The following is a 52,593-nucleotide window of genomic DNA, read 5'->3' on the forward strand; positions in this document are numbered from 1 at the left end:
TATGGTGACCAGTGAGCTGAGATAAGGCGGGGCTTTACCTAGCAGAGACTTGTAGATGACCTGGAGCCAGTGGGTTTGGCGACGAGTATGAAGCGAGGGCCAACCAACGAGAGTGTACAGGTCGCAATGGTGGGTAGTGTATGGGGCTTTGGTGACAAAACGGATGGCACTGTGATAGACTGCATCCAGTTTGTTGAGTAGAGTGTTGGAGGCTATTTTATAGATGACATCACCGAAGTCGAGGATCGGTAGGATGGTCAGTTTTAAGAGGGTATGTTTGGTAGCATGAGTGAAGGATGCTTTGTTGCGGTATAGGAAGCCGATTCTAGATTTAATTTTGGATTGGAGATGCTTAATGTAAGTCTAGAAGGAGAGTATACAGTCTAACCAGACACCCAGGTATTTGTAGTTGTCCACGTATTCTAAGTCAGGGCCGTCCAGAGTAGTGATGCTGGACGGGCGAGCAGGTGCGGGCAGCGATCGATTGAATAGCATGCATTTAGTTGTATCTGCGTTTAACTTCTCTAGGGTAGGGGGCAGTATTTTCACGGCCGGATGACAAACATACCCAAATTAAACGGCCTACTACTCGGGCCCAGGAAATAGAATATGCATATTATTAGTAGATTCGGATAAAAAACACTCTGAAGTTTCTAAAACTGTTTGAATGGTGTCTGTGAGTATAACAGAACTCATATGGCAGGCAAAAACCTGAGAAAAATCTAACCAGGAAGTGGGACGTCTGGTGCTTGTAGTCCATTCAAGTCATTGCCTATCGAACACACAGTGACTTAGGGCTCATTTTGCACTTCCTAAGGCTTCCACTAGATGTCAATAGTCTTTAGAAAGTTGTTTGAGGTGTATATGATGAACAGAGAGCGAACAGAGGAAGTTGGAAGTTGTTGAATCAGGAAAGCAAATTCGTTCACTGGCGTGCGTTCACGTGAGAGTTAGCTGTGTTCCAAAACATTTTTCAAGACACTGGAATCGTCCGGTTGGAATATTATTGAAGTTCTAAGTTAAAAAGGCCCTAAAGATTGATGCTATACAACGTTTGACATGTTTGAACGAACGTAAATATAACTTTTTTTGACTTTTCATCGTGAAATTTTTGGCGCGTTTCCTACACTTGGAGTAGCTTACTGAACTCGGAAACAACAAGGAGTTATTTGGACATAAATTATGGACTTTATCGAACAAAACAACATTTATTGTGGACCTGGGATTCCTGAAAGTGCCTTCTGATGAAGATCATCAAAGGTAAGTGAATATTTCTAATGCTATTTATGAGCGCAGTACTCAGATTATTGCAAAGTGTGCTTTCTCCGCGAAGCTTTTTAAAAATCTGTTACAGCGGTTGCATAAAGGAGATGTTCATCTATAATTCTTTGAATAACAGTTTAATATTTTATCAACGTTTATGATGAGTATTTTTGTAAATTGTTGTGCTGATTCACCGTCAGTATTGGAGGCAAAATATTTTCTTAACATCACGCGCCAGTGTAAAAGGCTGTTTTTGGATATAAATATCAACTTGATCGAACAAAAAATGCATGTATTGTGTAACATGATGTCCTAGGAGTGTCATCTGATGAAGATCGTCAAAGGTTAGTGCATCATTTTAGCTGAATTTCTGGTATTTGTGACGCCTGTCCTTGCTAGGAAAATGGCTGTGTGGTTTTTCTTGTGTTGGAACTGTCCTAACATAATCTAACTTTATGCTTTCGCCGTAAAGCCTTTTTGAAATCGGACAACGTGGTAACATTAAGGAGACGTGTATCTTTAAAATGGTCTAAAATAGTCATATGTTTGAGAACTTTGAATTATGACATTTTGTGGTTTTGAATTTGGCGCTCTGATTTTTCACTGGCTGTTGAATAGTGTGAACCGTGGGTGGGAGCGTCCCACCTGCCCAAGAGAGGTTAAGGGCAGTTGTAGTCCACGGAAGGAGAGTTGTATGGCATTGAAGCTCGTCTGGAGGTTAGTTAACACAGTGTCCAAAGAGGGGCCAGAATTATATCCTGTTGTCTAGTCACTTTACCCCTACCTACAGTATACTGCTGTTACTGTCTATTATCTATCCTTTACCCCTACCTATATGTACATAAGGTAGCTACATATACCTTTTACCCCTGCACATTGACATGGTACTGCTCCCTGTATAAGGCCATGTTATTACCTCGTAACCCTGCACATCGACTTGGTACTGATACTCCCTGTATAAGGCCATGTTATTACCTCGTAACCCTGCACATCGACTTGGTACTGATACTCTCCCTGTATATAGCTATGTCATTTTTACTCCTTATTGATATTCATTATTCACTGTGTATTTATTCCTTGTGTCATTATTTAAAATGTTTATTCGATTTTTAGATGTATCTTTCTCTCTGCATTGTTGTAGATGGACCTGTAAGTAAGAATTTCACTGTTAGTATACACCTGTTGTTTACGAAGCATGTGACAAATATAATTTGATTTGATAAAAAATAGGATAGACTTTGATTCAAGAATAGGGCTAGCTAGAAGAACTTGTGAATGAATTTATTTTCATGGATGAAAGACATTCTAATCATATTTCATTCATATTTTGAACGTGTGTTTTATGTATACTTGCAATAGGCTCCATTCCCTGTAACAGTGTATATTTTAGTTAGGCTACATTGTAACAGTGTATATTTTAGTTAGGCTACATTGTAACAGTGTATATTTTAGTTAGGCTACATTGTAACAGTGTATATTTTAGTTAGGCTACATTGTAACAGTGTATATTTTAGTTAGGCTACATTGTAACAGTGTATATTTTAGTTAGGCTACATTGTAACAGTGTATATTTTAGTTAGGCTACATTGTAACAGTGTATATTTTAGTTAGGCTACATTGTAACAGTGTATATTTTAGTTAGGCTACATTGTAACAGTGTATATTTTAGTTAGGCTACATTGTAACAGTGTATATTTTAGTTAGGCTACATTGTAACAGTGTATATTTTAGTTAGGCTACATTGTAACAGTGTATATTTTAGTTAGGCTACATTGTAACAGTGTATATTTTAGTTAGGCTACATTGTAACAGTGTATATTTTAGCTAGGCTACATTGTAACAGTGTATATTTTAGTTAGGCTACATTGTAACAGTGTATATTTTAGTTAGGATACATTGTAACAGTGTATATTTTAGTTAGGATACATTGTAACAGTGTATATTTTAGTTAGGCTACATTGTAACAGTGTATATTTTAGTTAGGCTACATTGTAACAGTGTATATTTTAGTTAGGCTACATTGTAACAGTGTATATTTTAGTTAGGCTACATTGTAACAGTGTATATTTTAGTTAGGCTACATTGTAACAGTGTATATTTTAGTTAGGCTACATTGTAACAGTGTATATTTTAGTTAGGCTACATTGTAACAGTGTATATTTTAGTTAGGCTACATTGTAACAGTGTATATTTTAGTTAGGCTACATTGTAACAGTGTATATTTTAGTTAGGATACATTGTAACAGTGTATATTTTAGTTAGGCTACATTGTAACAGTGTATATTTTAATTAGGCTACATTGTAACAGTGTATATTTTAGTTAGGCTCCATTCCCTGTAACAGTGTATATTTTAGTTAGGCTCCATTCCCTGTAACAGTGTATATTTTAGTTAGGCTACATTGTAACAGTGTATATTTTAGTTAGGCTACATTGTAACAGTGTATATTTTAGTTAGGCTACATTGTAACAGTGTATATTTTAGTTAGGATACATTGTAACAGTGTATATTTTAGTTAGGCTACATTGTAACAGTGTATATTTTAATTAGGCTACATTGTAACAGTGTATATTTTAGTTAGGCTCCATTCCCTGTAACAGTGTATATTTTAGTTAGGCTCCATTCCCTGTAACAGTGTATATTTTAGTTAGGCTACATTGTAACAGTGTATATTTTAGTTAGGCTACATTGTAACAGTGTATATTTTAGTTAGGCTACATTGTAACAGTGTATATTTTAGTTAGGCTACATTGTAACAGTGTATATTTTAGTTAGGCTACATTGTAACAGTGTATATTTTAGTTAGGCTACATTGTAACAGTGTATATTTTAATTAGGCTACATTGTAACAGTGTATATTTAGTTAGGCTACATTGTAACAGTGTATATTTTAGTTAGGCTACATTGTAACAGTGTATATTTTAGTTAGGCTACATTGTAACAGTGTATATTTTAGTTAGGCTACATTGTAACAGTGTTTGGAGATTTGAATTCTAGGGTTGTGCTTCGGCTCTGGTACGTCACACAAGTTGGCTCCATGTTGTCTGGGGTTCACTTCACAAGAGAAAGAGAGGCAACTAATAGAAAGTGTGTACGGCTGTTATATTGCAATCCCTACCAAATGAATTTACTTGTGTTCCCGTGACACACACGTTTTCCATCTGCTATCTTTTCTATGGCACTTATCTTTTTACCTTAGAAAGAAACGATCAAGTAATTTGTAGCCTAGTGATAATCACGTGAAGCCGTTTGCAAACCCCCACAACAAACTGAAACAAACGCTGTTGAACAAAAAGCAGAGTTGGTGATATGTGCGCCACTCATCTGTGTTTGTGGCGTTTTGTCTCATTCGACACGTCCAATCGGCGTTTGTTAAGACAATGGCTACAGCTGCTCCAAAAGATACAACTGGAAGGATCAGCCACTAGTGGGCAGTCTTCCTTCACATGTAGCAAGTTCTCTTATGATGAGATAGACCGACCGACCGACAGACAGACAGAGAAATTCCAGCTGTAACCTATGCTGCCCTACCTAGCAAAAAGGGAGTAACTGCTCTTTTTTAAACAGGGAAGTCAGTTAAGAACAAGTTCTTATTTACAATGACGGCATACCAGGGAACAGTGGGTTAACTGCTTTGTTTAGAAGGACAGATTTTTACCTTGTCAGCTCAGAGATTTGATCTAGCAACCTTTCAGTTACTGGCCCAACGCTCTAACCGCTAGGCTACCTGCCACCCACACCACTCATAACATGGATCTGAGAAAAATGGCTTTTATTTACCTTAGTTTCACAGTGACTTTATGCAGTTACTGCTAACATGACCCCCATTTCCTCAATACAATAGAGGCAGGATACTTGTCCACATGATTAAGCATGTATTTAATGTAGCAAAAATGACATTAACTCATTTTCGACCAAATGAGCAGTTACTGCCTTTTTACTTGGTAGGGCAGTTCGGGAGAATCATGTACCTACAGTATCCTCAGAATGAAAAAGCCTAACAGTGAGGTAATGCTGTCGGGAGACCCAAACTCCTACAATGGGTCTAGAAGTCTAACAGGCAGAACAGAGCTGCGAGGGACGGCACGTTCTGCAACAGAATGTAAGTACACAGCAATGTCAATAACAGACGGAAGAGACATGGTGATACTGTATTTCAAGGCTTGAGGTACAGAAAACCTTTTTTGGTGTCTGTCTGTTTTGTAGTTTTCATTCCTTCATCTCTCATTTATGTTAATTTCTTTTTTAATATGGTTTAAAATAGGACTACAGTTTACTCTGTCCTCATTTATTTACTTAGCCTATAGGCTATTATTTTAGCCAATAAGGTCTCCTGAGTGGCACAGCGGTCTAAGGCACAGCATCTCAGTGCCAAGGGGTGTTACCACAGACCCTGGTTTGATTCCAGGCTGTATCACAACCGACCGTGATTGGGAGTACCATAGTGTAGCGGCCAAGTGTTGTCCGGGGTAGGCCGTCATTGTAAATAAAATTTGTTCTTAACTTGCCTAGTTTAAATATATATATATTTTTTAAAGTCCCATGTTCTATGAATCACCCAATACAGATACTCTCCCTTTGATGGAAGGAAATGAATTGGTTTGGAGATCTTCATTGATTGCTCTTTCACAGTAACGCAAGAGATATAATACCTATTTGATCTGTTCTCCAAATTACCGTCAGCATCTTGGGTGTTCTCTTGACATAAGTGGGCCATTGTAGGTCAAGCATGGCCAAGCCTGGTCATGTTAATAGGGTGTTTCAGGGGGCAACAGATGGACCACAGATCAACCATGGTACAGGGGGGTTGGAGGCCTTCCATTCTGGGGAGAAACATCTGCCTCTATCAATACAGAGAGAAGGACATCATCTTATGTAACAAGTCTCTGAGGAGCAAAAGCTTAGTTCCCGATCTGTTTGTGCTGTCTTGTCAACTTTTATGATCATCAATATGGTCATCAATGACCTTTAGGAGTTGGAAATACAGCATAAACTGACCTGGGCCCCACAAGGGTGCGTTCTCAGCCCTCTCCTGTACTCCCTGTTCACCCATGACTGCGTGGCCATGCACGCCTCCAACTCAATCATCAAGTTTGCAGACGACACTACAGTGGAAGGCTTGATTACCAACAACAACGAGACGGCCTACAGGGAGGAGGTGAGGGCCCTCGGAGTGTGGTGTCAGGAAAATAACCTCACACTCAACGTCAACAAAACAAAGGAGATGATCGTGTACTTCAGCAGACGGAGCACCCCCCCTATCCACATCGACGGGACAGTAGTGGAGAAGGTGGAAAGTTTTAAGTTCCTCGGCGTACACATTTTGCGGACAAACTGGCTGTATCACCGCCTGGTATGGCAACTGCCCTGCCCACAACCGTAAGGCTCTCCAGAGGGTAGTGAGGTCTGCACAATGCATCACCGGGGGCAAACTACCTGCCCTCCAGGACACCTACACCACCCGATGTCACAGGAAGACCAAAAAGATTATCAAGGACAACAACCACCCGAGCCACTGCCTGTTCACACCGCTATCATCCAGAAGGCGAGGTCAGTACAGGTGCATCAAAGCAGGGACCGAGAGACTGAAAAACAGCTTCTATCTCAAGGCCATCAGACTGTTAAACAGCCATCACTAACACTGAGTGGCTGCTGCCAACATACTGACTCATCTCTAGCCACTTTAATAATGGAAAAGTTGATGTAATAAATGTATCACTAGTCACTTAAACAATGCCACTTTATATAATGTTTACATACCCTACTTTACTCATCTCATATGTATATACTGTACTCTATACCATCTACTGCATCTTGCCTACGCCGTTCGGCCATCACTCATCCATATATTTATATGTACATATTCTTATTCATTCCTTTACACTTGTGTGAAAAAGGTAGTTGTGAAATTGTTAGATTACTTGTTAGATATTACTGCACGGTTGGAACTAGAAGCACAAGCATTTCGCTACACTCGCATTAACATCTGCTAACCATGTGTATGTGACCAATAAAATTTGATTTCATTTGGTACCAGGCTATAAAAACTTTAGGTATAACTGGTGAATGTTAGGTCAAGACACCCTCTTCACTGATGTCGTGAAACATCCTGCTCTGTCAGAGATGAGTAATCATTGTTGTAATTTCAACTTTAATATAGGAAGAACAAAGCTCTTAGGCTAGGCTTAGTAGGCTACCTGTCTTTCCTCTGCTAGTAAGGGTAACAGCTGTCTTCAGGGATGATAATGTTATGGCTAGTTGTCTTGAAGAAGTGTTAAAGCCAGAGGAACAGGACCAGTAGAGGAATACATGAAGTAAAAGCAATACTAAAACCATGGTGTTTTTAATAGTACCACACGTGTTCGATATTACAGGGCAATAACGGGCGCTAGGCCGACTTCCTCATAGTCCAGGAGGGCACAGTTAAGGTAAAGAATAAATTAAACAGAGGTTTGAACTTAAACAATGGTCACTTTGACATAGAAACCCTCTGAACGTGCATGACTTTTGCTTTTAAAATGGTGTGCCAATCTACCGTGTCTTGCTGCACAATATACTATAGGCTACTAGTAGCATGTAATAAACTACATGACATCCAGCAACAATATTGTCACTACATGTTTGGTTATAGATGTAATAATAAGGATGTAACAGCATTATTACTCTTCCTGACGGTCTTTGCTCCATCTGTTACCTTGAGCTGTAAGTCTCTTATAAAAAATCCGAACTCTGACATCAGAGAGAGTTCTAGAATCCGGTGGGAATTCCAGAGCTCTAATGAGTGCCGTGACCTTTGCCTTCTCCATAATCTGTCTCATAATATTTAGACTTGTTAAATTGTTTCTTGGCATCCAGACCAGTCAGTGGCCTTCAGTTCCTGACCAGGGCTCCTAGTCAGTGGTCTCTCTGCCCCCTGTAGCTCCAACAGCTTGGTAGTGTCTGCTCCAGAGTGTAAAACACTTTTGAAATGTTTCATTCATTGTTCCGGATCATTTGCCGGGAGACCTGCCAACTGGGAGCTAGCTATTGCATGCATATATCTGTCTCCCTCTCTCTCTCTCGCTCTCTCCCTTACAACACTCCTATACACGGCCCTTCCCAGGCGCTCAACCAAAAAACTGGAACTCACAGTAAGGGTTCCTATGTTCTAAATTCTTTACAGAGAACAATTCTTCCTTTTCCCCCCTCCAGAGAACATACAGAAACAAACTTCAAAGAGTTGTTAAAACTTAACATTAAAGTCAATGTTAGTAAGTGGTGAGTTGAAGGTAATGATCTTGGATTCAATTATTATTGATATCACATGGATGAGATTTTCAGTTCAGTTCCTGTACAGTGAGGTGTTGACGTTGTTCTACAGTTGGACCTGTTTTGGTGGTTTTCAGCAGCAGTTTGTCTAATTCAAACAAAAAGAAGACATTGTTCTCAGACATCGAGTATGGTACGTCCCAAAGGCACCCTATTTCCTATACAGTACACTACCTTTTGACCAGAGCCCTATGGACCATGGTCAAAAGTAGGACACTAAAAAGGGAATAGGATGCCATTTTTGATGCAGATAATATGATATAATATACACAAGTGCCGTGCCAATATCTTGAAACACTTAGGTGTCGTCATGGATAGAACTTGTAGAAATCCCAACAAACTACAAAATTAACATTACATTTTTTTTGGGATGTGCAGACATTGCTCTTTGGTTTCCACACATCAATATATTGCTACAGTGTGTTACAAATGGAAAGCATGTGACATAACTATGGGTGCATTATTGTTTTCAACAGGTTTAATGAAAAAAAAAAAAAAATATCGAAGAGAATCAGAACTTATTTGCGTATGCCCGAATAGCTTTTCCATTCCAGCCTAAACATGCAAACATGCTACATCTATCATATCAAAACAAAGTATATATTTCTCATGAAAATCCACTCTGCGTTTATATTTAAAACAGAAGTCACGTGTGAACATTCAAAACACTTTTATGAAACTACAGTATATGTAGTCATAGCTCGTTGCTGTGCTTTGGTTGTCCATTTTCACATAAAAGAAAATATACAAGTAATTCAAATCTTCAGTCTTTGGTATATGAAAGCAATTATACAAGATATTCCACTAAAATATACCCCATCTCTGTCTTCATCTAGGTTAATATGTACCATCTTTGACAAAATTAGATCCATTAGCCTTCCTTTCTTTTCTTTCTTCCAGATAAGATTATATTCCATAAACAAAAGGAACAATCCACTGATTTGTGTTGATGTTTATGTTTTCCTCTTAATTTACTGGATGCGAGTCATCGTTCTACTGGAGATACTTTTCCTGACCTTCTGGAAGAGATCATCTGAAACAAAGATCCAAACAACATTTAACACCAGTTTGACAGTAGTTTGTTTCGTTTTTTCACGAGACTGTGAGAGATCCAAGAATATTTACCATTTTTGACTCCGATTCTTGAGTCCGTCTGTGAATAAAGGAATACAACAATATTTACAGTTGAAGTCGGAAGTTTACATACACCATAGCCAAATACATTTAAACTCAGTTTTTCACAATTCCTGACGTTTAATCCTAGTAAAAATTCCCTGTCTTATGTCAGTTAGGATCACCACTGTATTTTAAGAATGTGAAATGTCAAAATAATAGTAGAGAGAATAATTTATTTCATCACATTCATCACATTCCCAGTGGGTCAGAAGTTTACATACACTCAATTAGTATTTGGTAGCATTGCCTTTCAATTGTTTAACTTGGGTCAAATGTTTCGGGTAGCCTTCCACAATAAGTCGGGTGAATTTTGGCCCATTCCTCCTGACAGAGCTGGTGTAACTGAGTCAGGTTTGTAAGCCTCCTTGCTCGCACACACTTTTTCAGTTTTGCCCACAAATTTTCTACAGGATTGAGGTCAGGGCTTTGTGATGGCCACTCCAATACCTTGACTTTGTTGTCCTTAAGCCATTTTGCCACAACTTTGGAAGTATGCTTGGGGTTATTGTCCATTTGGAAGACCCATTTCGACCAAGCTTTAATTTCCTGACTAATGTCTTGAGATGTTGCTTCAATATATGCACATAATTTTTCTTCCTCAATATGCCATCTATTTTGTGAAGTGCACCAGTCCTTCCTGCAGAAAAGCACCCCCACAACATGATGCTGCCACCCCCGTGCTTCATGATGCAAGCCTAACGATGGTCATTATGGCCAAACAGTTCTATTTTTGTTTCATCAGACCAGAGGACATTTCTCCAAAAAGTATAATCTTTGTACCCATGTGCAGTTGCAAACCGTAGTCTGGCTTTTTTATGGCGGTTTTGGAGCAGTGGCTTCTTCCTTGCTGTCACGTCCTGGCCAGTATAAAGGTTAATTAGTATTGTAGTTTGGTCAGGACGTGGCAGAGGGTATTTGTTTTATGTGGTTCAGGGTGGTGTGTTTTGTAAAAAGGGTGTTTGATTTAGTAATTCCGTGTTTTGGTTTATGTTTAGGTATTTCTATGTGGAGTCTAGTGAGTGTATGTCTATGTTTGATTAATTGGGGTTGGGACTCTCAGTTGAAGGCAGGTGTTGTCTATCTGCCTTTGATTGAGAGTCCCATATAGTAGGGTGTGTTTGTGTTTGCTTTTGTGGGTGATTGTTCTGTGTTTAGCCTAGTGCCTTACCAGACTGTCAGTTTGTCAATCGTTTGTGTTTTTTTGTTATTTTTGTACGTTCGTGTTTTGGAAGTTAATAAACAAGATGAGCATACACATACCTGCTGCGTTTTGGTTCTCCATTTCCAACGACAAGCGTGACACTTGCTGAGCGGCCTTTCAGGTTATGTCGATATAGGACTCGTTTACTGTGGATATAGATACTTTTGTACCTGTTTCCTCCAGCATCTTCACAAGGTCCTTTGCTGTTGTTCTGGGATTGATTTGCACTTTTCGGCACCAAAGTACGTTCATCTCTAGGAGACAGAACGCGTCTCCTTCCAGAGCGGTATGACGGCTACGTGGTCCCATGGTGTTTATACATGCGTATTATTGTTTGTACAGATGAACGTGGTACCTTCAGGCATTTGGAAATTGCTCCCAAGGATGAACCAGACTTGTGGAGGTCTACAATTCTTGGCTGATTTCTTTTGATTTTCCTATGTTGTCAAGCAAAGAGGCACTGAGTTTGAAGGTAGGCCTTGAAATATATCCACAGGTACACCTCCAATTGACTCAAATGATGTCAATTAGCCTATCAGAAGCTTCTAAAGCCATGACATTATTTTCTGAAATTTTCAAAGCTGTTTTTAAAGACACAGTCAACTTATTGTATGTAAACTTCTGACCCACTGGAATTGTAATACAGTAAATTATAAGTTAAATAATCTGTCTGTAAACAATTGTTGGAAAAATTACTTGTGTCATGCACAAAGTAGATGGCCTAACCAACTTGCCAAAACTATAGTTTGTTAACAAGAAATTTGTGGAGTGGTTAAAAAACGAGTTTTAGTGATTCCAACCGAAGTGTACGTAAACTTCCCGACTTCAACTGTATATATAAATATACAAAAACAAGTCTCTTTTAAGATAATGTACATTCACATAGCTGCAGATTTACAACGACGGTCATCTAATAAATCAGTGAAAAGAGACATGATAAGTTAACTGTCTATAAATGTCTTACTCTCATGGAAGAGGCAGTCCTGATGGGGTCATCAGCCTGTTCCCTGTCAACCTTAGGAGCTGGAGGAGATAGAGAGAGAACGAGACAGGTTTAGAATGACAATTGGAGGATAATACAGTATGCCAAAATACGTAATGTGAGATGGTTTATTCAGTATTTATGGACAGTAAAGCGATTGCTCTTACACAGTGGCTTTATGATGGCTCCCACAGCGTGGACAACTCCATTGGTGGCCATCAAGTCGGCTTCAACCACTGGGACCTTGTTGATGTACACGGTCTGGTTCCTCTGAAGGAGAAAAACATACAGGGCATTTATAAGGTGATACTTAATATTTTCATAACAGGGGTTCACGACAATCAAGTCATGTTGAAAGAATGTACAGTACCAGTCAAAAGTTTAGACAAACCTACTCATTCCAGGGTTTTTCTTTATTTTTCACTATTTTCTACATAGTAAAGAAAATAGGGTTTTTCTTTATTTTCTACATTGGCATACACTACAATGTGAGATGGTTAAGGATGAGTCGGACCGCAGAGTGAAGGAAAAGCAGCCAACAAGTGCTCAGCATATGTGGGAACTTTTCCAAGACTGTTGGAAAAGCATTCTAGGTGAAGCTGGTTGAGAGAACGCCAAGAGTGTGCAAAGCTGTCATCAAGACAAAGGGCGGCTACTTTTAAGAATCTCAAATATAAAATAGATTTTGATTTGTTTAACACTTTTATGGTTACTACATGTTATTTCATAGTTTTGATGTCTTCACTATTATTTTACAATGTAGAAAATAGTAAAAATAAAGAAAACCCTTGAATGAGTAGGCGTGTCCAAACGTCTGACTGGTACTGTATATCATTGTGCACAAATTATGTAAGCCATAGAAGTACACAATAAAAAAAGTAACATTTTCTCCACTGAAAACAAAATCATAAATAGTAGACTGGTATCAAACTGGTAGTACATGTTTGTACTGTTAGTACTGGTAGTACATGTTAATACTGGTAGTACATGTTTGTACTGTTAGTACATGTTAATACTGGTAGTACATGTGTGTACTGTTATTACATGTGTGTACTGTTATTACATGTGTGTACTGTTAGTACATGTTTGTACTGGTAGTACATGTTAGTACATGTTAATACTGGTAGTACATGTTAGTACTGTTATTACATGTTCGTACTGTTACTATATTTTAGTAATGTTACTATATTTTAGTACATGTTAGTACTGGTAGTACATGTTAGTACTGGTAGTACATGTTAGTACTCTTATTACATGTTAGTACATGTTAAATCAGTACTAACATGTACTACCAGTACTAACATGTACTACCAGTACTAACATGTGTACCACCAGTACTACCAGTACTAACATGTGTACCACCAGTACTACCAGTACTAACATGTGTACCACCAGTACTACCAGTACTAACATGTGTACCACCAGTACTAACATGTACTACCAGTACATGTTAGTAGCCTTTCAGTTCGGATCATGTTAGTACATGTTCATACTGTTATTACATGTTAGTACTGGTAGAACTGGTGGTACACATGTTAGTAGTATCAATATCAAACATTATGTGTTATTGGATCAAATTGTTCCAGGATCGTGTGTTCCAGGATCATGTGTTCCAGGATCGTGTGTTCCAGGATCGTGTGTTCCAGGATCAAACAGTCATAAGGGCCTACTGTACCATGTTCAGCTCCAGCTTGTCTCCCTGCAGAGGCTTCAGTCTGGTATGGGAGCCCACTCCTCCACTGACCAGAATCTCCTTAGCCATGTGGTACTTCAACACACCGGCCAGCTCCTGGGGGTTACCTAGACAACAAGCTGATATCAGAACACCTACCGGATCATGTTGTATCTCTATGGTCTAGACGTTTACAAACTGAGGAATTAGGAAAACTACCAGTCTGCATTAAAACACTGCTGAAGAATGAATGCTTAAAAAGGAAAAAGGAATTGGTTGTGCAACATGGATCTGACGAGTTAAGGTACTTGGCATAACTTTAGCATTACAGCTACATTCTCAAGTCATTGACCATGAAGTCATTCAACATGATTCTATTTGTCTAAATGTGTCCTGCTCATCTAAACAGTTGTTGTTGCAAAACAGTTAGGCAATCATTAAACAACCGGCAGTGTTTATTCATTCTACATTATTTTATATCCCCAAACAACAGTAAATGTAGCTGCAGTATACTGTAGGTAGGTCATACTGTAACTGAACAACTGGCTCCAGTTAACCACTGCTGTTTGGCATTCGTACGAGTGGCAGCATCCAAGACGCATTTCATCATGTCATCATTTCCTGGGTGTAGATAGGTTATTAGGTTCATTCCAATAGTTCTGTCTGTCTGCCGAACATATTCTCACTGTGGGACAAATCAGGTTGTCCTTGGGTGCCATTGATTTTTCTTTGCTGGAAAAGTACAGTGTTTTGCAAAGGCAGTCATGTGAAACCTGTTCACAGTTTGGTTGTTTGTAAGGCAGGATGCCAGTCACCCAAATACACTACATATGACATACACTACATATGACATACACTACATGCATGACATATGACATACATGTGATAGAGCACATATGGCGGAGAGGTATCTGTTATAATTATCTTAGTCTTACATTACCAGATCTCAACCCTGTATTCTCGTTTGAGACGGGCTTTGTTCTAGAAAAACCAGAATGTCTGGAGCCAGGGCTGTCCTTACCCATGAGTTTGTTGAGGTCAGCTTTTGGCAAGGCGCTGAAAGCATCGTTAGTGAGAGCGAACACGGTATGGGGACCGGCCTGGTTCATCAGCTCTGTCATGCCAGCCGTCTGGATTGCACCGACCAACAGACTGGAAAAAAAGAAGGGAACACTCACTTAGAAAGACCACCCTCAAAGCAACAAAGAAGACTTGACAACTGACTGATTTCCAACACACACAGTTTGCAAAAAAAAAAAAAAAAAACATCTTCAGAGGAAGAAAGTGGACTTCAGTTGACTAAGAGGAAAGTTTTTACCACATCGAAGAGTTGTGGTTTCTGATGTGCCAAATATACCAAACATGTATGAGTTGAATCATGGCAGAACAGAACAGATCAATGGTAGTGAAAACATACAGAGTAAACGGAAAAGAACCAGGTCTCTGAACGTGGGTGGAAATGAAGCAGCATATTGCCTTTTGAGCCTTTCAGTTCTGGAAAAACCATTAAGACGCTTGGGGGCCTATAGCTACAGAAGAAGAACACACGCTGTGCTACGTAGGCAGAAGCTACACTGTTAAAATGAAGTGTGTTGTAACACCAAAACCAGTGGCAACTGAGCTGCCACCAACTTCAAGGAGACAAAACCTTCACTTTGCTGGAGTACTGAAACACATCATCCTGAGATGTTCTGAAACATTACATGGTGTGTCGTAACACAACTTAATCAAGTGTTGTGCAACACATGGCCAGGGACTGGGAGCACTATCCGAAAAAGATTGAAAACACTATTTTGGTGTTTCGTGTCCTGTTCAGCGCAGAATTAGATACCGTCTCTTTTGGTGTCGTTTCCTCTCTCTAAAGCTTCTAAACACTATTATGTTTTGAATCCTGTCTAATGCAGAATTAAATCCCCGTGTCTGGTGTCTTAATGGTAACATTGTTTTACGTATTTGATAATTTGCCATTTTATACCGGTTTGGCAGGCATTGTCAAGCGTAGTGTTCAAACCACCAGCACTAACTGGATGTAAATGTCACGTCCTGACCAGTAAAGGGGTTATTTGTTATTATAGTTTGGTCAGGACGTGGTAGGGGGTATTTGTTTTATATGGTTTTGAGTATGTGTTTATGTAGAGGGGTGTTTGATTTATGTATTCCGGGGTTTTGGTCATTGTTCTATATTGTATCTCTCTATGTCTGTTCTAGGGTGTTTAATTCTATGTTTAGGTATTTGGGATTGGGGCCTTCAATTGGAGGCAGCTGTGTATCGTTGCCTCTGATTGAAGGTCCTATAATTAGGAGTATGTTTGTTTTGGGGATTGTGGGAGGTTGTTCTTAGCACTGCTGTATTTAGCCTGCAAGACTGTTAGTTCGTTTTTGTTTATTTAAGTGGTCACTAATAAAGTTAAGATGAGCACTCGACCCGCTGCGCCTTGGTCCATTTACTACAACGACAGTAAAACTGCAAGACATGAGGATTCTGCACTTGCCTCTTCCATTGACAATCATGAATGTGGGAATGGGTGCTGTGCTCATTGAATCTATTTGTCTGCCGGTTTTGATATGCGTTCATCATGATCCATTACACTTCATGGCACAACAAGCTTAATACTTATGAAAGATACTTATGTTTTTAACAACATATTCAGTTTGATTCATTTTTACATTCTTTTGGTAAATTGAAATGAACAAATCATTGAAACGACTAGCATACATTAAAAAAAGACAGTTATGAAATGACAAAGGGGATACAGATAGGTTGGAGAAACAGACTGAAGGGTTGGAACAGGTGATTACAGATAGGTTGGAGAAACAGATTGAAGGGTTGGAACATGTGATTACAGATAGGTTGGAGAAACAGACTGAAGGGTTGGAACAGGTGATTACAGATAGGTTGGAGAAACAGACTGAAGGGTTGGAACAGGTGATTACAGATAGGTTAGAGAAACAGACTGAAGGGTTGGAGAAGGGAATTTAACTTCGGTCTTCGGTTGGGAGAGGGATGACGTCTCTGATCCGGGGGCGTTACTGCTAGACAACAGGTTTAGCACGACTTGCATTCAGTTTTATTAAGTATATGTTTTTTTTTGCGTGTGTGTTAATTTCAATTCACTCCAGAATAATTTCTAATAGTGTGGCTGTGTGATTTGGCGGTGTCACGTCCTGACCAGTAATAGGGATTATTTGTTATTCTAGTTTGGTCAGGACGTGGCAGAGGGTATTTGTTTTATATGGTTCGGGGGTTATGTGTATGTAGAGGGGTATTGTATTTATGTGTTCCGGGGTTTTTGGTGTATGTTCTTGTTTTGGTTTTCTAGGTTTTGTATTTCTTTGTTGGCCGGGTGTGGCTCTCAATCAGGAACAGCTGTACATCGTTGTTCCTGATTGGGAGTCATACTTAGGGAGCTTGTTTTCACCTGTCTCATTGTGGGTAGTTGTATTTGCACTGCTGTTGTTTAGCCTGCAAATCTGTTAGCTGTCGTTCTTTGGTTATTGTTTTTCCGTGTTCGCTTTAATAAATATAATTATGAGCACGCAACCCGCTGCGCTTTGATCTCTACATTACGACACCCGTTACAGGTGGGTAAAATTCAGAGGAAATGTACCATCGTAATGCTCCTCCTGTTTCTGTCTAAATAAAGCATTGAAAAAATAAAGGTGGAAAAAAACTCTTCTCCATAGGCCTCCTCCATCAATCAATATTTAGACTTTAAACCATTTCTAAACTGATGGTATGTCACGCCCTGACCAGGTGAACTCGGGTATATTGGGTCAGGGTGTGTCATGTTAGGTATTTTTCATTGGTTTGTGTTTGGTTTACGTTTTAGCCTTGTGTAGGCTCTAGGTGGGTTTATTTCTATGTTGGGTTCTGTCGATTCCCAATCAGAGACAGCTGTCGCTAATTGTCTCTGATTGGGATCACATTTAAGTTGCTGTTTTCCCCACGCTGTTTGTGGGGTGTTGTCTCTTTGTTTGAGCACGTAACGTATCTGCATTTTTCTTGATTTTGTGTACATGTTTAATTCCAGTGTGTTGAATAAACATGTGTTCGCTCCCAGCTGCGTTTTGGTCCGCTTCCTCGTCACCAGGCGATGCACGTTACAGAACACCCCACCGAACCAGGACCAAGCAGCGGGAGGAAAAGGAGCGCGAGAGATGGGCTCGCGAGGGGAAGGAGTTCTGGACCTGGGAGGAGATCATGTCGGGGAAAGGACCCTGGCGGAAGGATTCCCAGGTCGAGGAGGTAAAGCCAGCCGGTAGACGGAGTCGCAGGCGGCGGTCGAGGAGGCCCGGAAAACACCCCCAAGAACATTTTTTTGGGGGGGCTAATGGGGTTGTCCGGAAGGGCAGAGGAAGAGCCCAGACCACTGCTCTCGTGGGGGATGACGGCGGAGGAAGAGACGAAGATGATGAGGCAGTTGATTGAGGACCTGCAGAGGGAAGATCTGGAGGAGGAACCATGGTATGCGGAGTTGCGCGCTGTGTCGCCAGTGCGCCCGCACAGCCCGGTGCGTCCGGTGGACATGCCCAGCACATGCCGTGCTAGGATGGGCATCCAGCCAGGACGAGTGGCTAAACCGGCTCCACGCTTCAGGTCACCAGTACGTGTTCACAGTCCTGTCTGGCCCGTCCCTGCTCCCCGCACCAGGCTAGTGGTGCGTGTCCCCAGTCCTGTCCGGCCCGTTCCTGCTCCCCGCACCAGGTTGGTGGTGCGTGTCCCCAGTCCGGCCCGTCCCTGCTCCCCGCACCAAGTCAGTGGTGCGTGTCCCCAGTCCTGTCCGGCCCGTCCCTGCTCCCCGCACCAGGTTAGTGGTGCGTGTCCCCAGTCCTGTCCGGCCCGTCCCTGTTCCCCGCACCAGGTTGGTGGTGCGTGTCCCCAGTCCGGCCCGTCCCTGCTCCCCGCACCAAGTCAGTGGTGCGTGTCCCCAGTCCTGTCCGGCCCGTCCCTGCTCCCCGCACCAAGTCAGTGGTGCGTGTCCCCAGTCCTGTCCGGCCCGTCCCTGCTCCCCGCACCAAGTCAGTGGTGCGTGTCCCCAGTCCTGTCCGGCCCGTCCCTGCTCCCCGCACCAAGTCAGTGGTGCGTGTCCCCAGTCCTGTCCGGCCCGTCCCTGCTCCCCGCACCAGGTTAGTGGTGCGTGTCCCCAATCCTGTTCCGGTCGACGGCTCCGCTCCGGAGCCTGAGCATGCCGCTCCACAGTGGTCCAGTCCGGGCCATAGGGGTAGGGTTAAGGTGAAGGCGGGGGAGAGAACACGCCCGGGGCCAAAGCCTCCACCGAGGGTGAGATGCACGTTACATGGTATGAGAACTTTCCGTGTTTTGACGTTGCCTTTTACATTCACTGAAACCCCCAAAAGTGTTTTCACAACACTTTTGTAAAATTAACAATATTCAGGTTGAAGAACCACTTTGGGTGTTTCAGAGTACTTCTGTTTTAAAATCTATGATGTGTATCATACCATTTACATTGGGTTTACATTCAAACAACCTCCAAACATCAGATTTCAGTTTAGGTGTACTACTTGTCATGTTTTCATTACACAATCATGGTGTTTTGAGACTTTTTATTTTTTACAGTGTACCCTCTTTTGTACATATGCTACATGTCTGTTCTTGTTCTTCTGAAATTGAATCATATTGCCTCAATATATTATTAAGGACAACCTTGGTAAGCCTTGGTAAGCCTTTCCATTGATTCTCACCTGAATCGGTCATCAGCCTTCAGGACATCCATGATGGTGCCCATTGGGGGAGTCAGGACCTTGTCGACTGTGAACATGCTGCCAAAACGTCCAGTCTTGTCGTGGGCAGCGATACAGGAGTTCTCTATGCACAGGCTCTGTTATTAAAATACAGAGAGAGAGAGAGAGGAACAGACAGAGAGAGAGAGAGAGAGAGGAACAGACAGAGAGAGAGAGAGGAACAGACAGACAGAGAGAGAAGGGAAGAGAGAGAGGGGAAGAGAGAGAGAGGGAGGAAGAGAGAGAGGGGAAGAGACAGAGAGAGAGGGGAACAGACAGACAGAGAAAGAGAGAGAGAGAGAGAGAGAGGGGAAGAGAGAGAGAGAGAGGAAGAGAGAGAGAGAGAGAGGGAGGAAGAGAGAGAGAGGGGGGAAGAGAGAGAGGAAGAGAGAGAGGAAGAGAGAGAGGGAGGAAGAGAGAGAGAGAGAGGGAGAGAGAGGAAGAGAGAGAGACAGAGACAGAGGGGAACATACAGAGGTTAGAGTAATGTTTGCTCTACCATCACCATGATTGCATCCCAAATGGCACCCCATTACCTCAATCAATCAATCAATCAAATGTATTTATAAAGCCTTTCTTACATCAGCTGATATCTCAAAGTGCTGTATAGAAACCCAGTCAAAAACCTCAAACAGCAAGCAATGCAGGTGTAGAAGCACGGTGGCTAGGAAAAACTCCCTAGAAAGGCCAGAACCTAGGAAGAAACCTAGAGAGGAACCAGGCTATGAGGGGTGGCCAGTCCTCTTCTGGCTGTGCCGGGTGGAGATTATAACAGAACATGGCCAAGATGTTCAAATGTTCATAGATGACCAGCAGGGTCAGATAATAATAATCACAGTGGTTGTTGAGGGTGCAACAGGTCAGCACCTCAGGAGTAAATGTCAGTTGGCTTTTCATAGCCGATCATTCAGAGATAGAGACAGCAGGTGCATTCCTTTTGACCAGAGCCCTATTGGCCCTGAACTCCATGCGCCCTGGTCAATAGTAGTGCACTATATAGGTAATAGGGTGCCATTTGGGACATAGCCTGACACCTGACTCCCTTCCTGTCTTTCCTTCACTCTGAACCGATGGCTCACAAGTGGTCTCTCTCTCTCTCTCTCTCTCTGGAAATTGTGGTCGTCTGGAAATTCCATTATAAAGCAGAAATGTGAGAGCTGCTGCCCGAACAACCTTCATCTGCCACCCAGGAGAGAACAGAGCAGAGCTGTGAAAAACGGTGTGAAACAACATTCTGGATAACTATTCTACAGTATGAGGATGTGTAGAGGGACTCTCTCTCGTGTCATTGGATCAACACCTGTTTCGGGGGTAAAACTTCACGTATTAGGCCTACTTCCCTGACTCATTTGGAGAATTGACCAGCCAGAAACTGTTCATTGTTAATATGAAAACAGCACAATCATGCTTTGTATAATTTGGTATAGTGTATTTTGGGTAATCTATGTAATGAGTTAACCTTTAGGAAGAGAGTAATCTACATAATGAGTTAACCTTTAGGAAGAGAGTAATCTACATAATGAGTTAACCTTTAGGAAGAGAGTAATCTACATAATGAGTTAACCTTTAGGAAGAGAGTAATCTACATAATGAGTTAACCATTAACCTTTAGGAAGAGGGTAATCTACATAATGAGTTAACCTTTAACCTTTAGGAAGAGGGTAATCTACATAATGAGGTAACCTTTAACCTTTAGGAAGAGAGTAATCTACATAATGAGTTAACCTTTAACCTATAGGAAGAGGGTAATCTACATAATGAGTTAACCTTTAACCTTTAGGAAGAGAGTAATCTACATAATGAGTTAACCTTTAACCTTTAGGAAGAGAGTAATCTACATAATGAGTTAACCTTTAACCTTTAGGAAGAGAGTAATCTACATAATGAGTTAACCTTTAACCTTTAGGAAGAGGGTAATCTACATAATGAGTTAACCTTTAGGAAGAGTATTGTCTTTTTCCAGAAGAACAACTGTGCTCAGAGTTACGTTTTGATAAATCTCTTAATTCAGCTCAATCTGCACTGAGGCTTCTGTATCATCAGATGCCAGCTGTAGGTCCTCCAGAGGGATTTGATCTGTGGTACTTACGTTACGGTAGACCAACACTCTGAGTTTGATTCCTCCCAGAGTCTCTAGCTCTTGTCTGTGGTACAGTAAACTGGAAGACAGTTTCTCCTTCAGGATGTGGTTCTTCAACAGCTTCTTCAGCTCACCAGTCATCGTCACACCCTCTGTTAAAAATACATACAGAAGTTCTCAGATTTATGAAATGGCTCAAGAATCATGGCTCAAGTCACTCCTGTTTGTTAGCACAGAGAGAGGGACACAGAGAGAACGAGAGAGGGAGAGAGAGAGAGAGAAAGAGATAGAGATGGGGGGGAGAAAAAGATGGAGGGAGCGCCATCGATCAATGTTACCTTTGAAAGCTTCATTCTGAGGGGTCAGGATGGTCAGAGTCTCTGAGCCAGAAAGGTGGGAGCCAAGATCAGCATCAACAAACAGCTTGGTTGCTGTGGTAACGACGGATCCCTGGGCCAGTTCCAACAAGGTTTTAGCTTAAAAAGAGATCAGTACATAAATTAACATTTCTCATTGAACAGAGATGGAGAAGACTCTTCATTAAGTAGCCTTGAGGTCTTGTCTCAACATGAACCATTGAGTTGAATGGTATACTTTATATTCGTTGCAGTAGCATTCCATACAGACACACGTAGACTAGACTCTCAAGTCCTATGGCAGTCAGAGACCTTCTCAGACTAGACTCTCAACTCCTATGGCAGTCAGAGACCTTCCAGACTAGACTCTCAACTCCTATGGCAGTCAGAGACCTTCTCAGACTAGACTCTCAACTCCTATGGCAGTCAGAGACCTTCCAGACTAGACTCTCAACTCCTATGGCAGTCAGAGACCTTCTCAGACTAGACTCTCAACTCCTATGGCAGTCAGAGACCTTCTCAGACTAGACTCTCAACTCCAATGGCAGTCAGAGACCTTCTCAGACTAGACTCTCAACTCCTATGGCAGTCAGAGACCTTCTCAGACTAGACTCTCAACTCCAATGGCAGTCAGAGACCTTCTCAGACTAGACTCTCAACTCCTATGGCAGTCAGAGACCTTCTCAGACTAAATCACCATTACTAATAATCTCATAAAAGAAGGTAGAAGCCGAATAGTTTGAATTACAGCTTTATATTTGGCGTTGACGCAACAACTCTCAATTTAAGGATCTGGCTCTGATTTAAATACCTGAGTCTGGGATGAGGAGCTCGTTGATGTAATGGACGACTCCGTTGGTCCCCAGCTGGTCTTTCTTCTGGACGATGGCCTTCCCGTTGAGGGTCATGTCAGTCCCATCACAGCCCACTTCTAGAACAGTCCCCTGTAGGGTCTCCAGGGGAGTACCAGATGTGATGGACTCTGCACACTGCATGTTCTTCAGGATGTGGTAGTTCAGCAGGTCTGGATGGAGAGTACAGACACAAGTAGAACTTAGTTCACGTTAATAAGTCATTGGGTTCCCGTCTCCGATATCTATCTCCCGTTCTATATCCAACTGTCCTTGGATTCACCTCTCAGAGCCACGGGGTCTCCCAGGATCCTGTTGAGCATTTCAGGGGGGATCTTCTCAAAGGCTTCGTTGGTTGGAGCGAACACCGTGTAGTGACCATCGCTCTCCAGCATTTGGGTCAGACCAGCAGCAGCAACAGCAGTCTAAAAAACATAGAATCACAAACTGAATCAACACTGAATCAACACTGAATCATATCATATGTTTAACAGGTAGGAAATGGTAAGAGAGTTCTGTATGATAGACTGTTCTGTGAATGAATTAATGAATGAATGAATGGAGTGACAAACTGTTAAAGTCGTTTACTTACACGAAGAGTCTCCAGATCATCATCGGTGTCGATGAAAGTGTGCACGTTGTTGGTAACCGCGGTGATGACTCTGTCCACAATGTGCACGATGCCGTTGGTCGCATGCTGGTCTGTTTTCACCAGACGAGCACAGTTCACTGTTACAATCTGCAATGACAAGAGAACATTTTGTGATCTTTTGTTCAGCTGTCTTTCGATCGATGGTCAACGTGACCGTTTGAAAAATAAAGATTTTTAAATGTCTGTTCATGTGTCTTTTTGTCGTTGAGCTGTCTCTCTAGAGGTTACAACTTGCTTGGTCATATTGCACAAACAGATCTGGGCCCAGGCCAGGTCACCACATCATATACCTTCCAATGACAGGAAGCTGGTGAGAGCAGGGTGGCTCATAATAATGACTGGAATGAAGAGAATGGAATGGTATCAAACAGATGGAAAACCCTGTGTTTGATGTGTCAATACCATTCAATTCATTCCATTCCAGCCTATTACTATGAGCCCGTCCTCCCCAAATTAAGGTGTAACCAACCGCCTGTGCTTCCAATATAATGCAACATTAACATTGGACAGATGCTACTCACTCCGTTGGGGTAGTGGTGGATGTGAACGTTGAAGTCTTGGTACATGGAGGGGAAGGCAGATCCATGCTTCAGGTCCTCAGAGGTCAAACGACGGTTCACCATGTGGTAGTGGAGTGCGTTGAGGAGCTCAATATTCACGTTGCTCACCAGAGCATCTAGGATTTCCTACATAAAAACCAGATTTTCATCAGAATAACAAATCAGTCACAAGCTAACAATATATACTGAACAAAAAAATATAAGCGCAACATGTAAAGTGTTTCATGAGCTGAAATAAAAGATCCCAGAAATGTTCCGTACGCACAAAAAGCTTATTTCTCTAAAATGTTGTGCACAAATTCATTTACATCTCTGTTAGTGAGCATTTCTCATTTGCCAAGATAATCCATCCACCTGACAGGTGTGGCATATCAAGAAGCTGATTAAACAGCATGATCATTACACAGGTGCACCTTGTGCTGGGGACAATAACAGGCCACTCTAAAATGTGCAGTTTTGTCACAGAACACAATGCCACAGATGTCTAAAGTTTTGAAGGAGAGTGTAATTGGTATGCTGAATGCAGGAATGTCCACCAGAGCTGTTGCCAGAGAATTTAATGTTAATTTCTCTACCATAAGCCGGATCCAATGTTTTAGAGAATTTTGTAGTACATCTAGCCGGCCTCACAACTGCAGACCAAGTGTATGGCATCATGTGGGCGAGCGGTTTGCTGATGTCAACGTTGTGAACAGTTTCCCATGGTGGCGGTGGGATTATGGTATGGGCAGGCACAAGCTACGGACAACGAACACAATTGCATTTTATCAATGGCAATTTGAATGTTCAGAGATACCATGATGAGATCCTGAGGCCCATTGTTGTGCCATTCATCCACCGCCATCACCTCATGTTTCAGCATGATAATGCACTGCCCCGTCTCAAGGATCTGTACACAATTCCTGGAAGCTGAAAATGTCCCGGTTCTTCCATGGCCTGCATACTCACCAGACATGTCACCCATTGAGCATGTTTGGGATGCTCTGGATCGACGTGTATGACAGAATGTTCCAGTTCCTGCCAATATCCAGCAACTTCGCACATCCATTGAAGAGGAGTGGGAGAACATTCCACAGGCCACAATCAACAGCCTGATCAACTCTATGTGAAGGAGATGTCACGCTGAATGAGGCAAATGGTGGTCACACCAGATACTGACTGGTTTTCTGATCCACGTCCCTACCTTTCTTTTAAGGTATCTATGACCAGCAGATGCATATCTGTATTCCCAGTCATGTGAAATCCATAGTCTAGGGCCTAATGAATGTATTTACATTGACAGATTTCCTTATATGAACTTTTGTTGCATGTAGCGTTTTGTTATTTTGTTCAGTATATTCAGTGCATTCGGTAAGTATTCAGACACCTTGACTTTTTCCAAATTTTGTTACGTTACAGCCTTATTCTAAAATTAATTAAAACGTTCTTTCCCCCCCTCATCAATCTACACACAATACCCAATAATGACAAAGCAAAAACAGGTTTTAAATTTTTTTTTGCAAATGTATAAAAAACAACAACTGAAATATTTCATTTACATAAGTATTCAGACCCTTTACTCAGTACTTTGTTGAAGCACCTTTGGCAGCGATTACAGCCTCGAGTCTTCTTGGGTATGAATGACGCTACAGTTATTTTCAGGTCTCTCCAGAGATATTCGATCGGGAATCGGGTTCAATTCCGAGCTCTGGATGGGCCACTCAAGGACATTCAGAGACTTATCCCGAAGTCACTCCTACGTTGTCTTGGCTGTGTGCTTAGGGTCGTTGTCCTGTTGGAAAGTGAACCTTCGCCCCAGTCTGAAGCACTGAGCGCTCTGGAGCAGGTTTTCATCAAGGATCTCTGTATTTTGCTCGGTTCGTCTTTCTCTCGATCCTGACTAGTCTCCCAGTCCCTGCCGCTGAAAAATATCGACACAGCATGATGCTGCCACCACATGCTTCACCGTAGGGATGGTGCCAGGTTTCCTCCAGATGTGACGTTTAGCATTCAGGTCAAACAGTTCAATCTTGGTTTCATCAGACCAGAGAATCTTGTTTCTCATGGTATGAAAGTCCTTTAGGTGCCTTTTGGCAAACTCCAAGCGGGCTGTCATGTGCCTTTTACTGAGGAGTGGCTTCCGTCTGGCCACTCTACCATAAAGGTCTTATTGGTGGAGTGCTGCAGAGATGGTTGTCCTTCTGGAAGGTTCTCCCTTCTCCACAGAGGAACTCTGGAATTCTGTCAGAGTGACCATCGTGTTCTTGGTCACCTCCCTGACTAAGACCCTTCTTCCTGATTGCTCAGCTTGGCGGCCAACTCTAGGAAGAGTCTTGGTTGTTCCAAACTTCTTCCATTTAAGAATGATGGACTATGTTCTTGGGGACCTTCAATGCTGCAGAAACGTTTTGGTTCCCTTCCCCAGATCTGTGCTTCAACACAATCCTGTCTCGGAGCTCTACGGACAATTCCTTCGACCTCATGGCTTGTTTTTTGCTCTGACATGCACTGTCAACTGTGGGACCTTATGTAGACAGGTGTGTGTCTTTCCAAATCATGTCCAATCAATTGAATTTACCACAGGTGGACTCCAATCAAGTTGTAGAAACATCTCAAGGATGATCAATGGAAACAGGATGCACCTGAGCTTAATTTTGAGTCTCATATCAAGGGCTCTGAATACTTATGTAAATAAGGTATTTCTGATTTTTAATATTGATACATTTGCAATACAAAAAAAAAAAAAAAAAAAAAGTGCTTTGTCATAATGGGGTATTGTGTGTAGATTGATTAGGAAAATGTAATTAAATGTAATCCATTTTAGAATAAGATTGTAACATAACAAAATGAGGAAAATGTCAAGGGGTCTGAATACTTTCAGAACGCAGTGTATATATTAAAACAGACATGAACTTGGTTATAGCTACTGCTCCTAAAAAGGAACTTTGAAACGCCAGTGTGGTTGGTTACGCGGATAACACGTAGCATAATACAATATCTCTAGATGCAACAGGATTGGGGTGAATTATATTTCATTTTCTGGTTTCTCTCTCAGTGTATCCCTCTCCTGTGAAGACGAGACTCACAGTGGGTAGGGCCGCCCAGGCCTGGTTGCTGGGAGCGAAAAAGGTGAAGCTCCCTGGTCCCTCGATCTCCTCCCTCAGCTGAGCCCTCTCTGAGTACATCTTAGTGGTGGTGGCTCCAACCATACCCAGCGTGTTGTAGATGTTCACCAATGGCAGGGCTGGAAAAAAATACACTCTTAAATGTCATATGAGGGAATGTATGAAATTAAAATGTTGACTTGACGGATGTATATTTCACAACCAAAGTGAGATGCCATGTTTTGTTTGACAGGCCTTTTGTCTAGAAATAATTCTCCCAAATTGATAACTAGCTGTTGCATTATACGGATAGTAAGTGACTGAGCTATAACTTGATTTGCATATTTCTTCTTACCAGCAGGACAACCCTTCTCTCCTGAAAGCTTCTCGTAACCGGGGCAACACTCATAGCTGATCACCCTGTCGACCAATAAGAACACACGTTAAGGATGACTGCTGCCAATCAGAGATGAAAACAGGCCAGTTTCTCATTACCCTTTCAAATCAAAAGACTCTAGCCTTGTCCCAGATATTGTTTGTGTTGTCTTGTCAAAAACAGATCTGTGACCAGGCTACAAAAGATTGAGCAATATGTCTAAATGATTCAACCACATGCTATTCACATAGTTCTGTCATTTTGTGCATTTAAGATATTTCCACAATAAATCTAAACTGGGCTCAGCTGGTCCTGGAAGGTAATAAAAGCTAATTTCCTCAGAGAGTGAGAGAGAGAGAGAGAGAGAGAGAGAGGGAGCAGAGGAATCCACTGACCCAGGGTTGGCCAAAGGAAACTCCTAAAAGGGGACTAAGGGACCGATACTGAAACACAGGCTCCCGTCCAGTAAAAACAAAAAGAGAACAGCCAAACAAAGGTGTACCACTAAGCTACCAGATAAAAATGTGAACCTTAATGTTAAGTAAAAAATAAGTGGTCTATATCCACGAAAAGGAAGCTTTTAACTAGCTACAGTTGAAGTCGGAAGTTTACATACACTTAGGTTGTGTAACGCCCTGGCCATAGAGAGGGGTTTTTTGTTCTTTATTTTGGTTAGGCCAGGGTGTTACATTGGGTGGGCATTCTATGTTCATTTTTCTATGTTTTTGTATTTCTTTGTTTTGGGCCGTGTGTGGCTCCCAATCAGGCACAGCTGTAGTTCGTTGTTGCTGATTGGGAGTCACACATAAGTAGCCTGTTTTGCCTTTGGGTTTTTGTGGGTGATTGTTTTCTGTCTTGTGTAGAGTTAATCCTGACAGGACTGTTTTGCTGTCGTATTTTGTTTATTTTTGTAGTGTTCTCTTTTTCAATTAAAATTCTAATGATGAACACATCCTCCGCTGCACCTTGGTCTAATTCTGATGACGGCCGTTACAGGTTGGAGTCATTAAAACTCGTTTTTCAACCACTCCACAAATTTGTTGTTAACAAACTATAGTTTTGGCAAGTCAGTTAGGACATCTACTTTGTGCATGACGTAAGTCATTTTTCCAACAATTGTTTACAGACAGCTTATTTCACTTATAATTCACTGTATCACAATTCCAGTGGGTCAGAAGTTTACATACACTAAGTTGTCTGTGCCTTTAAACAGCTTGGAAAATTCCAGGAAATGATGTCATGGCTTCAGAAGCTTCTGATAGGCTAATTGACATCATTTGAGTCAATTGGAGGTGTACCTGTGGATATATTTCAAGGCCTACCTTCAAACTTAGTTCCTCCTTGCTTGACATCATGGGAAAATCAAAAGAAATCAGCCAAGACCTCATAAAAAAAATTGTAGACCTCCACAAGTCTGGTTCATCCTTGGGAGCAATTTCCAAATGCCTGAAGGTACCAAGTTCATCTGTACAAACAATAGTATGCAAATATAAACACCATTGGACCACGCAGCCGTCATACCGCTCAGGTAGGAGACACGTTCTGTCTCCTAGAGATGAACGTACTTTGGTGCGAAAAGTGCAAATCAATCCCAGAACAACAGCAAAGGACCTTGTGAAGATGCTAGAGGAAACAGGTACAAACGTATCTATATCCACAGTAAAACAAGTCCTATATCGACATAACCTGAAAGGCCGCTCAGCAAGGAAGAAGCCACTCCTCCAAAACCGCCATAAAAAAGCCAGACTACGGTTTGCAACTGCACATAGGGGCAAAGATCGTAGTTTTTGGAGAAATGTCCTCTGGTCTGATGAAACAAAAATAGAACTGTTTGGCCATAATGACCATCGTTATGTTTGGAGGAAAAAGGTGGCTAAGGTGTATGTAAACTTCTGACTTCAACTGTACATTCGGTGGCAAGTTCTTCATACAACCAGAAAACAAGAAAAATGACTAAAAGGATGCTAGTCCATTGTGTAAACATTAGTTTTACTAATCAAACAGTGGCACACATAGGTTATAGTGTGGAACACACAGTGGCAATATTAACAATGCAAAACATACAAAAAAAGACAAGGGAACAGCTGTGGAAAGCTACACAAAAATAATTTGGCATTTTGCAGCCCCTTCACTCCAACCCAAGTACTCCAGCTCTGGTCTCTTGACCCTCCCACGGGAGGTCAGATCCCACTCAGAACAGTCAAAGCTCTTCAGCAGAGTACCTGCCCATCTTCTGAAAACATCTTCAAACTGTAGCCCCCCCCCACCCCACCCACACAGCTTCTTTACTGAGGAAAATGTAAAGGAAAGGGAGATACCAGTCGTACAACTACATTTACATTTTAGTCATTTAGCAGACGCTCTTATCCAGAGCGACTTACAGTAGTGAATGCATACATTTCATTAAAACATTTTTTTCCCCGTACTGGCCCCCCGTGGGAAACAAACCCACAACCCTGGCATTGCAAACACCATGTTCTACCAACTGAGCCACATGGGACCAGCAACTGAATGCCTTCAACTGAAATGTGTCTTCCACATTTAACCCAACCCCTCTGAATCAGAGAGGTGCGGGGGGGCTGCCTTCATCGACATCCACAGCGCACAGGGAACAGTGGATTAACTGCCTTGCTCAGGGGGGCAGAACAACAGATTTTTACCTTGTCAGCTTGGGGATTCAATCCAGCAACCTTTCGGTTACTGGCCCAAAGTTCTAACCACTATGCAATTTACTCTGACTGAGATATGTGGTTGTCACACCTAGCTATTTTAAGATGAATACACTAACTGTAAGTCACTCTGGATAAATGACTAAAATGTAAAAGAGGACCAACTCTGAGTCCTAATATTGATGAAAGTCAATGGAAAACTACCTGAGCCAGAAACAGTCTATACTATAATTGTTACGCCGATCCTAGTTAACCACACCGTCCCCACAATCCCCTTCAAGCATAATGAACTATACTGTAAAAGCTGTTAAAGACCAGACAATAATCTGAGCAATCAGCTACTGTTATACTCCTAGGGAGAGGGTAGTTGGTAGCTCAGAAACATGGTTAGGGGACAATCCTAACATTTAGCGAGAGTGGGGGTGGGGGGTACGGGGAAACCCTGTAAAACACAGTAGCCAGGAAACCAGACCAGACTGATTATCAAAACAGATGCTAACTCAACTTTGATTTGTTCTCTGCAAGCATAAACATAGATGGTAGCCATGGATTTCTGACAAAATAAACAGTAAAGTCGGATAACTCAAACACTGTGTACATTGAGACTAAGTGTTGAGGCGAGCTGTCCACCAGACAGAAGTACTAAAGAAGACACCGAAGGTCCATTTGACTTCATGGGTTCCATGTTGAAATCAGCATGCTAGATAGATTTGGATTTCCCACACAGTCATCTCTCACTTTGGCTTTATATTCATAGGTACTGTATAAAAAAAAAAAACATGTTTTCTTGCTTTATTGATTAAGAATAGACAACAAAAACATTCCTTTCCCAGACAAAATAACAAGATGTAATTTGTAGTAAAGCAAGCGTGTATAAAGCTTTATAGACTAGTTAGCTTTGGGATTCACCTTTGGTCTAATGTTACTACTTCAAAACATAGTGTGATTGCTGAGCAAAGCAGAAGAACCAATGCATTGACGTTGAGAGATAACTAAGGGGTGTTGTTAGGGTTATTGGTGACTCAGAGTTATGGGTTCTCCCCTCAAGTGACCTGTAACCTCTGTAGCACCAACAGCACCACGTCTCCATGGCCTACATCCGAACCCATTACCTGTTAAGCCCAGTGGCCACTCACAGTCACACAGACAGTTCAGTTCAGGACGATGAAAGCTGCTACACACCACAGCGTTCCATCCAGACCTGGGTTCAAATACTATTTGAAATGAGAGATGCACGACATATCGTGAGCATATCGGAATCGGGCGATATTAGCTAAAAAATGACATCGGCCCGATGTCTAGTTGTTGCGTAATCGTACTGAAGGTAGCTAAGGAGTCAAGCGCAGGAGAGCAGAGATGCCAATGTAGCGTCTTTAGTAGCTGAGTTTCCTCGAAAAGAAAGCACAGGGGCGGAGCTTCGGTGGCGTACCCGAGCGCTGTGAGAGCACGGCTCCAATCCAAGCCTCGGACGCGTCCACCTCCACTATGAATGCCAAAGAGGGATCCGGATGCGCCAGCACGGGAGCCGAGGTAAACAGAGCCTTCAGGCGACCAAAAGCTCTGTCCGCCTCAGCTGACCACCGCAGACGCACCGGTCCCCCCTTCAGCAGTGAGGTAATGGGAGCAGCCACCTGCCCAAAACCCCGGATAAACCTCCAGTAGTAGTTGGCAAACCCTAAAAACCACTGCACTTACTTTACCGTGGTGGGAGTCAGCCAATTATGCATGACTGCAATGCGGTCACACTCCATCACCAACCCTGATGTGGAAATGCGATATCCTAGGAAGGAGACGGCCTGTTTGAAGAACAAGCATTTCTCAGCCTTGACGTACAGGTCATGCTCCAACAGTGGTCCATGTACTCTGCGCACCAGAGACACATGCGCGGCGCATGTAGCGGAATATATCAGAATGTCATCGATATAAACCACCACACCCTGCCAGTGCAGGTCCCTGAGAATCTCGTCTACAAAGGATTGGAAGACTGCTGGAGCATTCTTCAACCCGTACGGCATGACGAGGTACTCATAATGGCCGGATGTGGTACTAAACGCTGTCTTCCACTCATCTCCCTCCCGGATACACAAGTTATACGTGCTCCTGAGATCCAGTTTTGTGAAGAAGCGTGCCCGTGAAATGACTCAATCGCCGTGTCGATGAGTAACTGTACCCCACTGTAATGGAATTTAGACCTCTATAGTCAATGCACGGACGCAGACCTCCCTCCTTCTTCTTCACAAAAAATAAATTTGAGGAGGCAGGTGACGTGGCGGGCCGAATGTACCCCTGCCCCAGAGATTCAGAGACATATGTCTCCATAGCCACCGTCTCCTCCTGCGACAGGGGATGCACGTGACTCCTGGGAAGTGCGGCATCTACCAGGAGATTTATTGCACAATCCCCTCGTCGATGAGGTGGTAATTGAGTCGCCTTCCTTTTACAGAAGGCGATAGCCAAATCGGCATATTCTGAGGGAATGCGCACGGTGGAGACTTGGTCTGGACTCTCCGTCGTTGCACCGATGGAAACTCCTACACACCTGCCTGAGCACTCCTGACCACCCCTTCAGAGCCCTCTGTTGCCACGAAATCTTGGGGTTGTGACAGGCCAACCAGGGTATCCCCAGCACCACGGGAAACGCAGGAGAATCAATAAGGAAGAGACTAATTCTCTCCCCATGACCCTCCTGCGTAACCATGTCCAGTGGAGCCGTGGCCTCCCTGATTAGCCCTGACTCTAATGGTCGACTATCTAAAGCATGAACTGGGAAGGGCTTATCGATCCGAACAAGAGGGATCCCTAAACTATAAGCAAAACCACGGTCAATAAAATTCCCCGCTGCGCCTGAATTTACTAGTGCCTTATTCTGGGAATGTGGGCCAAACTCAGGAAAAGAAATCAACACATAAATGTGAGCAACAGGGGACTCTGGGTGAGCCTGGTGCCTACTCACCTGGGGTGACCGAACAGTCTGTCGTCTCAACTCCCAGAAGAGCTCCTCCAGCACCGGTCAGCAGTGTGCCCTCTACGACCACATCTGGTACAGGAAAGGGCTCCTCCTCCGGTCGCCCTCGCTGCAGCACCTCCTAGCTCCTTGGGCGTCGGAGCGGAGGTGCTGGGGGATGAAACTGACAGGGCCTGATCCGGACGTCCGCAGGTAGCCAGCAAGTTGTCCAGCCGAATGGGCATGTCCACCAGCTGGTCCAAGGTGAGGGTGGTATCTCTACAGGCTAGCTCCCGATGGACGTCCTTGCGCAAACTGCACCTATAGTGATCGATCAGGGCCCTGTCGTTCCATCCTGCATCGGCAGCCAAGGTCCGGAACTCCAGTGCGAAGTTCTGCGCGCTCCTCGTCTCCTGCCTCAGATGGAAAAGACAGTCACCCGCCGCTTGGCCCTCAGGTGTGTGGTCGAACACTGCCCGAAAGTGGCGGGTGAACTCCGGGTAATGGTCCCTCGCCGAGTCTACCTCATTCCACACCACGTTGGCCCACTCCAGGGCTTTGCCTGAGAGGCAGGAGACGTGGGCGTTCACGCTCTCACGTCCTGAAGGAGCCGGGTGAACGGTTGCCAGGTAGAGCTCCAGCTGGAGTAGGAACCCCTGGCACCCGGCAGCCGTCCCATCGTACTCCCTCGGGAGCGCGAGCCGAATACCACTGGAACCAGGCGACGAATGAGAGGGTTGTGGGGCTGGTTGTAGTGTGGTTGGTGGAGGTGTAGGAAGGCCACCTCTCTCCCACCTGTCCATCATCGCCATCACCTGATCCATCGCTGTTCCCAGACGTTGCAGTACTGCCGTGTATTGTTGAATGCGCTCCTCCATAGATATCGGGAAAGCGTCTGCTCCTGCTGACTCCATAATCTGTGGTGTGGGGTTCTATTGCGTAATCGTACTGAAGGTAGCTAAGGAGTCAAGCGCAGGAGAGCAGAGATGTCAATGTAGCAAGTCCCAGAACGGTACAGGTACAATGTCCATAAATGCCCGAGACAATGGAACACACAGTTACTCACGGAAGGAGGAAAACAACGCTCCTACTATACTTAACACACGGTACATACGTGAATAAACTCAGGAAAAAACCTCCACGAGCAACATGAAAATAACCCCGCACAAACCTAAGCAGGGAAACAGGGGTAAATATACACACAGAAATTAAAGCAAATGAAAACCAGGTGTGAATGAATCAAAGACAAAACCAACAGAAAAGGAAAAATGTGATGGCTAGTAGGCCGGCGACGCCGACCGCCAAGCACCGCCCGAACAAGGAGAGGATCCACCTTCGGTGGAAGTCGTGACACTAGTTTAACGCCGATGTGCAAAACCGATGTCAAAGCTGACGTTCATACCTCTATAACGTAAGAAGATGGTATAATGACGCCACGGAAAATACAGCGCTACACAGAACAAAAGCAGAAATATACTAAGAGCACACTTCCAACAACTAAACAAGTTCAAGTCCAGCAGGCATTTGAAAGAGTAAGAAAATTTCAGCGAGACAACTCAAAGGCGAAATCCATTAACGCCAAGATAATGGAATTCATTGACCTTGACAATCAAACGTCGTCTGTCGTGGGCGATGTTGGCTTTCCCCGACTGGTCGAGCATCGGTACACACTATTTTTCAGATGTTGCCCTACCGGAGTTACACAGTATTGTTGAAACGTACATCTATAAGCTGCTATTAGCTTCACGACTGACATTTGGACCAGTGATGTCAGCCCCATGAGCATGCAGAGTCTGACAGCACTGCGGGTTGACGAGGATTTAGTACTGAGGAAAGCCGTATTGCATGCTCAAGAATGTGCTGGTTCTCATACCGCTGCTGCCATTTCAATGGTATTTGAGAACATCTTTGAACCATGGAAGGAAACATGAACACACTCCTGGCGCCATTCAAACAACTGACTGGAGAAATAAGCTCATTAACAACAGACGTGATACCCTCTGTCATGGCATTGAAACGCCTGCTCAACAAAACTGTCTACCCAGACTGTGGGGTTAAAACTTGGAAAAGTACTCGAGGAGGTGAACAAGCAATTCGGTGACATTCTCTCGGAGCCTCTTTACTGTGTCGCCACCATGCTCGATGCTATTGTTAGATTACTTGTTAGATTTGTGTGTATTAGGTAGTCGTTGGGGAATTGTTAGATTACTTGTTAGATATTACTGCACTGTTGGAACAAGAAGCACAAGCATTTCGCCACACTTGCATTAACATATGCTAACCATGTGTATGTGACCAATAATATTTGATTTGCTAGGTACAAGGACCGCTACTTCGATGCAGACAACAAACAGGGTTTACGTGAAATGTTACAGACACAGCTGGACAAGATGGAAACGGACACAGTGACAGTGAGCCCCAAGGAAGAGAGGCATCGGACAGACAGCTGAAACTTCACTGCTTGACGTATGATGAAATCCTGGTTGAGAATGAAACGACTGAACAAATGAACAACCAAACAGCACAGCAAGTAAGTTAAATAAATAGGTTTTGATGATGTTTTACTGGTAAGGGGGACATACGTAAATGCCAGTGTGGTGTGTGTAACCTTTAACTAGGCAAGTCAGTTAAGAACAAATTCTTATTTACATTGACGGCCACCCCGGCCAAACCCGGACGACGCTGGGCCAATTGCGTGCCGCTCTATGGGACTCCCAATCACGGCCGGTTGTGATACAGCCTGGATTTGAACCAGGGACTGTAGTGACGCCTCTTGTACTGAGATGCAGTGCCTTAGACCGCTGAGTCCATTTGTGTGTGTTAACTATTTAACTGTACTAGAATGCTTAAAAGGCCGCTAAAATTTTAAATATCGGTTATCGGAATCGGACAAAAATGTCATATCGGTGCATCCCTTTTTGAAATTATGAAGAAAGAAAAAAACGTTCTGTAATTTGTTTTTTGCTTGCCTGGCCTAACAGGCCAATCTAATAGTCCCAAAACTGCAAACAACCTGCATATCCAGCACTACAGACAGGCTAAAGGATACAAGTATTAGAAATATTCTACATAGTATTTTAACTCGACTCTCTCTTTCCATGGATGTCTGTCTCTGTCTGGAAATGTAATTAAATCCAAGCAGATAAAAGCTTTTTCAAACCTTTCTTGACACAAGCCCAGGTTTGTCCTTTCGAGCGCAACTCTCAATCTCCCAGTCCCTGCCCTCTCAAATTGACACAGTTAGGCCTGGCTTGCAATGGAAAAAGTACATTTTTCATGGCTCCCTTATGAATGATTAGTGTGCGTTTAGGGACGGAAGTCCCTCAACAGTACCTTCTAAAGACATAATTTCCTCCAAACATCCAGCGCCCACAGCAAAGTTTCACTTCCTTTTCAACTTTCATGAGATTTCCAATGAAAGAAACACTGTTCTGAATCGCCAGCAAACGTTTCCCGTTACAAAGTCATCAAGTTTGTGTCTGTGGTAAAATTTTCTACAGGAAACCTCCAGATAATTTCACAATACTCATCAAGTGAGATCAAATAACAAGAAAAATCCAGGAACAGAAGACTCTCTCTCTCACACAACTCACACACCATGACCCACTTATCTTAAATAGCAAATGCCTGTTTTCTTAACACCCATTCCCGTGCACTGCAGGGCAAGGCAGTATAATGGTGCATTGGTCGACACATGACTTTCCCATGCCATACAAAACCTACAACACAATCTCAGAGGGATGTTAGACAGAGCAATAACCAATAGCATCTTGCCCCCTGCAGGGACGTTGACTTTGATTAAACCGCAGCTACTGTGGAAGGCTGTCAGTGCTTTTACTGCCTGTTGTCCAGGACAGGGCCAATCTGGAATATTGATGTTGGTAACTTGAGTTGTCTTTTTACCCTCAGAGGTGGTTAAGCTATTTAACACTACCCGGACTGCTTGATTAGAGAGACACAGGGTATCCATGATCTACTGTGTAACTACCTAGCTAACCAAGTTATTTGTTTCCCCCAAACTAACTCCCTAACTAACCCAAACTAACTACCTAGCTAAACCAGCTATTTATCTCGTCCAAACTAACTAACCCAGCTCTTTATCTCCCCCAAACTAAACCAGCTATTTATCTCCCCAAAACTAATTACCTAGCTAAACCAGCTATTTATGTCCCCAAAACTAACTACCTAGCTAAACAAGCTATTTATCTCGTCCAAACTAACTAACCCAGCTATTTATCTGGTCCAAACGAACTACCTAGATAACCCAGCATTTCTCTCCTCCAAACCAACTACCTCAACTAACCCAGTTATTTATCTCCCCATACTAACACTAAAACTTATCAAACTTCCAGTTCATGTCAACGTCACAAAACGAGAAGAGGATACAGCAACAAAGCGGATGACTCAACGATTCATGGACGAGTCATTTCCTAAGTCATTTCGCAATTTTACATTTAACTAAGATTTTTGGTGCAGTATTTCTAAATGAAAGAAAAATGTGATTGAAAACGAGTCGTCTCACGTTGAACGACAACAACGTCTTTATTGAAGAATCGCTACTGTTGACGAATCACCAACGAAGCGGTGTATACCTTGGCTATTGACTTCGGCTTGCTTCAAGAACAAAAATATTCTGTGCCAGAAACAACCTCCTTCCCCCCCCCCAAAAAAAACCTCACCGAAGTCCAAAACGAATAGAAACGTCATCATAATATACTGCTCAAAAAAATAAAGGGAACACTTAAACAACACAATGTAACTCCAAGCCAATCACACTTCTGTGAAATCAAACTGTCCACTTAGGAAGCAACACTGATTGACAATAAATTTCACATGCTGTTGTGCAAATGGAATAGACAACAGGTGGAAATTATAGGCAATTAGCAAGACACCCCCAATAAAGGAGTGGTTCTGCAGGTGGTAAGCACAGACCACTTCTCAGTTCCTATGCTTCCTGGCTGATGTTTTGGTCACTTTTGAATGCTGGCGGTGCTTTCACTCTAGTGGAAGTATGAGACAGAGTCTACAACACACACAAGTGGCTCAGGTAATGCAGCTCATCCAGGATGGCACATCAATGCGAGCTGTGGCAAGAAGGTTTGCTGTGTCTGTCAGCGTAGTGTCCAGAGCATGGAAGCTCTACCAGGAGACAGGCCAGTACATCAGGAGACGTGGAGGAGGCCGTAGGAGGGCAACAGCCCAGCAGCAGGACCGCTACCTCCGCCTTTGTGCAAAGAGGAGCAGGAGGAGCACTGCCAGAGCCCTGCAAAATGACCTCCAGCAGGCCACAAATGTGTATGTGTCTGCTCAAACGGTCAGAAACAGACTCCATGAGGGTGGTATGAGGGCCCGACGTCCACAGGTGGGGGTTGTGCTTACAGCCCAACACCGTGCAGGACGTTTGGCATTTGCCAGAGAACACCAAGATTGGCAAATTCGCCACTGGCGCCCTGTGCTCTTCACAGATGAAAGCAGGTTCACACTGAGCACATGTGACAGACGTGACAGTCTGGTGATGCCGTGGAGAACGTTCTGCTGCCTGCAACATCCTCCAGCATGACCGGTTTGGCGGTGGGTCAGTCATGGTGTGGGGTGGCATTTCTTTGGGGGGCCGCACAGCCCTCCATGTGCTCGCCAGAGGTAGCCTGACTGCCATTAGGTACCGAGATGAGATCCTCAGACCCCTTGTGAGACCATATGCTGGTGCAGTTGGCCCTGGGTTCCTCCTAATGCAAGACAATGCTAGACCTCATGTGGCTGGAGTGTATCAGCAGTTCCTGCAAGAGGAAGGCATTGATGCTATGGACTGGCCCGCTCGTTCCCCAGAACATGAATCCAATTGAGCACATCTGGGACATCATGTCTCGCTCCATCCACCAACGCCACGTTGCACCACAGACTGTCCAGGAGTTGGCGGATGCTTTAGTCCAGGTCTGGGAGGAGATCCCTCAGGAGACCATCCGCCACCTCATCAGGAGCATGCCCAGGCGTTGTAGGGAGGTCATACAGGCACGTGGAGGCCACACACACTACTGAGCCTCATTTTGACTTGTTTTAAGGACATTACATCAAAGTTGGATCAGACTGTAGTGTGGTTTTCCACTTTAAATTTGAGTGTGACTCCAAATCCAGACCTCCATGGGTTGATAAATTGGATTTCCATTGATTATTTTTGTGTGATTTTGTTGTCATCACATTCAACTATGTAAAGAAAAAAGTATTTAATAAGATTATTTCATTCATTCAGATCTAGGATGTGTTATTTTAGTGTTCCCTTTATTTTTTTGAGCAGTGTATATGCACAAACTCTTTTGGCTGGGAGGCATGCGGACACCTTTCTGCTGTGAAATCCACAATTTATTTATTTATATTTAACTAGGCAAGTCAGTTAAGAACAAATTCTTCTTTTCAATGACGGCCTAGGAACAGTTGGTTAACTGCCTTGTTCAGGGGCAGAACGACAGATTTTTATCTTGTCAGCTCTGGGATTCGATCAAGCAACCTTTCGGTTACTGGCCCAATGCTCTAACCACTATCCTCTAACCACTATCCTCTAACCACTAGACTAACTGGACCATTAAGTCATTAACATTTTAAGAAGATATTCTTTCTCCCAGGACTGTTGGGACATCTTGCATTATAGCAGACTATTCATCCCAAATGGAACCCTAGGGGCCCTGGTCAAAAGTAATAGGTTTCTGGTTAAAAGTAGTGCACTATATAGGGAATAGGGTGCCAATTGGGACACACTCACTGTCTCATCTACACTGGCATCAGACTGTCCTGGCAGAACCCAACGACCGCAGGAGAAGTTCTCTCCCATTTGGGACGTACTCACTGTCTCATCTACACTGGCATCAGACTGTCCTGGCAGGACCCAACGACCGCAGGAGAAGTTCTCTCCCATTTGGGACGTACTCACTGTCTCATCTACACTGGCATCAGACTGTCCTGGCAGGACCCAACGACTGCAGGAGAAGTTCTCGTAAAAGGATGAAGAAAAAGCATTTCCCACTTCAACATTCTGGTTACCAACTGAACCAATCTTAACAAGGTTTTGTAATAACAACCTCAATCTCAGCAGATGATTGAAAACAGACCTCACTGCATGTCATTTTTACTACAGCGAGTCATTATGGTTAGCGACTTAAATATTTGTGCTACTTATTCAGGAAGGAATTTCACTTAAGTGCTCTTTAAAACTGTCACCTTCATCATACTTACTCTTTGAAGATGGAGATTTTATGCAAGCTGGTGATTTGGGACTAACTTGAGCATAACTCAAAGTCAAATCAATTCCTTGTCACTGTATGCCATTTTACTGTACCTCTATGCTATGCTTACATCCCCAAATCTGTTAGTTTCTGTCCTTACCCCTGCTGCTCCCAGCAGAATAGAGGTTAAGGTCTAATGTTTTCACTTGACAATCTTATTTGGGAGTTCTCCTTCATGAAACCCACACGAAAGGAAAATTCCTCATTTAAACCAGTGGAAAACTCATAAATCATGCTTAAAATCTATTGTTTACATATCTAAATGAACAATAAAGGAAATGGTCTGCTCAGCACAAATGATAAAAAAAAAGTTTGGGATCCTCATCCTTTCCGATGAAGGACATCCTATCCATCCACACTAGATTTATAGTCTACACCAGTAGGCTAAAATACAAATATATTGACGCAGCATGTTATAATAAATCAACTCACTGTCAACCATTCAAATGAACATGCATGTTAATAACATGTTTATATTACACTCACGTTGGCTTGCCGCAGATCTTGCGATGGTACCATTGCTTACAGTTGGTGAAGTATTTCTTGTCAGTCCCTTGTATCTTTTGCATCGCGCACACGTTGGGTCTAAAAAGAGACGAGAGAATAATATTTCATTGCGTTTTATGTTTGGCGGCACATTACAGTAGATAATTGTGAGTTTGCACATCACATCAAATTACTTGTTCACTTTACTACAAAGCAGTTGTGAAGCACAACAAAGTATGCCATTAAAAATCAGTAGCCGTAGTAGGTTATATATTTTTCTAACATAAAACAATAATCATCCTTCGTAATTATACGTACAAAAGTCATGTTTGCTTGAAGTTGCATAGCGCAGAACGTTCTAAGTGCACATCATGATTTGAATAAGTAAGCAGCCTTACCCATGCTGTCTGCCTCTTATCTTGCTGTGCTGAAGAACTGATTGATACGGGGACTTTGCCAAACAAATCGTTGCAATCAAGGTGAGCGCCAAAGTGAATAAAGTTAAGTACTGCATTTTTGACCTTTTCCCCTTATTCCGTCCGCCTCCGCACTCCAGACAAGTCCGAGAACGACGCGACCATGAATATATAGTGAAGGGAACCGTTCTGGGAGGGGCGTGGGGAGTGAGCCAAGATAGGCGTGGGGAATGAAAACCTTTTGCACAAAAAAATAGAATAAGAAAATAAGTCAAACTAACCGAGTCAATCTTATTTTACCACAAATACAGTAATGATATGGAAAGAAAATAGATTAATTAATGAGAACAAATGTATTTCTTGAGATACATTTATTGGTCATCAAATTAGTCACAAATGCAATGCCATCCCTCTTCTGAGACGTGAAGACTTGCATCAGCTCCTCAAAGTAATGCCTGGGTCAGCCATTCGAATCATGGATATTTCACCTTCTGAGGATATCCACTGTAGAGAGTATCATAGCCAGGACATCTAGCCTTCTGAGGATATCCACTGTAGAGAGTATCATAGCCAGGACATCTAGCCTTCTGAGGATATCCACTGTAGAGAGTATCATAGCCAGGACATCTAGCCTTCTGAGGATATCCACTGTAGAGAGTATCATAGCCAGGACATCTAGCCTTCTGAGGATATCCACTGTAGAGAGTATCATAGCCAGGACATCTAGCCTTCTGAGGATATCCACTGTAGAGAGTATCATAGCCAGGACATCTAGCCTTCTGAGGATATCCACTGTAGAGAGTATCATAGCCACGTCATCTAGCATTCTGAGGATATCCACTGTAGAGAGTATCAAAGCCAGGACATCTATTTTACCACAGAAATTCTCAGTTTGACCTGAACAAAGTTTCTCAGCCAATAGATTCAGTCATTGGCTTAGACTGGGAACCCTGGACTGGGAACTCTGACAAAACTGCTTTTTGTTAGTACATCTGTCTCACCCACACCCAGAGTGTTTCAGCAGGGATGAATACATTGCTGGGATTGTCTTCCTCTGACCCTATTGCGTGGGCTGAGCCACTGGCTTACTGGTGCTCTTCCATGCCGTCCCTAGGAGGGGTGCATCACGTCGTGCCAGGCTTTTTTCACTATACTCGACTTTGAGTGGGTTGAGTCACTGACGTGATCTTCCTGTCCGGTTTTGCGCCCCCCCCCCAGGGCTCGTGCGGTGGGGGAGATCTTCGTGGGCTATACTCAGCCTTGTCTCAGGATAGTACGTTGGTGGTCTGTTGATAGCCCTCTAGTGTGGAGGCTGTGCTTTGAGAAAGTGAGTGGGGTTATATCCTGCCTGGTTGGCCCGGTCCGGTGGTATCGTCAGATAGGGTCACGGAGTCTCCCGACCCCTCCTGTCTCAGACTCCAGTATCTATGCTGCAGTAGTCTATCTGCCGGGGGATAGGGTCAGTCTGTTATATATGGTGAAATTCTACACTTGAAGGCAATAAAATCACTGATGAATGATTTCTAGTAATATTATGCACATTTACGAACAATGCATCAAACTATTCAAGAGTGAATCCAATATGTTTCAGTAAAAGGATAATGTTGACACAAGCTAACAGTGATAAGGAACATCCTAGATTAGACTGACAGGGTTAGGGTTAGTTACACTGCCAGGGTTAGTTACACTGACAGGGTTAGTTACACTGCCAGGGTTAGTTACACTGCCAGGGTTAGTTACACTGACAGGGTTAGTTACACTGCCAGGGTTAGGGGTAGTTACACTGACAGGGGTAGTTACACTGACAGGGTTAGTTACACTGCCAGGGTTAGTTACACTGACAGGGTTAGTTACACTGCCAGGGTTAGGGTTAGTTACACTGCCAGGGTTAGTTACACTGACAGGGTTAGTTACACTGCCAGGGTTAGTTACACTGCCAGGGTTAGTTACACTGACAGGGTTAGTTACACTGCCAGGGTTAGGGGTAGTTACACTGACAGGGTTAGTTACACTGACAGGGTTAGTTACACTGCCAGGGTTAGGGGTAGTTACACTGACAGGGTTAGTTACACTGACAGGGTTAGGGTTAGTTACACTGCCAGGGTTAGGGTTAGTTACACTGCCAGGGTTAGTTACACTGCCAGGGTTAGTTACACTGACAGGGTTAGTTACACTGACAGGGTTAGGGTTAGTTACACTGCCAGGGTTAATTACACTGACAGGGTTAGTTACACTGACAGGGTTAGTTACACTGACAGGGTTAGGGTTAGTTACACTGCCAGGGTTAGGGTTAGTTACACTGCCAGGGTTAGTTACACTGCCAGGGTTAGTTACACTGACAGGGTTAGTTACACTGCCAGGGTTAGGGTTAGTTACACTGCCAGGGTTAGTTACACTGCCAGGGTTAGTTACACTGACAGGGTTAGTTACACTGCCAGGGTTAGGGTTAGTTACACTGACAGGGTTAGGGTTAGTTACACTGCCAGGGTTAGTTACACTGACAGGGTTAGTTACACTGACAGGGTTAGTTACACTGCCAGGGTTAGTTACACTGCCAGGGTTAGTTACACTGACAGGGTTAGTTACACTGCCAGGGTTAGTTACACTGCCAGGGTTAGGGTTAGTTACACTGACAGGGTTAGGGTTAGTTACACTGCCAGGGTTAGTTACACTGACAGGGTTAGTTACACTGACAGGGTTAGTTACACTGACAGGGTTAATTACACTGACAGGGTTAGTTACACTGACAGGGTTAGGGTTAGTTACACTGCCAGGGTTAGTTACACTGACAGGGTTAGTTACACTGACAGGGTTAGGGTTAGTTACACTGCCAGGGTTAGTTACACTGACAGGGTTAGTTACACTGACAGGGTTAGTTACACTGACAGGGTTAGTTACACTGCCAGGGTTAGTTACACTGCCAGGGTTAGTTACACTGCCAGGGTTAGGGTTAGTTACACTGACAGGGTTAGTTACACTGACAGGGTTAGGGTTAGTTACACTGACAGGGTTAGTTACACTGCCAGGGTTAGTTACACTGACAGGGTTAGTTACACTGCCAGGGTTAGTTACACTGACAGGGTTAGTTACACTGACAGGGTTAGTTACACTGCCAGGGTTAGTTACACTGACAGGGTTAGTTACACTGACAGGGTTAGTTACACTGACAGGGTTAGTTACACTGCCAGGGTTAGTTACACTGACAGGGTTAGTTACACTGCCAGGGTTAGTTACACTGACAGGGTTAGTTACACTGACAGGGTTAGTTACACTGCCAGGGTTAGTTACACTGACAGGGTTAGTTACACTGACAGGGTTAGTTACACTGCCAGGGTTAGGGTTAGTTACACTGACAGGGTTAGTTACACTGACAGGGTTAGTTACACTGCCAGGGTTAGTTACACTGACAGGGTTAGTTACACTGACAGGGTTAGTTACACTGACAGGGTTAATTACACTGCCAGGGTTAGTTACACTGCCAGGGTTAGGGTTAGTTACACTGACAGGGTTAGTTACACTGCCAGGGTTAGTTACACTGCCAGGGTTAGTTACACTGACAGGGTTAGTTACACTGACAGGGTTAGTTACACTGACAGGGTTAATTACACTGCCAGGGTTAGTTACACTGCCAGGGTTAGGGTTAGTTACACTGACAGGGTTAGTTACACTGCCAGGGTTAGTTACACTGCCAGGGTTAGTTACACTGCCAGGGTTAGGGTTAGTTACACTGACAGGGTTAGTTACACTGACAGGGTTAGGGTTAGTTACACTGACAGGGTTAGTTACACTGCCAGGGTTAGTTACACTGCCAGGGTTAGTTACACTGCCAGGGTTAGGGTTAGTTACACTGACAGGGTTAGTTACACTGCCAGGGGTAGTTACACTGACAGGGTTAGTTACACTGACAGGGTTAGGGTTAGTTACACTGACAGGGTTAGTTACACTGCCAGGGTTAGTTACACTGCCAGGGTTAGTTACACTGACAGGGTTAGTTACACTGCCAGGGTTAGGGTTAGTTACACTGACAGGGTTAATTACACTGCCAGGGTTAGGGTTAGTTACACTGACAGGGTTAATTACACTGCCAGGGTTAGTTACACTGACAGGGTTAGTTACACTGCCAGGGTTAGGGTTAGTTACACTGACAGGGTTAGTTACACTGCCAGGGTTAGTTACACTGCCAGGGTTAGTTACACTGACAGGGTTAGTTACACTGCCAGGGTTAGGGTTAGTTACACTGACAGGGTTAATTACACTGCCAGGGTTAGTTACACTGACAGGGTTAGTTACACTGCCAGGGTTAGTTACACTGCCAGGGTTAGGGTTAGTTACACTGACAGGGTTAGTTACACTGACAGGGTTAGTTACACTGACAGGGTTAATTACACTGCCAGGGTTAGTTACACTGCCAGGGTTAGGGTTAGTTACACTGACAGGGTTAGTTACACTGACAGGGTTAGTTACACTGACAGGGTTAATTACACTGCCAGGGTTAGTTACACTGCCAGGGTTAGGGTTAGTTACACTGACAGGGTTAATTACACTGACAGGGGTAGTTACACTGCCAGGGTTAGGGTTAGTTACACTGCCAGGGTTAGTTACACTGCCAGGGTTAGTTACACTGCCAGGGTTAGTTACACTGCCAGGGTTAGTTACACTGACAGGGTTAATTACACTGCCAGGGTTAGTTACACTGCCAGGGTTAGGGTTAGTTACACTGACAGGGTTAATTACACTGACAGGGGTAGTTACACTGCCAGGGTTAGGGTTAGTTACACTGACAGGGTTAGTTACACTGCCAGGGTTAGTTACACTGCCAGGGTTAGTTACACTGACAGGGTTAGTTACACTGACAGGGTTAGGGTTAGTTACACTGACAGGGTTAGGGTTAGTTACACTGACAGGGTTAGGGTTAGTTACACTGACAGGGTTAGGGTTAGTTACACTGACAGGGTTAGTTACACTGCCAGGGTTAGTTACACTGACAGGGTTAGTTACACTGACAGGGTTAGTTACACTGACAGGGTTAGTTACACTGCCAGGGTTAGGGTTAGTTACACTGACAGGGTTAGTTACACTGCCAGGGTTAGTTACACTGCCAGGGTTAGTTACACTGACAGGGTTAGTTACACTGACAGGGTTAATTACACTGACAGGGGTAGTTACACTGCCAGGGTTAGGGTTAGTTACACTGACAGGGTTAGTTACACTGCCAGGGTTCATTACACTGCCAGGGTTAGTTACACTGCCAGGGGGAGTTACACTGACAGGGTTCATTACACTGCCAGGGTTAATTACACTGCCAGGGTTAGTTACACTGCCAGGGTTAGTTACACTGCCAGGGTTCATTACACTGCCAGGGTTCATTACACTGCCAGGGTTCATTACACTGACAGGGTGCCAGCTACAGGATCTAGACCACATTTCAACTAACTGCACAGAGCTCTGCTGTCTGCCCTGTCTGCCCTGTCTGCGCTGTCTGCCCTGTCTGCCCTGTCTGCCCTGTCTGCCCTGTCTGCCCTTGATGGGTAGTATTTGGGCAAATGGAACAGGACACATTTCAAGGTGTTTCCCCCAGACACGGCTTCAGCTTTTATGCCAAACAGAAGACTTTTAAAGCCCTCTAGATCCAGCGAGGGAGACTGGGATTTGCTGCAGCTTTGATGCCAACCCAGAAGTTGACTTAAGCTGCTGTAAAGTAATGCCTCTCTACCTCTACAGCCTTGGTACTTCCTCACACTGGAGCTAATAATTACATTAATGTTGATTTAGGTCTACCACACAAATATTTGACTGAACACACAAGAGGTCTTGCCAAATCGACCAAGGCGACCATGAAGCATTGGTTTCTAGAAGGTCCAGCAAACAAGGCAGACTAAAGCTTAAAGTCCAGTCAGTCAGACAAACTTTAGGAATAATTTCTACCCAGCTGTAGGATCCTGTAGATTCCAGTGTGTGTCAGGTATGAAGGAAGACCAATAAATCTACAATACCAGTCTCTAAAAGACCTCTCTTGTTCCCCTCCATACCATTATAATGCTTCATTGACCAAATGGTATTTCATACTAGCTCACTTCCACATAGAGAGAGAGGGAAAAGGGAGCAGGGAGGTTGGAGGGTTATTTCCTCACAGAGAGAGAGCAGGGAGGTTGGAGGTTCAGGGGTTAGTTCAGGGAGGTTGGAGGTTCAGGGGTTAGTTCAGGGAGGTTGGAGGTTCAGGGGTTAGTTCAGGGAGGTTGGAGGGTCAGGGGTTAGTTCAGGGAGGTTAGAGGGTCGGGGGTTAGTTCAGGGAGGTTGGAGGTTCAGGGGTTAGTTCAGGGAGGTTAGAGGTTCGGGGGTTAGTTCAGGGAGGTTAGAGGGTCAGGGTTTAATTCAGGGAGGTTAGAGGGTCAGGGGTTAGTTCAGGGAGGTTGGAGGGTCAGGGGTTAGTTCAGGGAGGTTGGAGGTTCAGGGGTTAGTTCAGGGAGGTTAGAGGGTCGGGGGTTAGTTCAGGGAGGTTAGAGGGTCAGGGGTTAGTTCAGGGAGCTTAGAGGTTCGGGGGTTAGTTCAGGGAGGTTGGAGGTTCAGGGGTTAGTTCAGGGAGGTTAGAGGGTCAGGGGTTAGTTCAGGGAGGTTGGAGGTTCAGGGGTTAGTTCAGGGAGGTTGGAGGGTCGGGGGTTAGTTCAGGGAGGTTGGAGGGTCGGGGGTTAGTTCAGGGAGGTTGGAGGGTCGGGGGTTAGTTCAGGGAGGTTAGAGGTTCAGGGGTTAGTTCAGGGAGGTTGGAGGTTCAGGGGTTAGTTCAGGGAGGTTGGAGGGTCGGGGGTTAGTTCAGGGAGGTTAGAGGTTCGGGGGTTAGTTTGGGGAGGTTAGAGGGTCAGGGGTTAGTTCAGGGAGGTTAGAGGGTCAGGGTTAGTTCAGGGAGGTTAGAGGGTCAGGGTTAGTTTGGGGAGGTTAGAGGGTCAGGGGTTAGTTTGGGGAGGTTAGAGGGTCAGGGGTTAGTTCAGGGAGGTTAGAGGGTCAGGGTTAGTTTGGGGAGGTTAGAGGGTCAGGGGTTAGTTTGGGGAGGTTAGAGGGTCAGGGGTTAGTTCAGGGAGGTTGAGGTTCGGGGGTTAGTTTGGGGAGGTTAGAGGGTCAGGGGTTAGGGGTTCTGATCAATATTAGTAGACTACAGTGCATTCGGAAAGTATTCAGACCTCTTGACTTTTTCCACATTTTGTTACGTTACAGCCTTATTCTAAAATTGATTAAAAAAAAAAATTCAACATCAATCTACACACAATACCCCATAACGACAAACCAAAAACAGGTTTATAGATATGTTTGCATATTTATACAAATTAAAAAACGGAAATATGACATTTACATAAGTATTCAGACCTTTTACTCAGTACTTTGTTGAAGCACCTTTAGCGGCGATTACAGCTTTGAGTCTTCTTGGGTATGACGCTACATTCTTCTCTGCAGATCCTCTCAAGCTCTGTCAGGTTGGATGGGGAGCATCGCTGCACAGTTATTTTCAGGTCTCTCCAGAGATGTTCGATCGGGTTTAAGTCCGGGCTCTGGCTGGGCCACTCAAGGACATTCAGAGTCTTAACGTGTGTTGTCTTGGCTGTGTGCTTAGCGTCATTTTCCTGTGGGAAGGTGAACCGTCGCCCCAGTCTGAGGTCCTGAGTGCTTTGGATCAGGTTTTCATCTCTCTGTACTCTTCTCCATTCATTTTCCCTTCGTCCTGACTAGTCTCCCAGTCCCTGCCACTGAAAAACATCCCCACAGCATGACGCTGCCACCACCATGCTTCACCGTAGGGATGGTGCCAGGTTTCCTCCAGACGTGACGCTTGACATTCAGGCGAAATAGTTCAATCTTGGTTTCATCAGACCAGAGAATCTTGTTTCTCATGGTCTAAATGTCCTTTAGGTGCCTTTTGGCAAGGTCCAAGCGGGCTGTCATGTGCCTTTTACTGAGGAGTGGCTTCCGTCTGGCCACTTTACCATAAAGGCCTGGTTGGTGGAATGCTGCAGAGATGGTTGTCCTTCTGGAAGGTTCTCCCATCTCAACAGAGGAACTCTGGAACTCTGTCAGAGTGACCATTGGGTTCTTGGTCACCTCCTTGACCAAGGTCCTTCTCCTTCGATTGCTCAGTTTGGCCGGGCGGCCAACTCTAGGAAGAGTCTTGGTGGTTCCAAACTTTTTCCATTTAAGAATTATAGAAGCCACTGCATTCTTGGGGACCTTCAATGCTGCAGAAATGTTTTGGTTTCATAGCAAAGGAATTGAATACTTATGTAAATAAGGCATTTCTGTTTTTCATTATTAATACCTTTGCAAACATTTCAAAAAAACTGTTTTCGCTTTGTCATTATGGGGTATTGTGTGTAGATTAATGAGGAAAAAAATGTATTTAATACATTCTAGAATAAGGTTGTAAGACCTTCTCTTCCTTCCTGTCTATGTGTTCTAGAGACCTTTACATATAGGAGTCATTAGACAAACGGGTCTTCTGTACTGGGGAGTTTTGCTAAGAGCCCTGACGCTCGGTCTGAACTTTTTTGAGAGCATAAGGACCTTATCTTTCATATCAGCAATAAATCATTTCCAAAAAACCAAAAGGTTAAATTGATACATACCTTTTTAATTAAGGGGTTAGTGTTCCCTCACGGCCATATCTCCATGTTACAGGACTTGTTTGTGGAAGACAGACAGAAGACGGAGGGACCACTTGTGCTAATTAGCTATCTAGCATGCTCCTGTGTGTAGTGGAAGAAGGACCTCCAGAAATATGTTGTCACTGAAAAATACTGTCATCTACAACTGTGATAAAGCCGGTTAAAACAGGTTAAAGCCGGTTAAAACAGGTTAAAACAGTGTACAGTAAGTGTAGATTTTGCATTTGTGAAATAATTTTTATGTGATATGAAAGTAGAGGGATTTATGTTTCTATAACCGTACCGCAATTGAGAATCGATTCACGTTTAGGTGGAGTATTTGGCTGCTTTGTCTGCCAGAGCCGGTGTACCTCTGAGATATCACAGAAGATCCACGAACCTTAAGGACTAATGGTAGGATCCTTAAGGGCTCTTTAAGGAGTCCTAGTAGGATCCTTAAGGAGTCATGGTAGGATCCTTAAGGACTCCTTAAGTAGTGATGTTAGGATCCTTAAGGAGTAATGGTAGGATCCTTAAGGAGTAATGGTAGGATCCTTAAGGAGTCATGGTAGGATCCTTAAGGAGTCATGGTAGGATTCTTAACAGTACATCTTTTGTTAGTGTGCTATATGTTTGTGGGTCTCTTTACTGGCTGGCGCATTGGAGGGGAACATTCTAATTCTTTAATGGGCATTTCTCAGGGTGGGGTGGGTTAGCATAGAGCTGCACAGCTGAGGACCCCTCTACATCATCAGGGAAGACTGAAAGGTTGTGACGCCCCTGAGACCTGTGTAGGTACACTGTTACCCTCCTCAAACAAACAGAGAAACACTACATGAGTGTGTGTGTGTGTGTGTGTGTGTGTGTGTGTGTGTGTGTGTGTGTGTGTGTGTGTGTGTGTGTGTGTGTGTGTGTGTGTGTGTGTGTGTGTGTGTGTGTGTGTGTGTGCAATAGTATTTGCTGTGTGTACAGTTATTTATTTAATCATTTTTTAAATAATGGTCAGGAAGGGAGGAAAGTATTTGAGAAGTAATTTCTCACATTTTCAAAGTAATACATACAAATGGATAGATATACCATTTTATCTGAGAGAGTGGTTGTTGGGGCTGCATCTCTTCTATTGTTATTGAAAGAAGACAGAGATGAAATATGACAGGTTAACTTGTGGACAGCCATCTGTTTCTTCTATCAGGGTTTTACAGCCATGTCCAACAGGAGTGAGTTACCATGGGACATAGAGCTGAACAGTTAACTATACCGCTGCCATGGGACATAGAGCTGAACAGTTAACTATACTGCTGCCATGGGGCCTAGAGCTGAACAGTTAACTATACCGCTGCCATGGGACATAGCTAGAGATGAACAGTTAACTATACTGCTGCCATGGGGCCTAGAGCTGAACAGTTAACTATACTGCTGCCATGGGGCCTAGAGCTGAACAGTTAACTATACTGCTGCCATGGGGCCTAGAGCTGAACAGTTAACTATACTGCTGCCATGGCACATAGCTAGAGCTGAACAGTTAACTATACTGCTGCCATGGGGCCTAGAGCTGAACAGTTAACTATACCACTGCCATGGGGCCTAGAGCTGAACAGTTAACTATACTGCTGCCATGGGGCCTAGAGCTGAACAGTTAACTATACCACTGCCATGGGACATAGAGCTGAACAGTTAACTATACCACTGCCATGGGACATAGCTAGAGCTGAACAGTTAACTATACCACTGCCATGGGGCCTAGAGCTGAACAGTTAACTATACTGCTGCCATGGCACATAGCTAGAGCTGAACAGTTAACTATACTGCTGCCATGGGGCCTAGAGCTGAACAGTTAACTATACCACTGCCATGGGACATAGCTAGAGCTGAACAGTTAACTATACTGCTGCCATGGGACATAGCTAGAGCTGAACAGTTAACTATACTGCTGCCATGGGGCCTAGAGCTGAACAGTTAACTATACTGCTGCCATGGGGCCTAGAGCTGAACAGTTAACTATACCACTGCCATGGGACATAGCTAGAGCTGAACAGTTAACTATACTGCTGCCATGGGGCCTAGAGCTGAACAGTTAACTATACTGCTGCCATGGGGCCTAGAGCTGAACAGTTAACTATACCACTGCCATGGGACATAGCTAGAGCTGAACAGTTAACTATACTGCTGCCATGGGGCCTAGAGCTGAACAGTTAACTATACTGCTGCCATGGGGCCTAGAGCTGAACAGTTAACTATACTGCTGCCATGGGACATAGAGCTGAACAGTTAACTATACTGCTGCCATGGGACATAGAGCTGAACAGTTAACTATACTGCTGCCATGGGGCCTAGAGCTGAACAGTTAACTATACTGCTGCCATGGGACATAGAGCTGAACAGTTAACTATACTGCTGCCATGGGGCCTAGAGCTGAACAGTTAACTATACTGCTGCCATGGGACATAGCTAGAGCTGAACAGTTAACTATACTGCTGCCATGGGACATAGAGCTGAACAGTTAACTATACTGCTGCCATGGGGTCTAGAGCTGAACAGTTAACTATACCGCTGCCATGGGGCCTAGAGCTGAACATTTAACTATACTGCTGCCATGGGGCCTAGAGCTGAACAGTTAACTATACTGCTGCCATGGGACATAGAGCTGAACAGTTAACTATACTGCTGCCATGGGGCCTAGAGCTGAACAGTTAACTATACTGCTGCCATGGGGCCTAGAGCTGAACAGTTAACTATACCGCTGCCATGGGGTCTAGAGCTGAACAGTTAACTATACTGCTGCCATGGGGTCTAGAGCTGAACAGTTAACTATACTGCTGCCATGGGGCCTAGAGCTGAACAGTTAACTATACCGCTGCCATGGGGCCTAGAGCTGAACA

At 43.7% G+C, this 52,593-nt stretch overlaps 1 protein-coding gene across 1 annotated transcript; it reads right to left on the reverse strand.

Moving 5' to 3' along the window:
• Nucleotides 1-9,026: 9,026 nt before the first annotated feature.
• LOC106604146 (transforming growth factor-beta-induced protein ig-h3) lies at nt 9,027-41,274 on the reverse strand. The gene is made up of 17 exons (XM_045717841.2): nt 41,073-41,274; nt 40,675-40,773; nt 27,281-27,345; nt 26,908-27,065; nt 23,804-23,968; nt 23,223-23,369; nt 22,914-23,055; nt 22,591-22,803; nt 21,762-21,899; nt 21,433-21,575; nt 19,305-19,441; nt 14,623-14,753; nt 13,605-13,729; nt 12,097-12,199; nt 11,912-11,970; nt 9,696-9,723; nt 9,027-9,603 (listed from the first exon to the last, which is right to left on the reverse strand). Exons 1-17 carry the CDS (start codon nt 41,186-41,188, stop codon nt 9,542-9,544), a joined length of 2,031 nt encoding a protein of 676 aa, XP_045573797.1. The 5' UTR covers nt 41,189-41,274; the 3' UTR covers nt 9,027-9,541.
• Nucleotides 41,275-52,593: the final 11,319 nt, after the last annotated feature.

Source organism: Salmo salar, chromosome 05, assembly GCF_965601325.2.
Source record: "Salmo salar chromosome 05, fSalSal1, whole genome shotgun sequence".
Lineage (NCBI taxonomy): Eukaryota > Metazoa > Chordata > Actinopteri > Salmoniformes > Salmonidae > Salmo > Salmo salar.

What these genes read in the sequence shown, in the direction of transcription:
- LOC106604146 (XM_045717841.2), bottom strand. Translation starts at nt 41,188, where the DNA reads ATGCAGTACTTAACTTTATTCACTTTGGCGCTCACCTTGATTGCAACG. An exon ending in CCTGGGCGGCCCTACCCACT is followed by an intron (nt 23,969 to 26,907) that starts GTGAGTCTCGTC and finishes GTTTTTATGTAG; the next exon opens with GAAATCCTAGATGCTCTGGT. An exon ending in GAGTGTTGGTCTACCGTAAC is followed by an intron (nt 19,442 to 21,432) that starts GTAAGTACCACA and finishes TTTTAATAACAG; the next exon opens with AGCCTGTGCATAGAGAACTC.